Below are 70,128 nucleotides of genomic sequence, written 5' to 3' on the forward strand. Positions count from 1 at the left end.
TAATCACTCAGGAAGTACTCTTTTATAAACAATATACTCCCTCTCAAAGTACACATTTATATTGAATATAATCACACAGGAAGTACTCTTTTATAAAAAATATACTCCCTCTCAAAGTACTCTTTTATATTGAATATAATCACACAGGATGTACTCTTTTATAAAAAATATACTCCCTCTCAAAGTACTCTTTTATATTGAATATAATCACACAGGAAGTACTCTTTTATAAAAAATATACACCCTCAGATTACTATTTTCTATTGAATATAATCACACAGGAAGTACTCTTTTGTATAAAGTATACTCCCTGTCATAGTACTCTTTTATAAAAAACATACTCCCTGTCGAAGTACTCTTTTATAGAAAATATACCCCTGTCGAAGTACACTTTTATAAAAAATATACTCCCTCTCAAAGTACTCTTTTATATTCAATATATTCACACAGAAAGTACTCTTTTATAAAAAATATACTCCCTCTCAAATTACTCTTTTATATTGAATATAATCACACAGGAAGTACGCTTTTATAAAAAATATACTCCCTCTCGAAGTGCTCTTTTATAAAAAATATACTCCCTCTCAAAGCACTCTTTTATATTCAATATAATCACACAGGAAGTACTCTTTTATATAAAATATACTGCCTCTCAAAGTACACTTTCATATTGAATATAATCACACAGAAAGTACTCTTTTATAAAAGTGTACTTGGAGAGGGAGTATATTTTTTATAAAAGAGTACTTCCTGTGTGATTATATTCAATATAAAAGAGTACTTTGAGAGGGAGTATATTTTTTATAAAAGAGTACTTCCTGTGTGATTATATTCAATATAAAAGAGTACTTCGAGAGGGAGTATATTTTTTATAAAAGAGTACTTCCTGTTTGATTATATTCAGTATATAAGAGTATTTCCAGTGTGATTATATTCCGTATAAAAGAGGACTTCGAGAGGGAGTATATTTTTTATAAAAGAGTACTTCCTGTGTGATTATATTCAATATAAAAGAGTATTTTGAGAGGGAGTATATTTTTTATAAAAGAGTACTTCGAGAAGGAGTATATTTTTTATAAAAGGGTACTTCCTGTGTGATTATATTCAGTATAAAAGAGTACTTCCAGTGTGATAATATTCCGTATAAAAGAGGACATCGCGAGGGAGTATATTTTTTATAAAACAGTACTTCCTGTGTGATTATATTCAATATAAAAGAGTAATTTGAAAGACAGTATATTTTTTATAAGAGTAGTTCCTGTGTATTTATATTCAATATAAAAGAGTACTTTGAGAGGGAGTATATTTTTTATAAAAGAGTATTTCTAGTGTGATTATATTGAATATAAAAGAGTACTTTGAGTGGCAGTATATTTTTTATAAAATAGTACTTCCTGTATGATTATATTCAATATAAAGGAGTACTTTGAGAGGGAGTATATTTTTTATAAAAGAGTACGACGAGAGGGAGTATACTTTTTACAAAAAAGTACTTCCTGTGTGATTATATTCAATAGGAAATAGAAATCTGAGGGAGTATATTTTTTATAAAAGAGTAGTTCCTGTGTGATTATATTCAGTATAAAAGAGTACTTCAAGTGTGATTATATTCCGTATAAAAAAGGACTTCGAGAGGGAGTATATTTTTTATAAAAGAGTACTTCCTGTGTGATTATCTTCAATATAAAAGAGTACTTTGAGAGGCAGTATATTTTTTATAAAAGAGTAGTATCTGTGTGATAATATTCAATATAAAAGAGTAATTCCAGTGTGATTATATTCAATATAAAAGAGTACTCTGAGAGGGAGTATATTTTTTATAAAAGACTACTTCCTGTGTGATTATATTCAATATAAAAGAGTACTCTGAGAGGGAGTATATTTTTTATAAAAGAATACTTCGAGAGGGAGTATATTTTTTATAAAAGAGTACTTCCTGTGTGATTATATTCAATATAAAAGAGTACTTTGAGAGGGAATATATTTTTTATATAAGAGTACTACGAGAGGGAGTATATTTTTTATAAAAGAGTAAATTCTGTGTGATTATATTGAATATAAAAGAGTACTTTGAGAGGGAGTGTATTTTTTGTAAAAGGGTACTTCCTGTGTGATTATATTCAATATAAAAGAGTACTTTGAGAGGGAGTATATTTTGTATAAAAGAGTACTCATAGAGCGAGTACATTTTTTATAAAAGAGTATTTCCTGTGTGATTATATTCAATATAAAAGAGTATTTTGAGAGGGAGTATATTTTTTATACAAGAGTACTTTGAGAGGGAGTATATTTTTTATAAAACAGTACTTCCTGTGGGATTATATTCAATATAAAAGAGTATTTTGAGAGGGAGTATATATTTCATAAAACAGTACTTCGAGAGGGAGTATATTTTTTATAAAAGGGGACTTTCTCTGTGATTATATTCAATATAAAAGAGTATTTTGAGAGGGAGTATATTTTTTATAAAACAGTACTTCCAGTATGATTATATTCAGTATAAAAGATTGCTTCCAGTGTGATTATATTCCGTATAAAAGAGGACTTCGAGGGGGAGTATATTTTTACAAAAGAGTATTTCCTGTGTGATTATCTCAATATAAAAGAGTACTTTGAGAGGCAGTATATTTTTCATAAAAGAGTAATATCTGTGTGATAATATTCAATATAAAAGAGTAATTCCAGTGTGATTATATTCCATATAAAAGAGGACTTCGAGACGGAGTATAATTTTTAAAAAAAAAGTACTTCCTGTGTGATTATATTCACTATAAAGAGTATTTTGAGAGGGAGTATATTTTTTATAAAGGAGTACTTCCTGTGTGATTATATTCAGTATAAAACAGTAATTTGAGAGGCAGTATATTTTTTATAAAAGAATATTTCTAGTGTGATTATATTCAGTATTAAAGAGTACTTCCAGTGTCATTATATTCCGTATAAAAGAGTACTTCGAGAGGGAGTATATTTTTTATAAAAGAGTACTTCCTGTGTGATTATATTCAATATAAAAGAGTACTTTGAGAGGCAGTATATTTTTTATAAAAGAGTACATCCTGTGTGATTATGTTCAGTATAAAAGAGTACTTCCAGTGTGATTATATACCATATAAAAGAGAACTTCGAGAGGGAGTATATTTTTTATAAAACAGTACTTTCTGTGTGATTATATTCAATATAAAAGAGTATTTTGAGAGGGAGTATATTTTTTATAAAAGAGTACTTCGAGAGGGAGTATATTTTTATAATAGAGTACTTCCTGTGTGATTATATTCAGTATAAAAGAGTACTTCCAGTGTGATTATATTCCGTATAAAACAGGACTTCGAGAGGGAGTATATTTTTCTAAAAGAGTACTTCCTGTGTGATTATCTTCAATATAAAAGAGTACTTTGAGAGGCAGTATATTTTTCATAACAGAGTACTATCTGTGTGATAATATTCAATATAAAAGAGTAATTCCAGTGTGATTATATTCCATATAAAAGAGGACTTCGAGAGGGAGTATAATTTTTATACAAGAGTACTTCCTGTGTGATTATATTCAATATAAAAGTACTTTGAGAGGGAGTATATTTTTTATAAAAGAGTACTTCCTGTGTGATTATATTCAATATAAAACAGTACTTTGAGAGGCAGTATATTTTTTATAAAAGACTATTTCTAGTGTGATTATATTCAGTATAAAAGAGTATTCCAGTGTCATTCTATTCCGTATAAAAGAGTACTTCGAGAGGGAGTATACTTTTTATAAAAGAGTACTTCCTGTGTGATTATATTCAATATAAAAGAGTAGTTTGAGAGCGAGTATAATTTTTATAAAAGAGTACATCCTGTGTGATTATGTTCAGTATAAAGAGTACTTCCAGTGTGATTATATTCCATATAAAAGAGGACTTCGAGAGGCAGTATATTTTTTAAAAAGAGTACTTCCTGTGTGGTTATATTCAATATAAAAGAGTACTTTGAGAGGGAGTATATTTTTTAAAAAAGAGTACATCCTGTGTGATTAAATTCAGTATAAAAGAGTACTTCCAGTGTAATTATATTCCGTATAAAAGAGGACGCCGAGAGGGAGTATATTTTTTATAAAAGAGTACTTCCTGTGTGATTATATTCAATATAAAAGAATACTTTGAGAGAGAGTATATTTTTTATAAAAGAGTACTTCCAGTGTGATTATATTCAGTATAAAACAGTACTTCCAATGTGATTATATTCCGTATAAAAGAGGTCTTCGAGGGGGAGTATGTTTTTTATAAAAGAGTACTTCCTCTGTGATTATATTCAATATAAAACAGTATTATGAGAGGCAGTATATTTTTTATAAAAGAGTACTTCCTTTGTTATTATATTCAATATAAAAGAGTACATTGAGAGGGAGTATATTTTTTATATAAGAGTATTTCTAGTGTGATTATATTGAATATAAAAGAGTACTTTGAGAGGCAGTATATTTTTTATAAAAGAATATTTCGAGAGGGAGTATATTTTTTATAAAAGAGTACTTCCTGTGTGATTATATTCAATATAAAAGAGTACTTTGAGAGGGAGTGTATTTTTTATAAAACAGTACTTCCTGTGTGATTATATTCAATATAAAAGAGTACTTTGAGAGGGAGTATATTTTTTATAAAAGAGTACTTCCTGTGTGATTATATTGAATTTAAAAGAGTACTTTGAGAGGGAGTATATTTTTAATAAAAGAGTACTTCCTGTGTGATTATATTCAGTATAAAAGAGTACTTCCAGTGTGATTATATTCCACATAAAAGAGAACTTCGAGGGGGAGTATATTTTTTATAAAAGAGTACTTCCCGTGTGGTTATATTCAGTATAAAAGAGTACTTTGGGAAGGAGCATATTTTTTATAAAAGAGTACAACATGTGTGATTATATTCAGTATAAAAGAGTACTTCCAGTGTGATTATATTCCATATAAAAGAGGACGTCGAGAGGGAGTATAATTTTTATAAAAGAGTACTTCCTGTGTGATTATATTCAATATAAAAGAGTACTTTGAGAGAGAGTATATTTTTTATACAAGAGTACTTCCAGTGTGATTATATTCAATATGAAACAGTACTTTGAGAGGCAGTATATTTTTTATAAAAGAGTACTTCCTGTGTGATTATATTTAATATGAAAGAGTACTTTGAGAGGGAGTATATTTTTTATAAAAGAGTATTTCTAGTGTGATTATATTGAATATAGAAGAGTACGTGGAGAGGCAGTATATTTTTTATAAAAGAGTACTATCTATGTGATAATATTCAATATAAAAGAGTAATTCCAGTGTGATTATATTCCATATAAAAGAAGACTTCCAGAGGGAGTATAATTTTTATAAAAGAGTACTTCCTGTGTTATTATATTCAATATAAAAGAGTACTTTGAGAGGGAGTATATTATTTATAAAAGAGTATTTCTAGTGTGATTAAATTGAATATAAAAGAGTACTTTGAGAGGCAGTATATTTTTTATAAAAGAATACTTGGAGAGGGAGTATATTTTTTATAAAAGAGTACTCATAGGGGGAGTACATTTTTTATAAAAGAGTACTTCCTGTGTGATTATATTCAATTTAAAAGAGGACTTCGAGAGGGAGTATATTTTTTATAAAAGAGTACTTCCTGTGTGATTATATTCAATTTAAAAGAGGACTTCGAGAGGGAGTATGTTTTTTATAAAAGAGTACTTCCTGTGTGATTATGTTCAATATAAAAGAGTACATTGAGAGGGAGTATGTTTTTTATAAAACACTATTTCCTGTGTGATTATATTCAATATAAAGGAGTACTTGGAAAGGCAGTATATTTTTTATAAAAGAGTAATTCCTGTGTGATTATATTCAGTATAAAACATTACATTGAGAGGCAGTATATTTTTTATAAAAGAGTACGTCCTGTCTGATTATATTCAATATAAAAGAGTACTTTGAGAGGCAGAATATTTTTTATAAAAGAGTACTTTCTGTGTGATTATATTCAATATAAAAGACGACTTCGAGAGGGAGTATATTTTTTGTAAAAGAGTACAATCTGTGTGATAATATTCAGTATAAAAGAGTACTTCCAGTGTGATTATATTCCGTATAAAAGAGGACTTCGAGAGGTAGCATATTTTTTATAAAAGAGTACATCCTGTGTGATTATCTTCAATATAAAAGAGTACATTGAGAGGCAGTATATTTTTTATAAAAGAGTACTTCCTGTGTGATTATATTCAATATAAAAGAGTACATTGAGAGGGAGTATATTTTTTATAAAAGAGTATTTCTAGTGTGATTATATTGAATATAAAAGAGTAATTTGAGAGGCAGTATATTTTTTATAAAAGAATATTTCGAGAGGGAGTATATTTTTTGTAAAAGAGTACCTCCTGTGTGATTATATTCAATATAAAAGAGTAAGTTGAGAGGGAGTATATTTTTTATAAAAGAGGACTTCCAGTGTGATTATATTCAATATAAAACAGTACTTTGAGAGGCATTATATTTTTATAAAAGAGTACTTCCTCTGAGATTATATTCAATATAAAAGAGTACATTGAGAGGGAGTATATTTTTTATAAAAGAGTATCTCTATTGTTTATATATTGAATATAAAAGAGTACTTTGAGAGGCAGTATATTTTTTATGAAAGAGTACTATCTGTGTGATAATATTCAATATAAAAGAGTAATTCCAGTGTGATTCTATTCCATATAAAAGAGGACTTTGAGAGGGAGTATAATTTTTATAAAAGAGTACTTCCTGTGTGCTTATAGTCAATATAAAAGAGTACTTTGAGAGGGAGTATATTTTTTATAAAAGAGTACTTCCTGTGTGATTATATTCAGTATAAAAGAGTACTTCCAGTGTGATTATATTCCACATAAAAGAGGACTTCGAGGGGGAGTATATTTTTTATAAAAGAGTACTTCCCGTGTGGTTATATTCAATATAAAAGAGTACTTTGGGAAGGAGTATATTTTTTATAAATGAGTACATCCTGTGTGATTATGTTCAATATAAAAGAGTACATTGAGCGGCAGTATATTTTTCATAAAAGAATACGTGGAGAGGGAGTATATTTTTTATAAAAGAGTACTTCCTGTGTGATTATATTCAATATAAAAGAGTACTTTGAGAGGGAGTATATTTTTTATACAAGAGTACTTCTAGAGGGAGTATATTTTTTATAAAAGAATACGTGGAGAGGGAGTACATTTTTTATAAAAGAGTACTTCCTGTGTGATTATATTCAATATAAAAGAGTACTTTGAGAGGGAGTATATTTTTTATACAAGAGTACTTCTAGAGGGAGTATATTTTTTATAAAAGAGTACTTCGAGAGGGAGTACATTTTTTATAAAAGGGTACTTCCTGTGTGATTATATTCAATATAAAAGAGTACTTTGAGAGGGAGTATATTTTTTATAAAAGAGTACTCATAGAGGTAGTACATTTTTTATAAAAGAGTACTTCCTGTGTGATTATATTCAATATAAAAGAGGACTTTGAGAGGGAGTATATTTTTTATAAAAGAGTACTTCCTGTGTGATTATATTCAATATAAAACAGTACATTGAGAGGCAGTATATTTTTTATAAAGAGTAATTCCTGTGGGATTATATTCAATATAAAAGAGTACTTTGAGAGGCAGTATATTTTCTATAAAAGAGTACTTTCTGTGTGATTCTCTTCAATATAAAAGACGACTTCGAGAGGGAGTATATTTTTTATAAAAGAGCACAATCTGTGTGATAATATTCAGTATAAAAGAGTACTTCCAGTGTGATTATATTCCGTATAAAAGAGGACTTCGAGAGGGAGTATATTTTTTCTAAAAGAGTACTTCCTCTGTGATTATCTTCAATATAAAAGAGTACATTGAGAGGGAGTATATTTTTTATAAAAGAGTACTTCCTGTGTGATTATATTCAATATAAAGAGTACTTTGAGAGGGAGTATATTTTTTATAAAAGAGTATTTCGAGTGGGATTATATTGAATATAAAAGAGTACTTTGAGAGGCAGTATATTTTTTATAAAAGAATACTTCGAGAGGGAGTATATTTTTTATAAAAGAGTACTTCCTGTGTGATTATATTCAATATAAAAAGAACTTTGAGAGGGAGTATATTTTTTATAAAAGAGTACTGCGGGAGGGAGTATACGTTTTACAAAAGAGTACTTCCTGTGTGATTATATTCAATACAAAATAGTAATCTGAGGGAGTATATTTTTTATAAAAGAGTAATTCCTGTGTCATTATATTCAGTATAAAAGAGTACTTCCAGTGTGATTGTATTCCGTATAAAAGAGTACATTGAGAGGGAGAATATTTTTTATAAAAGAGTACTTCCTGTGTGATTATCTTAAATTTAAAGGAGTAATTTGAGAGGCAGTATATTTTTTATAAAAGAGTACTATCTGTGTGATAATATTCAATATAAAAGAGTAATTCCAGTGTGATTATATTAAATATAAAAGAGGACTTCGAGAGGGAGTATAATTTTTATAAAAGAGTACTTTCTGTGTGATTATATTGAATATAAAAGAGTACTTTGAGAGGGAGTATATTTTTTATAAAAGAGTACTTCAACAGGGAGTATATTTTCTAAAAAAGAGTACATCGACAGGGAGTATATTTTTTATAAAGGAGTATTTCCTGTGTGATTATATTCAATATAAAAGAATACTTTTAGAGGGAGTATATTTTTTATAAAAGAGTACATCCTGGGTGATTATATTCACTATAAAGGAGTAGTTCCAGTGTGATTATATTCCGTATAAAAGAGGACGTCGAAAGGGAGAATATTTTTTATAAAACAGTACTTCCTGTTTGATTATATTCAATATAAAAGAGTACTTCGAGAGGGAGTATATTTTTTATAAAAGAGTACTTCCTGTGTGATTATATTCAATATAAAAGAGTACTGTGAGAGGGAGTATATTTTTTATAAAAGAGTACTTCGACAGGGAGTATATTTTCTATAAAAGAATACTTCGACAGGGAGTATATTTTTCATAAAAGATACTTCCTGTGTGATTATATTCAATATAAAAGAGTACATTCAGAGGGAGTATATTTTTTATAAAAGAGTACATCCTGTGTGATTATATTCAGTATAAAAGAGTACTTCCAGTTTGATTATATTCCGTATAAAAGAGGACTTCGAGAGGGAGTATATTTTTTATAAAAGAGTACTTCCTGTGTGATTATCTTCAATATAAAAGAGTACTTTGAGAGGCAGTTTATTTTTTATAAAAGAGTACTATCTGTGTGATAGTATTCAATATAAAAGAGTAATTCCAGTGTGATTATATTCCATATGAAAGAGGACTTCGAGAGGGAGTCTATTTTTTATAAAAGAGCATTTCCTTTGTGATTATATTCAATATAAAAGACTCCTTTGAGACGGAGTATATTTTCTATAAAAGAGTATTTCTAGTGAGATTATATTCAATATAAAAGAGTACTTTGAGAGGGAGTATATTTTTTATAAAAGAATACTTCGATAGGGAGTATATTTTTTATAAAAGAGTACTTCCTGTGTGATTATATTCAATATAAAAGAGTACATTGAGAGGAAGTATATTTTTATACAAGAATACTTCCTGTGTGATTATATTCAATATAAAAGAGTACTTTGAGAGGGAGTATATTTTTTATAAAAGAGTACTTCCTATGTGATTATATTCAGTATAAAAGAGTACTTCCAGTGTGATTATATTCCAAATAAAAGAGGACTTCGAGAGGGAGTATATTTTTTATAAAAGAGTACTTTCTGTGTGATTATATTCAATATAAAAGAGTACTTTGAGAGGCAGTATATTTTTCATAAAAGAGTGATTCCTGTGTGATTATATTCAATATAAAGGAGTGCTTTGAGAGGGAGTATATTTTTTATAAAAGTGTATTTCTAGGGTGATTATATTCAATATAAAAGACTACATGGAGAGGGAGTATATTTTTTGTAAAACAGTATTTCCTGGGTAATTATATTCAATATAAAAGAGTATTTTAAGAGGGAGTATATTTTTAATAAAAGAGTACTTCGAAGGGAGTATATTTTTTATAAAAGGGTATTTCCTGTGTGATTATATTCAATATAAAAGAGTACTTTAGGAGGGAGTCTATTTTTTATAAAAGAGTACTTCGAGAGGGAGTATATTTTTTATAAAAGAGTACTTCCTGTGTGATTATATTCAACATAAAAGAGAACTTTGAGAGGGAGTTTATTTGTTATAAAAGAGTATTTCCCATGTGATTATATTCAATATAAAAGAGTACTTTTAGAGGGAATTATTTTTTATAAAATAGTACTTCCTGTGTGATTATATTCAATATAAAAGAGTATTTTGAGAGGGAGTATATTTTTAATAAAAGAGTACTTCTTGTCTGATTATATTCAATATAAAAGAGTAGTTTTAGAGGTAGTATATTTTTTTTAAAAGAGTATTTCCTGCATGATTATATTCAATATAAAAGAGTATTTCCTGTGTGATTATATTCAATATAAAAGAGTACTCCCTGTGTGATTATATTCAATATAAAAGAGTACTTTGAGAGGGAGTATATTTTTTATAAAAGAGTCCTTCCTGTGTGATTATATTCAATATAAAAGAGTACTTTGAGAGGGAGGATATTTTTTATAAAAGAGGAGTTCCACTGTGATTATATTCAATATAAAAGAGTATTTTGAGAGGGAGTATATATTTTATAAAAGAGTACTTCCTGCGTGATTATAATCAATATAAAAGAGTACTTTGAGAGGGAGTATATTTTTTATAAAAGAGTACATCCACTGTGATTATATTCAATATAAAAGAGTACCTTGAGAGGGAGTATATTTTCTATAAAACAGTACTTACTGCGTGATTATATTCACTATAAAACAGTACTTTGAGAGGGAGTATATTTTTTAAAAAAGAGTACTTCCTGTGTCATTATATTAAATAAAAAAGCGTAGTTTGAGATGGAGTATCTTTTTTATAAAAGAGTACTTCCCATGACATTATATTCAATATAAAAGACTACTTCCAATGTGATTATATTCAATATAAAAGAGTACTTTGAGACGGAGTATATTTTTTATAAAAGAGTACTTCCAGTGTGATTATTCTCAATATCAAAGAGCATTTTGAGAGGGAGTATGTTTTTTATAAAGGAGCACTTCCTGTGAGATTATACTCAATATAAAAGACTACTTTGAGAGGGAGTATATTTTTTATACAACAGTACATCCTGAGTGATTACACTCAATAGAAAACAGTACTTCCCGTGTGATTATATTCAATATAGAAGAGTGCTTTGAGAGGGAGTATATTATTTATAAAAGAGTACTTCCTGTGTGATTATATTCAATATAAAAGAGTACTGTCAGTGTGATTATATTTAATATTAAAGAGTATTTTGAGAGGGAGTATATTTTTTTTAAAATAGTACTTCCTGTGTGACTATACTCAATAGAAAACAGTATTTCCCGTGTGATTATATTCAACATAAAAGAGTGCTTTGAGAGGGAGTATATTTTTTTTAAATCAGTACTTCCTGTGTGATTATATTCAGTATAAAAGGGTACTTTGAGAGGGAGTATATTTTTTATAAAAGAGTACTTCCTGTGTGATTATATTGAATTTAAAAGAGTACTTTGAGAGGGAGTATATTTTTAATAAAAGAGTACTTCCTGTGTGATTATATTCAGTATAAAAGAGTACTTCCAGTGTGATTATATTCAACATAAAAGAGTGCTTTGAGAGGGAGTATATTTTTTATACAACAGTACATCCTGAGTGATTACACTCAATAGAAAACAGTACTTCCCGTGTGATTATATTCAATATAGAAGAGTGCTTTGAGAGGGAGTATATTATTTATAAAAGAGTACTTCCTGTGTGATTATATTCAATATCAAAGAGTACTGTCAGTGTGATTATATTTAATATTAAAGAGTACTTTGAGAGGGAGTATATTTTTTTTAAAATAGTACTTCCTGTGTGACTATACTCAATAGAAAACAGTATTTCCCGTGTGATTATATTCAACATAAAAGAGTGCTTTGAGAGGGAGTATATTTTTTTTAAATGAGTACTTCCTGTGTGATTATATTCAGTATAAAAGGGTACTTTGAGAGGGAGTATATTTTTTATAAAAGAGTAATTCCTGTGGGATTATATTCAATATAAAAGAGTACTTTGACAGGGAGTATCTTTTTTATAAAACAGTAATTCCCGTGCGATTATCTTCAATATAAATGGGTACTTCCAGTGTGATTATATTCAATATTAAAGAGTATTTTGAAAGGGAGTATATTTTTTATAAAGGAGTACTTCCTTTGTGATTATATTCAATATAAAAGAGTACTTTGAGAGGGAGTATATTTTTTATATAGGAGTTCTTCCTGTGTGATTATATTCAATATAAAAGCGTGCTTCCAGTGCGATTATATTCAATGTAAAAGAGTACTTTGAGAGGGAGTATATTTTTTATAAAAGAGTACTTCCTTTGTGATTATATTCAATATAAAGAGTACTTACAGTGTGATTATATTCAGTATAAAAGAGTACTTTGAGAGGGAGTATATTTTTTATAAAAGAGTACTTCCTGTGTGATTATATTCAATATGAATGAGTCCTTGAGTGGGAGTATATTTTTTGTAAAAATGTACTTCCTTTGTGATTATACTCAGTATAATAGAGTACTTACACTATGATTATACTCAATATAAAACAGTACCTTGAGAGGGAGTATATTTTTTATAAAAGAGTAATTCCTGTGTGATTATATTCAATATAAAAGGGTACTTCCACTATGATTATATTCAATATAAAAGCGTACCTTAAGAGGGAGTATATTTTTTATATAAGAGTACTTCTTGTGTGATTATATTCAATATAAATTAGTACTTTGAGAGTTAGTATATTTTTGAAAAAAGAGCTCTTCCTGTGTGATTATATTCTTTATAAAAGAAGTACTTCCAGAGTGATTATATTCAATATAAAAGAGTACTTTGAGAGGGAGTCAATTTCTTATAAAAGAGTACTTCCTTTGTTATTATATTTAATATAAAAGAGTAGTTCCAGTGTCATTATATTCAATATAAAAGAGTACATTGAGAGGGAGTATATTTTTTATAAAAGAGTACTTCCTGTGTGATTATATTCAAAATAAAAGAGCACTTTGAGAGGGAGTATATTTTTTATAAAAGAGTACTTCCTGTGTGATTATATTCAATATGAAAGAATACTTCCACTGTGATTATATGCAATATAAAAGAGTACCTTGAGAGGGAGTATATTTTTTATAAAAGAGTACTTCCTGTGTGATTATATTCAATATAAAAGAGTACTTCCAGTGTGATTATATTCAATAAGAAAGAGTATTTTGAGAGGGAGTATATTTTTTATAAAACAGTTCATTTTGTGTGATTATATTCAATATAAAAGAGTACTTTGTAAGGGAGTATATTTTTTATAAAACAGTATTACCTGTGAGATTATACTCAATATAAAAGAGTTCTTTGAGAGGGAGTATATTTTTTATAAAAGAGTACTTCCAGTGTGATTATATTCAATATGAAAGAGTACTTCCAGTGTGATTATATTCAATATAAAAGAGTAATTTGTGAGGGAGTATATTTTTTATAAAAGAGTACTTCCTGTATGATTATATTAAATATAAAAGTGTACATTGAGATGGAGTATCTTTTTTAATAAAGAGTACTTCCCGAGTGTTTATATTCAATATAAAAGAGTACTTCCAGTGTGACTATATTCAATATAAAAGAGTACTTTGAGAGGGAGTATATTTTTTATAAAAGAGTACTTCCAGTGTGATTATATTCAATATAAAAGAGTAATTTGAGAGGGAATTTTTTTTATAAAAGAGTACTTCATGTGTGATTATATTCAGTATAAAAGAGTACATTGAGAGGCAGTATGTTTTTTATAAAAGTGTACCTCCTGTGTGATTATATTCAATATATGAGTACATTGTGAGTAGTATATTTTTTATAAAAGACTACTTCCTTTGTGATTATATTCAATATAAAAGAGTACTTCCTGTGTGATTATATTCAGTATATAAGAGTACTTTGTGAGGTAGTATATTTTTTATAAAAGACTACTTACGCTGTGATTATATTCATTATAAATAGTACTTTGAGAGGGACTATATTTTTTATAAAAGAGTACTTCCTTTGAGATTATATTCAATATAAAAGAGTACTTTGAGAGGGAGTATATTTTTTATAAAAGACTACTTCCCATATGATTATAATCAATATAAAAGAGTACTTCCAGTGTGATTATATTCAATATGAAAGAGTATTTTGAGAGGGAGTATATTTTCTATAAAAGAGTACATCCTGTGTGATTATACTCAATATAAAAGAGTACTTCCACTGTGATTATATTCAATATAAAAGAGTACTTTGAGACGGAGTATATTTTTTGTTAAAGACTACTTCCTGTGTGATTATATTCAATATAAAAGAGTACTTTGAGAGGGAGTATATTTTTTGTAAAAGACTAGTTCCTATGTGATTATATTTAATATGAAAGAGTACTTTAAGTGGGAGTATATTTTTTATAAAAGAGTACTTCCTTTGTGCTTATATTCAATATAAAAGAGTACTTCTAGTGTGATTATATTCAATATAAAAGAGTACTTTGAGAGGGAGTATATTTTTTAAAAAAGAGTACGTCCTGTGTGATTATATTCAACATAAAAGAGTAATTTGAGAGGGTGTATATTTTTTATAAAAGAAGTCGTTCCTCTGTGATTATATTCAATATTAAACAGTACTTCCAGTGTGATTACATTCAATATTAAAGAGTATTTTGAGAGGGAGTATATTTTTAATACAACAGTACTTCATGTGTGATTATACTCAATAGAAAAGAGTACTGCCCATGTGATTATATTCAATATAAAAGAGTGCTTTGAGAGGGAGTATATTTTTTATAAAAGAGTACTTCCTGTGTGATTATATTCAGTATAAAAGGGTACTATGACAGGGAGTATATTTTTTATAAAAGAGTACTTCCTGAGTGATTACATTCAATATAAATGAGTACTTTGAGAGGCAGTATATTTTTTATTAAAGACTACTTCCCGTGTGATTATATTCAGTATTAAAGAGTAGTTCCAGTGTAATTATATTCAATATTAAAGAGTATTTTGAAAGGGAGTATATTTTTTATAAAAGAGTTCTTCCTTTGTGATTATATTCAAAATAAAAGAGTACTTTGAGAGGAAGTATATTTTTTATATAGGAGTTCTTCCTGTGTGATTATATTCCACATAAAACAGTACTTCCAGTGTTATTATATTCAATATAAAAGAGTACTTTGAGAGGGAGTATATTTTTTATAAAAGAGTACTTCCTTTGTGATTATATTCAATATAAAAGAGTACTTCCAGTGTGATTATATTCAGTATAAAAGAGTACTTTGAGAGGGAGTATATTTTTTATAAAAGAGTACTTCCTGTGTAATTATATTCAATATGAATGAGTACTTTGAGTGGGAGTATATTTTTTGTAAAAGAGTACTTCCTTTGTGATTATACTCAGTATAAAAGAGTACTTCCACTATGATTATATTCAATATAAAAGAGTACCTTGAGATGGAGTATATTTTTTAAAAAACAGTAATTCCTGTGTGATTATATTCAATATAAAATGGAACTTCCACTGTGATTATATTCAGTATAAAAGGGTACATTTAGAGGGAGTTTATTTTTTATATAAGAGTACTTCCTGTATCATTATATTCAATATAATATAGTACTTTGAGAGGGAGTATATTTTTGAAAAAAGAGTTCTTCCTGTGTGATTATATTCCTTATAAAAAAAGTACTTCCAGTGTGATTATATTCAATACAAAAGAGTACTTTGAGAGGGAGTATATTTTTTATAAAAGACTACTTCCTGTGTGATTATATTCAGTATAAAAGAGTTCTTAGAGTGGGAATATATTTTTTATAAAAGAATATTTCCCGTGTGATTATATTCAATATAAAAGATACCTCAAGTGTGATTATATTCAATTTAAAGGAGTACTTTGAGAGGGAGTATATTTTTTATAAAAGAGTATTTCCTGTGTGATTATACTCAATATAAAAGTGTATTTTGAGAAGGAGTATCTTTTTTATAAAAGAGTATTTCCCGACTGATTATATTCAATATAAAAGAGTACTTCCAGTGTGATTATATTCAATATAAAAGAGTACTTTGAGAGGGAGTATATTTTTTATAAAAGAGTACTTCCAGTGTGATTATATTCAATATAAAATAGTATTTTGAGAGGGAATATGTTTTTTATAAAAGAGTACTTCGTGTGTGATTATATTCAGTATAAAAGAGTACATTGAGAGGGATTATGGTTTTTATAAAAGTGTACTTCCTGTGTGATTATATTCAATATATAAGAGTACATTGTGAGTAGTATATTTTTTATAAAAAACTACTTCCTTTGTGATTATATTCAATATAAAAGAATACTTTGAGAAGGATTATATTTTTTATGAATGAGTACTTCCTGTGTCATTATATTCAGTAAAAAAGAGTATTTTGAGAGGGAGTATCATTTTTATAAAAGAGTACTTCCCGAGTGATTATATTCAATATAAAAGAGTACTTCCTGTGTGATTATATTCAGTATATAAGATTACTTTGTGAGGTAGTATATTTTTATAAAAGACTACTTCCTCTGTGATTATATTCATTATAAAGAGTACTTTGAGAGGGAGTATATTTTTTATAAAAGAGTACTTCCTGTGAGATTATATTCAATATAAAAGAGTACTTTGAGAGGGAGTATATTTTTTATAAAAGAGTACTTCCCGTATGATTACATTCAATATAAAATAGTACTTCCAGTGTGATTATATTCAATATGAAAGAGTATTTTGAGAGGGAGTATATTTTTGATAAAAGAGTACTTCCTGTGTGATTATACTCAATATAAAAGAGTACTTCCAGTGTGATTATATTCAATATAAAAGAGTACTTTGAGACGGAGTATATTTTTTGTAAATGAGTACTTCCCGTGTGATTATATTCAATATAAAAGAGTACTTTGAGAGGGAGTATATTTTTTTAAAAGAGTAGTTCCTATGTTATTATATTTAATATGAAACTGTAATTTGGGTGGGAGTATATTTTTTATAAAAGAGGACTTCCTTTGTGATTATACTCAATATAAAAGAGTATTTAAAGTGTGATTATATTAAATATAAAAGAGGACTTTTAGAGGGATTATATTTTTTATAAAAGAGTACTTCCTGTGTGATTATATTCAAAATAAAAGGGTATTTCCACTGTGATTATATTCGATATAAAAGAGTACCTTTAGAGAGAGTATATTTTTTATAAAACAGTATTTCCTGTGTGATTATATTCAATATAAAACAGTAATTCCAGTGTGATTATATTCAATATAAAAGAGTACTTTGTAAGGGAGTATATTTTTTATAAAAGAGTATTTCCTGTGTGATTATACTCAATATAAAAGAGTACTTTGAGAGGGAGTATATTTTTTATAAAGGAGTACTTTCTATGTGATTATATTCAATATAAAAGAGTATTTCCAGTGCGATTATATTCAATATACAAGACTACTTTGTGAGGGAGTATATTATTTCTAAAAGACTTCTTCCTGTGTGATTATATTCAATATAAAAGAGTACTTTGAGAGGGAGTATATTTTTTATAAAAGAGTACTTCCTGTGTGATTATATTCAATATAAAAGAGTGCTTTGAGAGGGAGTATATTTTTTATAAAAGAGTACTTTCTGGGTGATTATACTCAATATAAAAGGGAATTTCCAGTGTGATTATATTCAATATCAATGAGTACTTTGAGAGGGAGTATATTTTTGTTAATGAGTACTTCCCGTGTGATTATATTCAATATAAAAGAGTACTTTGAGAGCGAGTAATTTTTTATAAAAGACTACTTCCTGTATGATTATATTAAATATAAAAGAGTACTTTGAGAGGGAGTATCTTTTTTATAAAAAAGTACTTCCCGAGTGATTATATTCAATATAAAAGAGTTCTTCCAGTGTGATTATATTCAATATAAAAGAGTTTTTCCAGTGTGATTATATTCAATAAAAAAGAGTACTTTGAGAGGGAGTATATTTTTTATAAAAGAGTACTTCCAGTGTGATTATATTCAATATAAAAGAGTACTTCCAGTGTGATTATATTCAACATAAAAGACTACTTTCAGAGGGAGTATATTTTTTATAAAAGAGTACTTCCTGTGTGATTATATTCAATATAAAAGAGTACTTTGAGAAGGAGTATATTTTTCAGAAAAGAGTAGTTCCTATGTGATTGTATTCAATATAAAAGAGTACTTTGAGAGGGAGTTTTTTTTTTATAAAAGAGTACTTCCCGAGTGATTATATTCAATATAAAAGAGTACTTCCGGTGTGATTATATTCATTATATAAGAGTACTTTGTGAGTTAGTATATTTTTTATAAAAGACTACTTCCTCTGTGATTATATTCATTATAAATAGTACTTTGAGAGGGAGTATATTTTTTATGAAAGAGTACTTCCTGTGAGATTATATTCAATATAAAAGAGTACTTTGAGAGGGAGTATATTTTTTATAAAATAGTACTTTCCATATGATTATATTCAATATAAAAGAGTACTTCCATTGTGATTATATTCAATATGAAAGAGTATTTTGAGAGGGAGTATAGTTTTTATAAAAGAGTACTTCCTGTGTGATTATACTCAATATAAAAGAGTACCTCCAGTGTGATTATATTCAGTAAAAAAGAGTACTTTGAGACGGAGTATATTTTTTGTAAAAGAGTACTTCCTGTGTCATTATATTCAATATAAAAGAGGACTTTGAGAGGGAGTATATTTTTTGTAAAAGAGTAGTTCCTGTGTGATTATATTTAATATGAAAGAGTACTTTGAGTGGGAGTATATTTTTTATAAAAGAGTACTTCCTTTGTGATTATACTCAATATAAAAGAGTATTTCCAGTGTGATTATATTAAATATAAAAGAGTACTTTTAGAGGGAGTATATTTTTTATAAAAGAGTACTTCCTGTGTGATTATATTCAACATAAAAGGGTATTTCCACTGTGATTATATTCAATATAAAAGGGTACCTTGAGAGGGAGTATATTTTTTATAAAACAGTATTTCCTTTGTGATTATATTCAATATAAATGAGTACTTTGAGAGGGAGTATATTTTTTATAAAAGGGTTCTTCCTGTGTGATTATATTCCATATAAAAGAGTACTTCCCGTGTGATTATATTCAATATAAAAGAGTATTTTGTGAGGGAGTATATTTTTTATAAAAGAGTACTTCCTTTGTGATTATATTCAATATAAAAGAGTACTTCCAGTGGGATTATATTCAATATAAATGAGTACTTTGAGAGGGAGTATATTTTTTATAAAAGCGTACTTCCTGTGTGATTATATTCATTATAATAGAGTACTTTCAGAGGGAGTATCTTTTTTATAAAAGAATACTTCCCATGTGATTATATTCAATATAAAAGAGTACTTCCAGTGTGATTATATTCAATATAAAATAGTACTTCGAGAGGGAGTGTATTTTTTATAAAAGAGTACTTCCAGTTTGATTATATTCAATATAAAAGAGTAATAACAGTGTGACTATATTCAATATAAAAGAGTACTTTGAGAGGGAGTATATTTTTTATAAAAGCGTACTTCCTGTGTGATTATATTCATTTTAAAACAGTACTTTGAGAGGGAGTATCTTTTTTATAAAAGAGTACTTCCCGTGTGATTATATTCAATATAAAAGAATACTTCCAGTGTTATTATACTCAATATAAAAGAGTTCTTCCAGTGTGATTATATTCAATATTAAAGAGTATTTTGAGAGGGAGTAAATTTTTTATAAAACAGTAATTCATGTGTGATTATACTGAATAGAAAACAGTACTTCCCGTGTCATTATATTGAATATAAAAGAGTGCTTTGAGAGGGAGTGTATTTTTTATAAAAGAGTACTTCCTGTGTGATTATATTCAGTATCAAAGGTTACTTTGAGAGGGAGTATATTTTTTATAAAAGAGTACTTCCTGTGTGATTATATTCAACACAAAAATTCTTTGAGAGGGAGTATCTTTTTTATAAAAGAGTACTTCCCTTGTGATTATATTCAGTAAAAAGAGTACTTCCAGTGTGATTATATTCAATATTAAAGAGTATTTTGAAAGGGAGTATATTTTTTATAAAAGAGTACTTCCTTTGTGATTATATTCAATATAAAAGAGTACTTTGAGTTGGAGTATTTTTTTTATGAAGGAGTTCTTCCTGTGTGATTATATTCCATATAAAAGAGTACTTCCAGTGCGATTATATTCAATATAAAAGAGTACGTTGAGAGGGAGTATATTTTTTATAAAAGAGTACTCCCTTTGTGATTATATTCAATATTAAAGAAGAGTACTTTAAGAGGGAGTATATTTTTTATAAAAGAGTACTTCCTGTGTGATTATATTCAATGTGAATGAGTACTTTGAGTGGGAGTTTATGTTTTATAAAAGAGTACTTCCTTTGTGATTATACTCAATATAAAAGAGTACTTCTACTGTGATTATAGTCAATATAAAAGAGTACATTTAGAGGGAGTATATTTTTTATAAAAGAGTAATTTCTGTGTGATTATATTCAATATAAAAGGGTACTTCCACTGTGATTATATTCAATATAAAAGAGTATCTTGAGAGGGAGTATATTTTTTATAAAAGAGTACTTCCTGTGTGATTATATTCAATATAAAAGAGTACTTTGAGAGGGAGTATATTTATTAAAAAAGAGTTCTTCCTGTGTGATTATATTCCATATAAAAGAAGTGCTTCCAGTGTGATTATATTCAATATAAAAGAGTACTTTGAGAGGGAGTATATTTTTTATAAAAGAGTACTTCCTTTGTGATTATATTCAATATAAAAGAGTACTTCCAGTTTCATTATATTCAATATAAATTAGTACTTTTAGAGGGAGTATATTTTTTATAAAAGAGTACTTCCTGTGTGATTATATTGAATATAAAAGGGTACTTTGAGAGGGAGTATATTTTTTATAAAAGAGTACTTACTGTGTGATTATATTCAAAATAAAAGAGTACTTTGAGATGGAGTATATTTTTTATAAAAGAGTACTTCGTGTGTGATTATATTCAATAAGAAAGAGTACTTTGAGAGGGAGTATATTTTTAATAAAAGAGTACTTCCTGTGTGATTATATTCAATATAAAAGAGTACTTTGGGAGGGAGTATGTTTTTTATAAAAGAGTATTTGCTTTGTGATTATATTCAATATAAAAGAGTGCTTTGAGAGAGAGTATATTTTTTATAAAAGACTACTTTGAGTTTGATTATATTCAAAATAAAAGAGTACTTTGAGAAGGAGTATATTTTTTATAAAAGAGTACTTGGAATGGGAATATATTCAATATAAAAGAGTCCTTTAAGTGGGATTATATTCAAAATAAAAGAGTACTTTGAGAGGGAGTATATTTTTTATAAAAGATGAGTTTGAGTTTGATTATATTCAATATAAAAGAGTTCTTTGAGTGGGAGTTTTTTTTAATAAAACAGCAGATTCTGTGTGATTATATTCAATATAAAAGTGTACGTTGAGAGGGAGTATGTTTTTTATAAAAGAGTACTTGGAGTGGGAATATATTCAATATAAAAGATTGCTTTTATTGGGATTATATTCAAAATAAAAGAGTACTTTGAGGGCCAGTATTTTTTTTAAAAATGAGTACTTCCAGTGTGATTATATTCAATATAAAATAGTTCATTGAGAGGGAGGATATTTTTTATAAAAGACTACTTTGAGTTTGATTATATTCAAAATAAAAGAGTACTTTGAGAGGGAGTATATTTTTTATTAAAGAGTACTTGAAGTGGGAATATATTCAATATAAAAGAGTCCTTTTAGTGAGATTATATTGAAAATAAAAAGTACATTGAAAGGGAGTATATTTTTTATAAAAGACTATTTTCAGTTTGATTATATTCAATATAAAACAGTACTTTGGGAGGGAGTATTTTTCTTATAAAACTGTAGTTTTTGTGTGATTATATTCAAAATGAAAGAGTCCCTTGTGGGGCAGTATATTTTTTAAAAATGAGTACTTCCAGTGTGATTGTATTCAATATAAAAGAGTACATTGAGACGGAGCATATATTTAATAAAAGACTACCTTGGTTTTGATTATATTCAAAATAAAAGAGTACTTTGAGAGGGAATATATTTTTTATAAAAGAGTACTTGGAGTTGTAATATATTCAATATAAAATAGGCATTTTTGTGGGATTATATTCAAAATAAATGAGTACTTTGAGCGGGAGTAAATATTTTATAAAAGTCTACTTTGTGTTTGATTATATTCAATATAAAACAGTACTTTGAGAGGGAGAATTTTTCCATAAAACAGTAGTTTCTGTGTGACTATATTCAAAATAAAAGAGTACTTTGAAGGGCAGTATATTTTTTAAAAAGGAGTACTTCCATTGTGATTATATTCAATATAAAAGAGTACATTGAGATGGAGTATATTTTTAATAAAAGACTACCTTGATTTTGATTATATTCAAAATAAAAGAGTACTTTGAGAGGGAGTATATTTTTTATAAAACAGTACTTGCAGTTGTAATATATTCAATATAAAATAGGCCTTTTAGTGGGATTATATTCAAAATAAAAGAGTACTTTGAGAGGGAGTATATTTTTTATAAAAGACTACTTTGTGTTTGATTATATTCAATATAAAACAGCACTTTGAGAGGGAGAATTTTTCCATAAAACAGTAGTTTCTGTGTGATTATATTCAAAATAAAAGAGTACTTTGAGGGGAAGTATATTTTTTAAAAATGAGTACTTCCAGTGTGATTATATTCAATATAAAAGAGTACTTTGAGAGGGAGTATATTTTTTATAAAAGAGTACTTAGTGTGGGAATATATTTAACATTCTTCACATTTGTAGGGTTTTCTCTCACCATGAATTCTCTTATGTCTAGTAAGGATTGAGAGTACCCTAAAGGCTTTGCCACATTCTTCACATTTGTAGGGTTTCTCTGCAGTATGAATTACCTTGTGTGCAGTAAGTTTTGGGGACCGGTTAAAGGCTTTGCCACATATTTCACAGTTGTAGGGTTTCTCTCCAGTATGAATTATCTTATGATTAGGTAGGATTGAGAGTACCCTAAAGGTTTTGCCACATTCTTCACATTTGTAGGGTTTCTCTCCAGTATGAATTCTTTTATGTGTAATAAGGTGTGAGGATCTGTAAAAAGCTTTGCCACATTCTTCACATTTGTAGGATTTCTCTCGAGTATGAATATCTTATGTGATGTAAGGTGTGAGGATAGGTAAAAAGCTTTGCCACATTCTTCACATTTGTAGGGTTTCTCTCCAGTATGAATTACTTTATGATTAGTAAGGATTGAGAGTACCCTAAAGGCTTTGCCACATTCTCCACATTTGTAGGGTTTTTCTCCAGTATGAATACTCTTATGTGTAGTAAGGTGTGAATACTCTTTAAAATTTTTGCCACATTCTTCACATTTGTAGGATTTTTCTCCACCATGAATTCTCTTATGTCTAGTAAGGTTTGATAATACACTAAAGGCTTTGCCACATTCTTCACAATTGTAGGGCTTCTCTCCAGTATGGATTCTCCTGTGTCTAGTAAAGGTTGAGAACCAGTTAAAGACTTTACCACATTCTTCACATTGGTAAGAATTCTCCCTAGTATGAGTGCTTATATGTTGAGTTAGGTGTAAAAGCCTGCAAAATGATTTGTCACATTTTTTACATTTGAAAGGTTTCTTTCCAGTATATCTTATCTTATGTATATTTGAATTTGAAAATTTGTAAAAGAAGTTCACATATTGATCACATTGAAATATTTCACTCTGGGTAGTTGTCAAACACTGGTTTAGTTCATTATAACCTTCTTTGTGCAGATTACACTCTTCCACACTTTTACATCCTGTTCTTACCTGTAAATCTTCATGTCCACATTTTCTATATCTTTTCAATATGACTTCTTGGAAAGAATCTTTTATTCTCTGCTTTGGCCAAAGGTCTTGGGCAAAATGAGAATATATAACTGAAAGAAATAAAAATAACAAATTACTCCATTTACTAGACTCAGATGAATATGCTTTATAAATCTAACCCATAAAACTATACAAACTATATACACAAGATGGCACAGCAAAATACCACAGGCCCTAATTTTCTATAGACATGGAAATGTAACAAAAACATAACAAAAATACATCTGAGGAAAATTTATAAATGAGTGAAGCGTGGGAAGTGCCCCAGCTGAGCACAACAGAGAGTGACAGAGAAGAAAAAGAAAAGTCTGTTGCATTTACCCAGCACAGCTCTTCCTGCTCCCCAATATAACATAGCGCCTTTCCAAGTAAACTGCCAACTTTTGGTTTCTTTTTTAAAAGACAAGTAAATACTGGCACATATATGTTTATTACTTGCTTCTAAGGGCCTTTCTAAACACTGGTTTCTGGCTCTTCTGACATATAATACTGAAATAAATGGTGGTATACTTTGGAATAACACCAAAGCTAAATGTTACAGCAGCAGGGAGGCTGCAGTGCCACACACAAAAAACAGGTGTAGCACGTGTCTACTGACTATTGTTAGGAAAACACCCAAACAGGCCAGGTGTGGTGGTTCATGTCTGTACTCCTAGCACTTTGGGAGGCCAAGGCTGGTGGATCACCTGAAGTCATGAGTTTTGAGACCACCCTGGCTAACATGGTGAAACTACATGTCTACTGAAAAAAAAAAGAGCCAGGCGTGGTAGCACACACCTGTATTCCCAGCTACTTGGGAGGCTGAGATGAGAGAACTGCTGGAACCCAGGAAGCAGAGGTTGCAGTGAGCCAAAATCATGCCACTGAACTTCAGTCTGGGAGGCAGAGCAAGACTTTGTCTCAAAAAAAAAAAAAAAAAAGGAACAAACTTTGTTAGCTAAAAAAAAAAACCAAAATTGTAGACAAGACACATTCTACAAAAATGTTTGAGAGACTTCCAGAATCTCTAACCAAGACAATTGTTGAAACTATGACACAACAAAGCTTTTTTTTAATGTCCAAATTTCAATCAAAGATTACAATGTATACAAAATGGGATAATATGGTTTTATCAAAAATGTTATAAAAGTTTCAGACACCATAAAAATATACATTAATTTTAAAAATTGAAAATAAATAATATTCAATGAGTAAAATAGAAACAGAACTACAGAAAGTTAGAAAAATGAGGATAAGGACAAAAATATGTAAAATATCAAAAAACAAATTATGAAGGTAAAAAATATCAAAAACAGTAACTGAAACATCCTGAAAAAAGAAATGACATAAAAATGAAGCTCAAAAAACAAACTAGGATATTTATAACAAACATATATAGGCACAATTTCAAAAGTCACAGACAAAAAGAGAATCTTGGAAACCGCAAGTTAAAAGTGATGTGTCGTTGGCAAGCATAATCTTATGAGATAGCCAGTAAACTGTCAAAAATTTTGCAGGCCAGAAGGGTACTGTCTGATATAGTCAAAACCCTAAATATATATATGGCTATCAAGTGAGTATAATACCATCAGCAAATCTGTCCTGCTAAATAAATTTTAAAAAACCTTCAAAACTAACTAAATTCTGAAAATGTGTATTGGCACTGTCTTACATATAAAAGGTGCTGAAAACAGTTGCTTCCAATGAAAATAGTGTGATTCAACAAAACAACACATAATCATATAAAAACACATTTTCTGGAAAACAAATACACAAACACAAAAATTGATTTTTAAAGCATAATGGTACAGAAAACATTTTTAATTCTCTAAAATCTGAAAGTTAAAATCATAGAAATCATTATAAACATCTGTTAATGAATATGCAACCTAAAAAGATATCATTTGAAACATCAATGACAAATTTGAGAGCAGATGATACAAAATTTTTGCATGCAACTAAAGTGTTTTTTTTTTTTTCTTTTACCAAACTGAAATATGTTACATCTTTTGGAGGTTTTATGTAAACCCCACAGTAGCACAAAGAACATAGTTACATAGCGACACAAAACAAGAAAGAAGTAAAAGCATATCAACATACAAATAAAAAAGAAACAAATTAAGAGAGAAAATGAGAAACAAAGCTACAAGAATCAAATAATAAAATAACAATAGCTGGGCGCGGTGGCTCATGCCTGTAATCCCAGCACTTTGGGAGGCCGAGGCAGGTGGATCACGAGGTCAAGAGATCGAGACCATCCTGGTCAACATGGTGAAACCCCATCTACTAAAAATGCAAAAAATTAGCTGGGCATGGTGGCGCGTGCCTGTAATCCCAGCTACTCAGGAGACTGAGGTAGAACTGCCTGAACCCAGGAGGCGGAGATTGCGGTGAGCCGAGATCGCGCCATTGCACTCCAGCCTGGGTAACAAGAGCGAAACTCCGTCTCAAAAAATAAAATAAAATAAAATAACAATAAGTCTTTCTGTTTCAGAGTTTATATATTTTGGCTCACTGCAACCTCTGCCACCCAGGTTCAAGCGATTCTCCTGCCTCAGCGTCCAGAGTAGCTGGGACTACAGGTGTGCACCACCAAACCCAGCTAATTTTTTTATTTTTGGTAAAAATAGGGTTTCACTATGTTGGCCAGGATGGTCTCGATCTCTTGACCTCATGATCCACCCGCCTCGGCTTCTCAAAGTGCTGAGATTACAGGTATGAGCTACTGCACCCAGCCAAAAAAAGAAGTCTTAACAAATTTTTTAAAACCAAAAATTTATGAATTAAATTCTATGACCAAAATGAAATGAGTATAAAGCAATAGACAAAAACTAAAAAATTTACAGCTATATAGAAATTAGACAACACTCTTCAGCATACTTATTTTCAAAGCTTGAAATAATATTTTGAAAATGTCCATACTGCTCAATGTAATCTAGAGATTTAATGCAATTTTTTTTTTACGAATCTCTCATTGCATGTTTGAGGAAATAGAAACAGCAACCCCAAAAGTATATAAAATCTCCAAAGACAATAAAGTAACCAAGGTCTTCAAAATAAAAGGAACAATGTTGAAGTCATTACAGACCAGATATCAAAATACATTACAAAATTACAGAATAAAAACAATTTGGTATGACTATAATGGTTTAAAATGAACTTAAAAAACAGAATGCAGCACATATGTAAGCTTTTACATATATGATTATATGAAGTTATTTGCATACTCATAATTATTGCATCATTGTTACTGAAAGCCAGTAGGTAAAAGCAATGCAAATTTCTGTCACCAAATAATTCAGGAGACATAATTTAAAATAAAAAAAAAAAAAAATTGGAATATCACCCAGGATGTAAAAAGCCAGAAATATTCCAACTACTATACAGATAAAGTTTGATGACATGCAAAATGAAAAGAGCTAGCCACAAAAAGAGATTGTATGAGATATATGAGGCAGTTATACTCAGAAAAAGAAAACTGGTGTTTGCAAAGTGCCAGAAAATGAGAAAAATTGGTTCTTGTTTAATATGTATTGAGATTTAGCTTTGCAAGATAAAAACATTGTAGAAATGTGGCATGACATTGTCATATATATATATATATATATATATATATATATATATATATATTTTGAGACAGAGTTTTGCTTTTGTCATAGACTGGAGTGCAATGGTGCAATCTTGGCTCACTGTAACCTCTGCCTTCTGGCTCAAGCGATTCTGCTGCCTCAGCCTCCTGAAGTAGCTGGCATTACAGGCACCAGCCACCAGGCCCAGCTTATTTTTCTGTGAGAAAAAGATACAAGAATCAAATAAAACAATATAAATGAGTTAAGTGTTTGAAGTGCCCAAGGTGAGCACAATGCAAACAGTCACATAGGAGGAAAAAAAATTTTTTTGATACATTTACCCAACATAGCTCTTCCTGCTCCCCAATATAATATAATGTCCTTAGAAGTAAAACTGCCAGCCAGGTGTGGTGGCTTAAAGGCGAATCAAAACCCAGGAGGCAGAAGTAGCAGTGAGCCAAGATTGTGCCATTGAACTCCAGGGTGGACAACAGAGTAACACCTCAGAAAAAAATTTTTTAAAGTAAATTCCAATTTAATTTTTTTTAAAGAAAAACAAGTAAAATACTGGCTCCTATAACTTTGTTGGCTTTTAGGCACCTTTCCAGACACTGGTTTCTGTCTCCCATGACATATAGTGCTGAAAGTAATGGTGGTATACTTTGGAATGACAGTTTGAGTCTGCTGAGACCAAAGGTAGATGTTGCAGCAGTCGAGAGTCTGCAGTACCACAGAAAAACAAACAAAAAAAACAGGTGTAGCAAGCAATGACTATTAGGAAATAAAATCATTTTCTTTAAGTGAAAAATAAACACAAAATTTTAGACAAGATACAGTCTAAGAATACGTTTGCAAGCCTCTCAGAATCCTACCCACATAATTGTTCAATGTATACCAGGAGAAAGCCATATTATAAAGATTGAGACAGGTAACTTTTTTTAATGTTCAAAATTTAATAAAAAATTACAATGTACATAAAATAGGGCAATGTGGTTTCAACAAAAATACAAAATTTTAAGATAGAAATAAAAAATGTCATTAATTTTAAAAATTAAAAATAAGTTGAATAATAATTAGTGAAGTATGAACACATAAAACTATAGAAAATCAGAAAACTGGAAATATCAAAAATATTTAATATATTAGAGAAACAGGCCAGGCGCATTGGCTCACGCCTGCAATCCCAGCACTTTGAGAGGCTGAGGCCAGCAGATCACGAAGTCAGGAGATCAGGACCATTTTGGCCAACATGATGAAACCCCGTCTCTACTAAAATTACAAAAATCAGCTGGGTGTGGTGGCAGGTGCCTCTAATCTCAGCTACTAGGGAGGGTGAGGCAGAAATTGCAGTGAGCCTACATTGCACCACTGCACTCCTTCCTGTCAACAGAACAAGACTTCATCTAAAAAAAAAAAAAAGAAAAGAAAAACAGAATTTATAGAGGTAAAAAGTATAAAAATGAGTAACTGAAAAATATTTTTAAAATGACTTGAAAATGAAGAAGCTTGACAAACTAGGATACAAAGCTATTTACATTAAACAACTTTGTAAGCACAATTTTAAAAGTCACAGAAGGTCGGGCACAGTGGGTCATGCCTTTAATTCCAGCACTTTGTGAGGCTGAGGTGGACAAAACACAAGGTCAGGAGTTTGAGACCATCCTGGCCAAATGGTGAAACCTCATCTCTACTAAAAATGTAAAAATTAGCTGTGCGTGGTGGCCAGCACCTGTAGTCCCAGCTACTCGGTAGGCTTAGGCAGAAGAATTGCTTGAACCCGGGAGGCGGAGGTTGCAGTGAGCCAAGATTGTGCCACTGCACACACTTCAGCCTGGGCAACAGAACAAGACTGAGTCTCAAAAAAAAAAAGTCACAGAAAAGAGAATATTAGGAACCGCAAGATAAAAGTGATGTGTTGGCTGGACATGGTTGCTCATGTAAAACCTTTTTCACTCCAAATAACTATCTTGATATATATCCATATTGCAGCAACAATTTGTCCCTTTTTATTGCTGAGTAGTATTCTCTAGTGTGGATATACACAGAGTGTTCACACGTTCACCTGTTAATGGAAAACTGGATAGTTTCCAGTTTGGAGATTTTACAAAAAGTCTGCTGTGAACATTTATGTACAAATGTTGGCATGAGCACATTTTTTCAATTCTCAGGTAAACAACGTAAATCTGGATTTCATAAGGAGAGAATTTATTCTAAAGGATTGTTGTGGGGATGTGGAGGGGACTATTGCAATAGGGAAACGTTGCAGTGTGCCCACTCTCGGGCTCCCCATATGATCGGCAAGTGTCTCAGGAGTTAGGCAAGTGGCTAATCTTGTATAGGGAGGAGTCAACTTGGCTAGAAAGAACTGTTATGGAAAAGTGGGCTGAGCAGGAGTGTCACAATCAAGCAAGTCTTACCCTGAGGACAGTCTGTTCTCAGGAGGGACTCTCAGGAGGGCTGTGGGTTGACACAAGCTGCTGGTGGTCCAAGGCTCAGGGGCCTGGAGAAGGAGAGAATTTGAACCAAAGTTTGGTTACAGGCAGTGTGTTCTTATTGATGCATGGGGACAAGCAATCCAGCTAATCATTTATGAAGCCAAGAATGGGAATTTAGAGGGTCTGTGTCTGGCTGGGTCATGGATAAACAAGGGAGCATCTTGGAGTCTTATCCAAGTTATATGGAAAGTCACTGGTTCTTTCCAGTACGGTGTTTTCTGGAACCAAAGAGTGGAGGGATTCCTTAACCTTCAGTATTTCTAGGAGCAAAGGGCAAAGGTAAAATTCAATATTGTCAATCGTCACATGTGAAATGGCTAGATCATATGGTAGGTGTATGTTTAACTCTCTTCATACACTGCCAAATGGTTTTCAATCGTGGTGGTACTATTTTATGATTCCATCAGCAGTATACAAGAAGTCCCAGGTCCTCCACACTCTGGCCAAGACTTGGTATAATCAGTCTTCTTTGTCCATTCTAGTAGGTGTGAGATGGTGTCACATTGTGCTTGTAATTTGCATATCCTTAATGATTAATGGTGTTGAGCATCTTTTCATGTCTTAATTTTCTATCTGTATATCTTCTTTGGTGAAGTGTCTGTTCAAATATTTTGTCCATTTAAAAAACTGAATTGTTTGATTTTATCAATTGACTTTTAAGTGTTCTTTCCATATTCCGGATACAAGTCTTTTATCAAATATATGGTTTGCAGATATTTTCTTCTAGGCTGTAACTTATCTTTTCAGAAAGTCTTTGGGAGCTATGGCTTAGTGAAACGCTTGTGCCAGGTTCTCCTCAGCGCATCCCCCTGGTCACAGCCACCCCCACAGGTTCCATTTTTGTATCTGTGGTGACCTCCTTCTGCAAGTCAGGCTCAAGTCCCAAGCTCCTGACCCATGTTTCCAAATGTCCACCATGCAATGCCCTTTGGATGTCCCATGCAAAACAGAGCTCACCATCCTCTCCCCAGACCCGCTGCTCCTCCAGAAGCCCTGTCTCCATGAATAGCCCTGCACCTATCCGGCTAGAAAACCCCAGGAGTCAGCCTTGGACGTCCTTCCCACTTCCACCTCTCGTCATCCAAAGCTGTCAGTTCTTCCTCCTGAAAGTCTCTGGACACTCACCTTCTCCCCCACACACCACCATTGTTCTCACTTGCACCACTCACCCAGACACCCTTCCTTCCTTACAGGGGTGGCCAGAGAAAAACTTCTCAAACCCAAGTCAGGCCATGGCACGCCGGTAAGGACCTTCCAGCGGTCTCCTGTGCACTTAAACAAGATCCAGACTCCTTCGTGGGACAAGTAAACCCCTTGATGACCTGGTCCTTGAGTAACGTGGGGGCCTCTTGCCCAGAGCCCCTCACACTCTTCAAAGCCAGCAGCTGAAGAGCTAGCTGTAGCTGTCTGTGGAGTTCAGCCGCTGCTCCCTGCGTGCCTGCCCTCTGCCGGGGATGGAGCCTCGTTTCCCCACTTCCCCACCTGCGCCCAGCAGTGCAGGTGAAGGCCGGGCTGCTGAGAGAGGCTGGGAAACGCTGGGCTTTGGGGTCAGGAATGCCAGCTCCACTACTCACTGCCTGTGTCACCCTGGGAAAACAGCTCTGGCCCCAAGTTCCCCGTAAGTAAAACAGGGGCAGTCACCCCTCCCCTCCTCAACGACCTATGTCACAATCAGAAGCCACAAACCTCTGCCACCCAGCACGCTGCCTTGGTCTCCTCCACCACTTTCCCCAGCAATGAGAACGGCGCCAGGCCCAGAACAGGGCCGACACTGGGTGAGGCCAGCAAGGCGTTTAGGGAAAAACTTTCGGGCAGCGCCCACTCGGGCTCGGGCAAGAGCAGGGTACCTTTGGGAGCGAGCGACTTCAGAGTGTGCGCCGGTCGCCGGACTGCGTCCGGAGCCGAAGAACCACCCGTAACCGCCCGCTAACGTTGGGCCCGCCCCTCGGGATTGGCGCCCTGCTAGTGGCCATTGTCTGTGACGTCACCAGACGCGTCCGCTTCTCGCTGGAATGATCGGGCCAGGAGGTTCTGGGTTCGCCGCGGCTGCTTCAGGTTCCAGGCTGGTCGCAGTCAGTGGTGCCAGTGCTCAGGCCCCCGCCGCCCTTAACCTTCGGCCCCGCGAGCCCTAACTGGGCGCGAGAGGACCGGCTGCTGCCGCCAGGTAAACTGGGCCTGGCTGGGTCAGGCCAGAAGGGTGTCCATGGCGCGCGTCTCCCGCCGAGGGCAGAACTGGAACCGGGTCCCCAGCAGCTTCTGACCACACTGACGGTGTGGAACCGTGTGAGCGCTCAGTAATTGCAGGGACGGAGCTGGGCATATAGGGAAACTGGGGGTTTCCAGGCGAGTGGACTGTGGATTGTGATCCGACGTGCACACCCCCGTCTCAGGCCTTGGAAGATGGAGGCTGCTGTTTCCACCTCAGGTCACCGCCCCTTTGCTTACGGACTCTTGCAGAGTTGGATTGAGCTCGGGCTGCGTGACATACTGGTTGCTGCAGAAGCCCCAGGGCCACTTTCTGACGGGTACCTTGGGCACGTGACTTCGCCCCTTTGAGAGTCAGTGCCCCCCTGTGTAAAATGAGGGCGCTCTACCTGAGAGGATTGCTGTAAGGTTGGAATGAACCTGCATGTGTGTCATGTGGGAAGGGCGCAGTCAGTGGGGCCCAGGTTCTCTTGGAAAGCAGGTAACCAGCCTTGTCCCTGAGGCAACAGCCAGAGGGCGCCTGTAGTTTCCCCACGCATGGCTGTTAGCATTTAGGGCCTCTGGAGGATCTCCTGTGGAGGTCCCTGCTTCTCACCACAATCTTGAGGGCCTTTGGAGGATTTCCTATGGAAGGTCGCCACTTCTCTCAACACTCTGGGTTAAAATATCGTTGGGGGGATGGGGGCTGAAGCTAGATTTTCTTATCTGCATTATAAGCTCTGAACCAAGGACTTCAATGTCATCTGGACTTGGATTCATATCTCAACTCCTTCCCCTCCTATCTCTAGGACTGTGTAACCTTGGCCCAATCCCTTGGCCTCTCTAAGCCTTAATTGTTTTCATCTCTAACTTGGGGCTAACAGTACCTACCTTCCACAATTTTCAAGAATTAAATCAGGCATTGCAGGTAGAGCACTTAATAGTTGGCATTCAGCGGCAGCAGTTACCATTAGTTTTGGGTGTGGAGTGTCTGAGCGTTTGCAGTTTGGCCCGAACAGCCTTTTGACAGTGGCACAGTTGATGCTTGTGTAAGACAGCAGGGCAGGGAAATCAAAGCCCTCGGTTTTCTGGTCAGATTGGCGGGCTACAACAGTGGTGACCTAAGTCTAAGGAGTCTTTAACTGAACAAGGCAGATTGAATCATCCAGGTGAGGACCAAGAGGCTGGGGCTCAGCTGCCTCCACATTTTTGGGCATAAAAGGCTATACAAACAATCTTTACTGTAAGAGCAAGGAGCAATTCAGGGAAGGCACTATGTGGTAAGGAATAGAGGCCAGACTTGGATTAAGAACAAAACAAAAGGGTAGTGTTTGTCTTTAAGTGGAGCCTTGGACTCAAAACAGGACCGAGCCCTGTGGATAATTTTTTTTTTTTTTTTTTTTTTGAGATGGAGTTGCTTTGTCACCCAGGCTGGAGTGCCATGGCATGATCTCAGCTCACTGCAACCTCTGCCACCTGGGTTCAGTAGTCGCTGGGATTACAGGCGCCAGTCACCACTCCCAGCTAATTTTTTGTATTTTTAGTGGAGACAGGGTTTCACCATGTTGGTCAGGCTGGTCCTGACCTCAAGTGATCCACCCGCCTTGGTCTCCCAAAGTGCTGGGGATTATAGGCGTGGGCCACCGTGCCCAGCTCTTGTGGATACTTTCTAGGTGATTTGAGGAGGAAAGGCACAGCCATGTCTCCTGAAGTTAACAAGCACTAAGCTTTCCCAAGTAGCTTAGAAAAGTCAAGGCCCTGCTTCTGTCATTCATTCAGCAGAAAGTCACTGAGAGCCTTCTGTGCAGCAGGCATAGTGCTAGGCAGTGAAAGAGACAGATATGTCCCCTGGACCCAGGGAGGAGACGACCAAGTGATGCCTGTCAGACCCAGACCTTGCTATTGGTCTGCAGCCTCTTCCCTCAGGCAACTTGTCTATCAGGAGAAAAGAAATAATTATTATCTGGAGAGGCAACTGGGGTGCTGCTCCTAGAAGACTGGGACAGCCTGGTAGAGGTTCTAGCTTGATCATATGACCAGTGGAAACCATTTTAAGTAGGAGGTTAACAGGAATAAATTAGCATTTTAAAAATTGCTTATGGCCACTATGAAACCAGTTTCACCAGCGGTCACTTGCCCATGCTGTACTGCCACTCAGCTAATTCCTGGTCCTGCTCATTCAGCCCAGTTCAGCTTGTATCACTTCCTGAAGAAACTAGACAAGAGTAGGGCCCCTGATCATCTTCACAGCACTAGTCCTGATAGCTGAATCTTAGGTCAGTTGTTAATGTCTGTGACCTCTGCAGGGAGAATGGCAGGGCTGAGTTTGAGCTACATTGTTTCCCCAATGCCTGCAGCAGAGCCAAGCACAGTGGGAACTTTCAGAAAGCACTGGTTGAAGGAACCCTGGAATCCCTGGGACTTAGTGCCTAGCACATAGTAGTTGCTCCTCTAGAAAAGTTTCACCTTATGAAGTACAGCAAGGTAAAATACAAGCCTGGACCACTTCCCATGTGGTATGCAGGGAAGAGTTGATGGGGCAAAGGGCCTGGGGCTATAGCCCTAGAAATTTCAGGGATCCTGATGATGGCTCTGGGATCCTCCATCTCATGGATCCTGCTTTTTTCTTTGCAGGCTCTGATGCTGGTCTCTGGTAGAAGAAGGTTGCTCACAGCTCTGCTGCAGGCTCAGAAGTGGTCCTTTCAACCATCCAGAGACATGAGACTAGTGCAGTTCCAGGCACCCCACCTGGTGGGGCCTCACTTGGGCCTGGAAACAGGGAATGGTGGAGGAGTTATCAACCTCAATGCCTTTGACCCCACGCTCCCCAGGATGATGACACAGTTCCTCGAGCAGGGAGAAGCCACCCTGTCAGTGGCAAGAAGGTAAGTAAGTGGGCAGCATCGCCCTGAAGTAGCTGCCCTGGTCCCCCTGCACCCTCCCACCCCATCCCTGCTCTGGGAAACAGCACCAACAAGTAGCTCTTTTGCAAGTGATCAGAGTAACTCCACCTTTCCTTTCCCACATGTTCTCTTTAAAGATGCTTAGAAATCTTATATAACAACATCTTCAATTTTCAGAGGGGAAAACTGAGGCCTAGGAGAGGTGATTAACCATCCCAAGGCCATACATTTGGTGCTGGAGCCAGGACTGTATACTTCATCATACTGCCTCCTCTGGGAGTGGAGTCCTTGACTGACAGGTCTGGGACTAGGGGTCCTAAAAGGCATCTATGTAGCTAGGGGAGTGATTTAGACTCCTGGATCCTGCAAGGAGAGAGGACTGCAAAGAGGTTTTCTACAATACAGTTGTTCCTGGGTTTGCACTAGATTAGGTGAGAGTGTCCCTGAAGCCTGGGGCCCTGCAGAATCTGGTCTAAGGAGTTGATGAACAATAAATTAAAAGCACTTTAAAGATGTCATTTTCATCTATTAAAATGGGAAAAAATACAAATATTTCCCAGCCCACAGTATCATTACATTAACTGTGTGTTCCCATATTGCCATATTCTGCAAAGATTGGAAACAACCTCCATGCCCCTCATTAGGGACTTGGGTATATCTCTATAGAGCAGTAATATGCAGCCACAAGAGAAAAAGAGGATGCTCTCTGTGTATTGTTACATATTGTTACGGAGAGATTTCCAAAATCAGTTGTTTTTTTAACAGGTCTAAATAGTGTGCTATCATTTCCATACAAAAGGGTGTGAGAAGAATATCTATAGAGTAGCAGTGAAGAGCCAGGGGAATAGGGTAACTAGAAGGGGAAAGGGAAACCTTTCCATGTATTCCAATCTGCATCTTTGGAATTCTCTTACGTGGACATGAGTTACTTAAGGGGAAGAGGAAATCAACACTGGATAAATAACAGCCCTGCTCTGATATCAAAGGACAGTAGCTGGGCTTGATTTTCACACTGACTCTGATGATTGATAGACCTAGGAAATCATTTCAAAAAGCAAAACCTGTAGCTGCTGCAGGATCTGCCCAACTTGACTGGGATCTGCAACCTGTTCCCATCCAGGCCGTCTCACTTGCTCTGGTCTCTACAGAGCCTTGGCTGCCCAGTTGCCAGTCCTACCACGGTTGGAGGTAACCTTCCTGGCTCCAGTCACGCGGCCAGATAAGGTGGTGTGTGTGGGCATGAATTACGTGGACCACTGCAAAGAACTGAACGTGCCCGTGCCCAAGGAGCCCATCATCTTCAGCAAGTTTGCCAGTTCCATCGTGGGGCCCTATGATGAGGTGGTCCTCCCACCAGAGAGCCAGGTCAGTGCCTCCCCACTGCTCTCCCTAGTCACTGGGCCCACCAGAAGGGCGTTCTGAGCTCAGTATTCAGCCTACTGGAGCCACCTCTCACTCAATAGTGCATTCAACAGAAACTCTAGGCGATTATACACAAAGTAATAACACTGGCCTTGGAAATAAAGTTAATGTACCTGTTTTCCCAATTACAAAAGCAATACACTTTCATTGTAGAAAATTAATAAAATAGAGATAAACATTAAAAAATTATGTCAGCGTATTCCCACTGCCCAGGGCAATATTAATGTTTTGCTCTCTGTCTTCCCAGTGTTTCTCCACTCCTGTATATGTTTATACTGTCCATATACTTGCCTTTAACTTAAGTCTCCATCTGGGGCATTTTTTCATGTCATTAAATACTCTCCCTGATGTGTTTTAGATTACTGTGAAGTTTTCTCTTGTACAGGGTAGTTTATATTCCCAAGTACCTTACAGCTGGATAGTTGTTTCCAGTTTTTGTCTTGTATAAATAAATGTTACAGTGAACATCCTTATGTAGAAAAGACTTTGCATGTCCATTAAAACATTATTATTTCCTTTGAATAAACACTTAGAATTTGAATATGACAAACTATAGGCAATGTTTCAAAACTTTTGAGGAAATCTGCTAATTGGCCTTTAAAGAAACTGTAAAAGCAACTTACATATCCATCAGTAGTGTACATGCACTTACTAACACTGGTTACTTTTTCTCTCAAATTTTTATTTTAGAAATATCTTGGAAATTATAGAAAAGCTGAAAAGATAATACAGTGAACGCTCATATACTTTTCACCTGGTTTCACTGTAAACATTTTGCCATATTTGCTTTCTCTCCCTTGCCTTCTCCCTGTCCTCCAGATGCAAACACATAGTTTTTTTTCTTTTTTGCAGGGGGTAGGATGGAGGGGACCTTTCAAAACACATTGCAAATATTAAGACAATTTAGTTATAGAAACTTAAATAGGCATCTTCTAAGAATAAGGACAATAGCTTTCATGACCATTACCACCATTATCATAACCAAGAAGATTGACTTGAATAATATTTAATATGAAATCCTATTGTCCCAATTCCCAATCGGAACTACTGCCGACTGCCCCAAAGGTGACTTTTCATTTGGTTACTTTATTGCTCGCTGATCAGCCAAGCCACACACTGTATTCAGTTGTATATTTTTAGTGCTTTCAATCTAGAACAGGGTTCCATAGACTATTTTATTAAAGGGCTGTATTAGTCTGTTTTCACACTACTGATAAAGACATATCTGAGACTGGATGATTTATAAAAGAAAGAGGTTTAATTGGACTTACAGTTCTATGTGACTGGGGAAGCCTCACAATCATGGCAGAAGACAAGGAGAGGAACAAGTCATCTTAGGTGGATGGCAGCAGGCAAAAAAGAGCTTGTGCAGAGAAACTCCTGTTGTTTAAAACCATCAGAACCCTTGAGATTCACATTCACTGTCACGAAAACAGCATGAGAAAAACCTGCTCCCATGATTCACTCATCTCCCACCGGGTCCCTCCCACAACGTGTAGCAATTATTGGAGCTACAAGATGAGATTTGGGTGGGGAAACAGAGCTAAACCGTATTAAGAGCCAATTAGTAAATATTAGTCTTTGAGTGTCATATGGTCTCTTTTGCAACAATTCAGTTCTGCTGTTGCAGTGCGAAAACCACCAGGGATGATACAGAAATGAATGGTGGGGTTCCAGTCAGACTTTATTATAGCAGACGGTGAACTGGCCATAGTTTGCCAACTCCTGAAATCAAACAATCCCTGCTGCCCTTTCCCTGTAGCATTCATTTGTCTCATAGCACATTTCACACCATGGCTTTGTCTGGTTGTTTCTTCATGATTAGTGTCAGGGTAAGCATTAATCAAGAGGTCTACAAAGAAGACATTATACATTTCCCATTGCATTCCACTGGAAGGCTCATGTCAGTGGTCCCAGAATTTGACCACTTGGTTTACTTGATGTTCACTCGGTCCCTCCATTGTGAAGATGCATTTCCACTTTTGTAATTAATAAGCAATGTATGAGTGGTAGTTTGATATCACATAAGTACCTTACTGTCCCATGGCTTCTCATCCAGGGATCCTATGGTCATCCTTACCATCTTTCCTGAATCCATTATTGCATTGCGGGATGGAGAACAATGACTTGACTTTTCTTTTTTTGTAATGGAGTCTTGCTCTGTCACCTGGACTGGAATGCAGTGGTACCATCTCAGCTCACTGCAACCACTACCTCCTAAGTTCAAGCAGTTCTCCTGCCTCAATCTCCCTAGTAGCTGGGATTACAGGCGTGCACCATCACACCCAGCTAATTTTTTGTATTTTTAGTAGAGATGGGGTTTCACCATGTTGGCCAGGCTGGTCTTGAACTCCTGACCACAGGTGATCTACCCACCTCAACCTCTTAAGGTGCTGGGATTACAGGTGGGAACCACCACACACCAAGGACAGTGACGTTTCTAAATCATGCCTTCTGTTTTGATTAGCTGGTATTCTTCTATGAAGAAAAGCTGCCTCCCTCTTTATTCTTATGTCTTCAATATCACTGAATCCCTTGGTTTTATTCAGCTGGTTGTAACCCACCATTTACATTCTTCAGGTGACCTCAGTTTGGCCAGTAAGGGACCTTCAAGTTTTTCCATCCCCATCACTTTCGGCATATATTTGCTTTCTGGCCAAGACATTCCAAGCTCCTCATGTACTGTCTGTCTTGGACCCGGAATTAGCCATTTCTCCCAAGGAAACGGGTGCTTCTTAGTGAGGAGGGGTATTACAGACCAACATCTGGATGTCAGGTGTACTTACTTATACCAACTCTGGTTATTATCATTAGAAAGAGCTGCCAATTTTAAAGCTAAGTATGTGAACTTTGTAGCTATATTTTGTGAACTATGGGAGAGGCTGAGCATTTTTCATGTTTTGTGGCCATGTGCCTTTCCTTCTTGTTAATTGTTTATTCAAGTCCTTTATGGAATGTCAATCTTTTTCTTACTAAAGCGAGTTAATACATTAAAGCACTTAGAGTAGTGCCTGACACACTACGGTGACATATTGCTAGGTGGTATTACTTCGTATGTATCCTTTGTTGCAGGTATCCAGAGTGACTTAAACTCAGACCCCTGAACACACAAGTTGCTCTTCTGCAGTCACAGTGGGGTGGGGACCTGTGCCTGCATCCCATGACGCTGTCTGCCACTGCCCAAAATGAATGTATGGGTCTATCAGTCACACCTCTCTTGTCATTCACGTCGCTCTGGTTCGTGGTGATGGCAAACATGGGCTGGTAGCCAAGCCATACTGACAGAGATCCATGGTGTGCAGCCTCCCAGCATAAACAATGGGCCCAGAAGCCACTGCGGCTCACTGCTCCTCTCCCGCCCTACAGGAGGTAGACTGGGAAGTGGAGCTGGCTGTGGTCATTGGAAAGAAAGGCAAGCACATCAAGGTAAGGTGGAAAGGGTGGGCTCCCAGGCCAGAGTGCAGCAGAAGCCCCAGCTCCTGCCTCTCCTAGTGCTGACCTCACTCACCAACACACGAGTGCCAGCTGTCCCTGACACTAGGAAGCGGTCAGCCTCCTTGCTCCCTGACGCTGCCTTGCCCTTCACCCACCTTCGGCTGGCTCTGGCTACTAACATGGGATAACGGCTTTGAGATCCTTTGCTATAAGGGTTGGTGTCACCCGTGATCTCACCTCCTGTATGGCCAAATCCCCTGCCCCCATAGGCCACAGATGCCATGGCCCATGTGGCTGGCTTCACTGTGGCTCATGACGTGAGTGCTCGTGACTGGCTAACAAGACGCAATGGGAAACAGTGGCTGCTGGGAAAAACCTTCGACACCTTCTGCCCTCTGGGCCCTGCCTTGGTGACCAAGGACAGTGTAGCAGGTAGGTCCCTGGTGCTTGCCCCCTTGTACTTACCACTGCACAGATGAACAGCACTCCAGGGAGGAGTGTGGGTTCAGGTACTTGCGCACCTGCCCTCCCTGGCTGTCCTTTCACTGCTGACTCCATACAGGGCAAGTCTCTTATCCTCAGCCATGAGTTCTCCCATGGGCTTACTTCCCAAGCCCCCTAGAGGGAACTCGACTGCAGAGGATCTGAAACTGCATGCATGAAGTAAATTACAAAGAACTCTGAGCTGATGGGTGGATCAGACTTCCTGTGGCTGCCACCATCTGGAACAACCTTTAAGTTGAATATCATGGAGCACAGCTATCGCAAGGCCCAGGCATTTTCCACAGTACAGGAGATGAGAGCCAGCGGGATTCACCCAGCTACTGTGGAAACAACAGCAGTGACCACACACAGTGAGGAGAGTGCGCCAGGACGGAGGCAGTGGCCCAGAGGGCAGAGCGTAGCCTCTAATGCACAGCCACCCACAACCGTGGTGGAGGTGGGGGGTGTCCATGTGGGCCAGTCTTGCCAGGATGCTAAAAACCTCAGTGCCTCACAGCACCCCATGCAGAGTCCTTGGCAAAGTTAAATTGTGTTTCAGCTGCTCTACTTAAGGTGGTAGAACACAAAGACCACGTGCTGGTTAGCCAGGATGCTCTCATGGTAATCCATCCCCTGCCAGCTTCCCTGTCACTGCTCATGCCATTACCTTACTTCTTTTTTATTTTTTGAGACAGAGTCCCACTCTGTCACCAGGCTGGAGTGCAGTGGTGTGATCCCGGCTCACTGCAACTTCTGTTCTCCAGTTTCAAGCAATTCTCCTGCCTCAGCCTCTCGAGTAGCTGGGACTACAGGCACGCACCACCATGCCCAGCTAATTTTTTGTACTTTTAGTAGAGACAGGTTTCACCATGTTGGCCAGGATGGTCTCGATCTCTTGACCTCGTGATCTGCCTGCCTCGGCCTCCCAAAGTGCTGGGATTACAGGTGTGAGCCATCGCACCCGGCTTTACCTCACTTCTTTGTAGATGCTGAGTCTTTTTTTTTTTTTTTTTTTTAATTTGAGGCACAGTCTCACTGTGTCACCCAGGCTGGAGTGCAGTGGCGCAATCTCAGCTCACTGAAGCCTCAACCTCCTGGGCTCAAGAGATCTTCCCGCCTCACCCTCCTAAGTAGATGGGACTACAGGCATGCACCACCATGATTGGCTAAAGTTTTTATTATTTCACCACATTCTCCAGGCTGGTTTTGAACCCCTAAGCTTAATCAGTCCTCGCCTGCCCTGGCCTCCTAAAGTGCTGTGATGACAGGCGTGAGCCACCACGCTTGGCCCTGCCAAGTCATCTTTGTATCTACAAGTGTCATCCTATACTGTAGACAGATGCCCTTTTTTTTTTTTTTTCAAGACAAAAACGCTAGCCATTTTTCTCTCCCCCTTCGGAGTCTGGAACATCCTCTCAACTCATCCAAGTGACTACTGCCTGGTGCTCTTGGTGGGGATACAGGGAGGCCTGAGAAGGCCAATGTCTATGCAGAAAGTTCTAACATAGAGCACTGAGTCAGTGTAGACACAAAGCCTTTTCACCTGGGAAGTCACGAAGGCCCCCTATGGTTGTGTTTATGAACTATGGGACGTTTGAGGTGGGGAAAGGGATAACTTCAAGGTACCATTTTTGCATTTCAGATCCACACAACTTAAAGATCTGCTGCCGAGTGAACGGGGAAGTGGTCCAGAGCAGCAACACCAACCAGATGGTGTTCAAGACAGAGGAGCTGATAGCCTGGGTCTCCCAGTGAGTGACGGGGCCTGTCCTGCCAGCCCCGCTTCACCTGCCACACGTAGAGGCTGATGCGAGCCCTCCACCCTTGGCTGTGGCCACCTCAGTCAGCCCCTGGTTTCACCGGGTCCTCTTGCTTTGCTCCAGGTTTGTCACCTTTTACCCAGGGGATGTCATCCTGACTGGAACCCCCCCAGGTGTTGGGGTATTCAGGAAACCTCCTGTCTTTCTCAAGGTAGGTTAGCGAAAAGGAAAGAGAACAAAGGCCCCAAAGGCCTGGCAGGCTTGGCTCAGACTTGAGAAGTACAGGCTTGTGTGTATGTAAGTGAGTCTGACAGAAGGGCTGACACCTTCATTGCCTCCTGCTCTGTTGCAGAAGGGGGATGAAGTCCAGTGTGAGATTGAAGAACTAGGTGTCATCATCAACAAGGTGGTGTGATGGCTCCTGCACAGGCCCTCGACATAGGAGGGAGGCATCTGCTCCCACTCAGCCTAGCCCAGGGAAAGGCCCAATGCCAGGTGTGGGCAGGGGCCAGCCCTGCAAGCCTCTTCTTCTAGGTAGAAGGGAGAAAGAAAACTCTCTTCAATAAACTCATTGGGCCAGAGAAGCAGCTTGGCTTCTGCTACTGTTTGTCTTCTTTTGGGCTTTGTTTCATGGGACAAGCGGGGGCACTTTTGTGGGACCAGGGAAGAAGAAAGCAAATACACACATATACGTATGCCAAAAAGATACTGCTGGGCTTGGGAAAAGACAACACCACCAGTCCCCTTGTTTATTATATCAAAGGAGGGAGAAAACAAGAAATGGCAAGGGACAACCAAGCCTCAATGATTTTATAGACAAGCTAAGGGTTTGCAGCCTCCTGTCTGTCTTCTGGCTCTAGGACACAGCTGTGTAGTGGAGCTGAGAAGTCTCAGCACAGGCTCCACCTCACAGTTCTAGCTACAAATGAACTGCCAGATGAACTGTTCTAGTTTTTCCTGATTGTCCCGCCTGGCAAAAGTAGAACACTGGTGGAGCCTGGGGCCTGCAGGGCTCGGCATCTGCTGCAGAACCTGGGCCATGGAAGATGGGCCGTGAGTGCCCTCACCACAGGGACTGTGTCCACAGGGCCCAGGGGCCAGGCCTGTCCACCAGAAACCTGTCTTGAGACCTCTGGCCCCTTAGGCCTCAGTGTTTAAGTGCAAATGCTGCCTCAAAGCAGCCCCAATACCCCACCTAGAAGGATGAGCCAGTGATTTGGGAGACCAAGAGGCAGGAAAACCATCCCACCTTCTCCAACCCATCACTACATCTATTGCTGGAAGACACCAGGTAAACCCCAGGGTCTTAATGAGGCACCATCAGGCCAGCCCTGTGGGGTGGTGGGACATAGCTGGGTTTTCCTGAGCAGCTCTATTGGGGTGGGAGCAGGACAGGAAGATGGTGACATTGGTTCCTCTTACCCCTAGGTCTCTGAAGGTCCAGATAGCACTGATGGCGAGCTTTGGGTCCACACATTCTGAAAAGAAGATAGAAGTGAAGGCTCTGGGTAGGGAGGACAGGGAGCCACTGGGCACAGACTTCTCTCCTCTCGTTTAAAGAAGGAGCCCAGGGAGGGATAGAGCTCAGACTGGACAGAAGACCCTCTGTACTCCACAGCCATCATTCCTAGAGTAGGCTGTCACTGTCCAGCAGGGGACAGCAGCCACCAGCAAACACACCCTTGCCTCCAGGAGCCCTGGCTGACTGCTTGGGACTCACCAAAGATCCCTTCTTCCTGGGCGGTGGCCTGGAGGAACTCAAACAGCTGCTTTGTGTAGCCAGACTCTGCAGAAGAAAGAAGACCTAGACCTGGGGCCCCGCAGAGACAGAGCCTGCCTCAAGGACTGCAAGGGAAGAAGGGCCTCACCAGTATCGGGCAGCTGGCCCTGGCGGAGGAAGGCGGCAGCCTGTGCAAAAGCCTTGAGCAGTGGGCTGAGCAGGCGGCAGAGGAAAAGAAAGAAGTCTGGGCAGCGCAACTGCTGGCTGAGCTGGAGGGGACAGGTCGGGGTGAGCACAGCTCCCCACAGCTTCCTACCACCTCCCTCCAGGGGCAGCTTCTTCCAACACATCCTGAAGTACTGGCCCTCAGCCTCTTCAAAGTCATCACTGTCACTATCAGTAAAGTCCCCACACAGTTTCCACAGCAGCTTTCTGCTCATTCGCTGTCATCCTGTGTCACAGGCTGCTCGGGAGCCTGGAGTCTGGGTGCCATGGAACCATTGTTCTCTGACAAGCTGGCCAGAGATCAACCCTACACCCCAGACCAGGTACATGCAGGTGAATCCAGTAAAACCAGACCTAGAGAGCCCAAGAGGATGCCCAGAGCCATGCCACACCACAGCACCTGCTGGGCCAACTTGCAGTCAGAGGAAGTGAACACCCACCCTTAACGGCAGCAGCCCTGTGGCCAAGAAACGTGTGCAGCAAGAGGTGTGTAGAGAAGCTCAGAGGCACACATGCCAGTACTGTCCAGAGAGACGTACACGGACCCAGGGCATAGGTGGCCATATCCCAAGGCCCAGGGCGCAGAGGTGCGAGCTAGGCTTCCCCACTGCAAGGCCAGGGGCTTCCCACCCCCACAGCACACACAGGGCAGAGGAAGAGCCTGGGGCAGCTGGCACTCAGGGTGGGAGGCTGGAGAAGGCCAGGCCCCAGGCAGGGGACTTATCTCCAACGGCCCTGCCTACCTCCTCAGCAACCAGGAGCCCACATTGGATGAGCCAGTCCAGCACCTCCTGACAGTAACAGTAGGAAGACTGGCAAGGCTAGGGAGAAAAAGGGACCCATGTGGCCTCAGGTGAGCCAGGCACATGGGCAGGGGCCTAGCCAAAGGTAGGGCAAGGCCAGACCTACCACCCACGAGATTTCACAGGTGGTGCTTGGGCAGGGATGGCCATTCCTACCACCAATAGGTGAAGGCCTAGGACCAAGTGGGCCATAGGGGAGGCCTGACCTGCAGGAGCAGCAGGTCTTGCAGCAGCAGGTGCATCAGCAGCAGAATCTGGCGGTACAGCTCCTTCTGGCTCAGCAGCTCTATGCCCTGCAGCTCCCAGGGCCCCTGGGGCGGCACTCTGCCTACCAGCAGCCCCCACACCGCACAGGCTGGGGGAGGAGGGACTGTTATGAGGAAGGAGCTGTTCCCTTAACACCTGCACACACATCCCATCTACCCCTCAAGACTCACCGCCCACAGCCTCACTCAGGAAGACAGGCAGCAGCTCTGCACTCAGCCGTGCCAGGTGTGTGAGGCCTGGGCCGGGCCGCGGCACCACCAGCAAGTCCCCCTGGCGGATGCGTAGCAGGGCCACGTGCGCCCGCAGCAGACTCAGTGTGTGCTGCAGCAGGCTCCGCAGCTGACCAGAGAAGCCTACATCAAAGCCACGCAACAGTATCTCCTCCGTCAGCCAGGTGAACTCCCCCAGGAGCTGCGACAGGAACATGCCCTGGGTGGGCAGAGCAGGACTGAGCAGGAGGGCTACACCCTGCCCACTAAGGTCCCACCATATTGCACCCCCTACCTTCTGGTGCTTGAAGAGCAGCAGCGTCGCCATGATGGCCGTGCTCATCACGGCAGAGTTCGCCACACTGGCTGGGGTGGGGTGAGGCAGGACAGCGGGTAGAGATGCTGGTCAGGCATTGAGGCCCAGCAGCCTAGTCCCTCCATTATCAGACATCCCCACTCCACCCCAGGGAGGGGGAACATATGCCCAGAGCACTGAATTTATCACACAGAGGCAGAGAGCCAGGCCAGGACCTGGAGGCCCTTCCCTGGGTCTCATCATGGGGCCTACACACCAACCCACAGCCTCCACCACACAGGGGCACTAGAGAAGATACTGATGGATCTCCCTATAAGGGCCCTCTGCACAGGCGCTGTGCTAACCCCTTGCACATATCATTCCATTCACTTAACACCGTCCCCATCCACAGCTAGGGAGACCACTCAGAAGGCAGGGCTGAGTGTAGCCTTGGGAAGCAGCTGCAGCCTCCTGTGCTCAGGCCGTCATCTGTGTCCATGCAATTAACTGCTCCCTCATACCGGCCCTGGCTGCCCTGCTCCTCCTGCAGGAGAAGGGTTCCATTCTTCTTCAGATGTCCCCGAGGTCCCACAGAAGGAGGGCAGCTCAGATGCAAACACTCACTTGGAATGAAGGACCCTGGAAACTGGCTGACCCAGAGAGAGGGGACAATTCAGGGACCCACCCCCAAAGGCCCAGATCTGGTTCACCCTCACCACTCAGGACATGATGGCTCAGTCTCCTGACCAGGAGCTGGTCCTCTTCCTTAAGGGCCAGGAGGGGCCCAGTTATGGGGGTCCACTCCTGCTCCTTCTCAGTGTCTGGGACAGCAGCACTGGGACAGAGACATAGATCACAGAATGAAGGCACCAACCTAAAAACAGATGTGGGGAAGCCCAGGGCTTTCTGAAAGGTGAGGGTGTTTTCCCCCATCCCAGTCCCAGGACAGAGGATAGCATTTATAAACCCCAGCCCCTTCCAGGCCTTTGTGCCATACCCCACACTTAGACTGTTAGAAAGGCCAGTGCCTGGAACTATTCTAGATCACCCCAGGATATTTGGTGAGGGAGGGCTGCTAGTGTGTTTGCGTCTGTGGAGGATACATAAGCTGATGCTGACAGGCTGCATGCCTGCCTCGCCCCTGAGACCACACGCTCCCTTGCCCCTACCATTGGCCCAGCACGATGGGCTGCAGTAGCTGCTCCAGGGTCTGCCTGCTGCCCCAGCAGCTTCTGGCACTGATGGTGTATTCCTGCCCAGGACAAGGCTCTTAAGTGGCCTGCTCTGGCCCACCAGGAAACTTGCCCACAGCCCACTGGAAGTAGGCAAGGCTATCCCTGCAGTGGCTTTGAGGGCCAGGCTGCCAGGAAGCCCAGGACAGACCTCCCCCCCGCCCCAACAGGTAATCCCATCCTTCCCCAGCTGGCTCCATACCTGCAGGGAGAAGGGCTGAGCTAGGTGCACCTGGGAGCAGATCTGACGGCTGCAGCCCAAGTGGCTGCAGAGGCTCCGCAGGACAGCCAGAGCTCCTGTCCACAGCCCGAGGGGGACTGAGGCCTGCAAGGAGGGAGAGGATAACTGTACAGCCTCACCGGGGGCATTGCTCTCAGGTGGACATCAGGGCTGCCCACCCCATCCTGCTCTCCAGGGGCATCCTCAGGTCCCAGCCTGCTCAGTTTTATCTCAGGCCAAACTGGTGCATGACCTTGCCCTCCCCAACTTCCTCTTTTCTTATCCATCAAACAGGGAAAATCCCTCCCTATCAAGGTCTTCAGAGGATGAAAAGAGAATATGGTAATGGCCCTGGCAGGTGCTGCAAGATGACTATATGGATGATTCCTTTAAAGCCCCCGCGGCTCTAAGAGGGACTAAGCCACAGGACACAATATTGTGCCTTCTGTCTGGAGCTGGTGTCCACCTAGGGGCCCCTTGCCTTATCAGGCTCTGCCCAAGGGGCTGGAAGGTCTCACACTCTCACATGGTATATGTCACATGGTGCATCCGGAACCATGTCATAGGTGACAGCCACTGGTACCAGCAGAGCATCTGGGATGATGCCCACCTGGACTGCCCTTACCACAAATCCCAGCCAAGCCTGGCCCAGGGCTGACAGCCGTGGCCCCAGGGCCCCAGGAGTTTCCTCCAGGAAGATGAGCAGGGGCTGCCCACTGACCAGCAGCTGCTCTATGACCTGGAATAGGAGGGGACAGCAGAGGTGTTAAGGCCAGTGCAGAAGCAGACCCCTGTCCCCTTAGCCTGGCCCATACATAACCACTGGGGGCACTCACCGCCTGGACCACAGCCCTTGCAAGGAGCCCCTCGGAGCTGTCCAGGGAGAGGTTGGCCTCTGAGGGCAGGAAAAGTCCCCCAGGCTTCCTCAGCAGAGCTCTGTGGGACATAGGGCAGAGCCTGATCAGGCAAGGGGCTCTGAAGATGAGAATGAATAAAGGACTAGCGAGAGTCTCAGCTCCCCCAGCAACTGACTGTGTCCTGTTTGAATACCCTGAGGCGAAGCCATGGCCCTAGGGCCTGTGGCTGACGCCTCCATCTAAGCCCCACAGGCTAGACTGCTGTGTGGCTGGGAACAGAGAAGCCAGGAAGAGGGCCTTTGGCAGGGAGCTGCCACCAACACAACCCCAATACACACCCCCACTCCAGCCTGCGACTTCTCCCATGTGTGTCTAGAGACACAAGGTTTTTACCTGAGGGCAGGGGAGCAGACACGGGAGACCCAGGCCCTGGGAGAACAGCACAAAGGGCAGCAGGATCCCATCCAGGAAGGTTTTGTGAGTAGAGAGGAGGACAAGCGGTGAGCCCTGCTCCGGGGAGAGCCAGAGGGAAGTGCCAGCCTGCCCCACTCTGAGGACACAAGCAGCCAAAAACCCAGGGCACCCCCGGAGAGAGGGAGGGTTCAGCTGAAGAGTTCTTCCTCTGAGCACATTTCCCAAAAGCAAAGAAGCCTTTCAAAACTTCTGAGGTAACTGCACTGATGCACTGACGTAATGGTTGTTAAGACCATGATGAAAAGACATTAGAGGAAGCCTCGTGGGAGCAGGACCGTGAGACATAAAGGGAAGGTCGGCAAAGAGCAGTGGATTTTTCCCACCAGCTGATGGGGACTGCGCTGCTGTATGGCTGGGAGCAGAGAGGCCAGGTGGCAGGACCAGATGGGGGCTATTCCTGACTTAAGGGCTTGGCCCAGCCTCTGCTCCTCTGCTTCTCTGCTCCTGCCATCCCCATCCCAAAGAAGGGCGGGCCTTACCGCCTGGGCAGCCTTGTGGACCATCTTCATCTGACCCTTGTGGAGTTGCACATTCAGGAAGACGCAGTTCAGGAAAGGTAGCAGCGCCCAGCTGAACAACCTGGGAGTGACACTGGGGCTGAGGTGCAGCAAGGGGCGATGCTCACCCCATGTCACCTTGGAGGGCTGCCCAGTGCTCCTGTAAGGCAGGCCCCATCACTATCCTCATTTTACAGAAGAGGAAAGTGAGACTCAGGGAAGCTACAGGACTGCTTCATGGTAGAGAATACTAAGAAGTAGCAGTGCTGGGACTGTAAGTTCTGACCCAGAGTTCATGCCCACCAGACGCTGCTACTCTCCCAAGACCTCATGGTGCAGCTGCCTCACATCAGAATCAGAGCATCTGCCTCCATTTACTCTAAAGGACACAAGAGGAACAAGCCTCTCCCCAGGCCAAACCCACCCTGGTCTTTGCAAACTGCCACGAAAGGTGGAATAACAGGGAAGAATTAGTGATAGAAGAAGGAAAGGGGATAACTGAAGGAGGGAAGTCCCTGGTGGGCAGGCAGGTGGGGCTGTCCCCCCAACTCAACAGGAGGAACAGCTCTATTTATTTTTGGAGACAGGGTCTTGCTATCTTGCCCTGGCTGGAGCACAATGGCACCAACTTGGCTGACTACATCCTCTGCCTTCTAGGCTCAAGCAATCCTCCCACCTCAGCCTCTCAAGTAGCTAGGACCACAGGCACGCACCACTGTACCCGGCTAATTTTTAGGAGAGATGAGGTTGCCAGGCTGGTCTATTTTGCCTAGGCTGGTCTCGAGCTCCTGGGCTCAAGCGATCCACCCACCTTGGCCTCCCAAAGTGCTGGGATTACAGGCCTGAGCCACCACACCAGCCTGGAACCTTTAATTGAAGACAGACACATAGCTGTAGGTAGCAGGGAGGTATGGTGGATAAGCAGCAAGTCCCATGTGATGGCTTTTATCATTCGGTGAAGCATGACATCGGGTATCAGCTGACAATGGGTAAGTCCAAGAAGGAGCAGGCTGGGTGGGAGCCCTGGAGAGTGCCATGTGTCCCTTTGACATTTGCACTTAGCAAGGAAACCAGTCCACTGGTGTGTTTCTCTGGCAAGGCTAGCCTACTCAGGTGCAAAGAGAAGGCAGACAGCAGGGAGTTGTGCCCATAACTCCCTCACAAGAGCATTATTAGCACCCTGAGCCTGGAATCTCAGCTAGACTCGGAAGAAAGGAAACACAGAAATGGAAGCTGATGGCTGATGTCAAGGTAGGCAGATTAAGGGACTAGAAATGAAATGAGAGCCCCCAAGCCTGCTCCTCTTGGCCCTGGCTTACAGTCTCTTCATCCCCTTCCTGGTATTCTGTCTCAGCCCTGCTCCTTCCTTCTTGTAGCCACGTGTATCTCTGTTTACCCCTTCGTTTCTCTGGAACAGTGCCCTGCATCTAACAGAAACTCAGACCTGTGCTGGGGGAATTTTGGGATGGGAGGCGGTGGTGAAGGTAGCCACAGCCCACTCTGGTAAACACTCTCTAGCTCCCCAGGAGGAAAGTCCAGCACTTCCCCAAGCCTGGCCAACACCCACTCTCCAGAAGGACAGAGTCCCCAGCCAAGGAGTTAGTCCCCCTCAGCACAGTTACCTGACCAGGAAGGGACACGGTGGGGCCTGGATGTGACCCAGGATGCACTGTACCTCTTTCTTCACAAGGTCAGGCACCTGGCCTTCCCCAGCACCTCCTGGGACCCTCCCTGAGAGAAGGTTCTACACCCTGTGAGGGGATTGGGAGAAGAGGTATCAGCTGGGGCAGGGCACAGCCTCCAGTCTTCACCCTCCTCTTTAAGGAAGAGTCTCAGGCAAAGCTCATGCTCTAGAAGCTGTGCCCCAGCCTGCCCTCTCAACCACCCCTACCTAGTGTCATTTTCATCCCATTCGGGATCCCAGAAGTGCCAGCCAGACCCCAGTCCTTGCCTCCTCACCCGGTGCTTTCCATGATCTTCTGTGGGGCATCCTGGCAAGGGGGGATGTGCTGCTCCAGGGACCACAGGAAATAGCAAAGCCTCCGAACCAGCCAGCCCCGAAACCTGGGCACAACTCCCAAAGCAGGAGGGAAGATCATTCAGAGAGGGCCCACCTCCAGTAGGGCTCACAGAGGGCTATTCAATCAGAAAGGAACCATACCCCAGTCTCATGTCCCAGGAACACCTGAGCAGGAAGAGGAACAGCCTACCCATCTGTGCCCCATTCCCACCCCTCACCCTGCTGAGTTGGGTACAGGTTCATGGCCTGACACATGGTGGGCAATCCATCCATGCTCACAGAAGGAACTGCAGGAGAGGTCCAAGTGCCCCTCCCTGCAGACTTCTGTATGGAACAGAGGACGGGGCCCTTCTTTTTCTATCAGAGGAAGAAAATGGCACCTAAAATCACAGCCCCAGAAGCCCTGCACCCAAGGGGCTCTGTCCCCAACTCTGCTCCACTCTGTAGCTCTGACTACCTGGTGTTCTCCTCCTTCACCAGGATCACATTGCAAAAGCCTAGGTCCCTTATGCCTCTGTGGAAGAGGGACTCCTGCCAGAGACGGGGAGAGATAGCATGTCCTGGAGGGCCACTGCAAACTGGCAAAGAAAAGCCCCTGTGCTGCCCCTCTGGTCTTTGCCTGGTGGCCTGCTAACCCTTCCAGGAGAAAAGATTACAGCACAATATTTCCCAAAAGGTGTTTGATCCCAGATCCTGTGCTGGCCCAGGAAAAAGGGGCCCATGCTAAAAATTGAAGTGCTGTATCCTGTACAGAATCACCCTCTTTCAGAGTGGCATAGGAAAGTCTCCAAGAAGTTATCTTCTCAATAGCAAGAACATGGAGCCCGGGTCTTCATCAGAAATCTGGGACCCCTCACCACCATCACATGGCATGAACCAAAAAAGAGTTCTTCAAGCATGTTCTAAGGGCTGGGGAAGTCTGAGTGGGTGATTTCCCCACAACTGAACAACAAAACTCACACAGACATGATGAGACCCCAGCCCTCAGGGCACACCCTATCACCACTTAGGACCCCCTGCACTTCCTCCACCCAACTCTCCCAGGCTTGGGAGCAAGCCATAGCCCAACCACACAACCAATACCAGTGCATCCATTCCCCTGAAAGACAGAAGCAGAGGCATGGGGCAGGGAAGAGCCAAGCTCGGAGGGACACAAAGGAAGCAGCTTCCCAGAGCTTTGGCTCCCAGAACCAAGCTTCCTGGTTGGGGCCCGGCCCTACTATCACTCACCCAGCTCTTGGGGGTGCTGGTCTGGCAGCAGCAACCCACAAAGGGACGATACTTGCCCAGGAATGGCGTGACAGACTCCAGCTTCATCCGAAAGCCTGAGGACCACAGGCTAGTCTGGAAAGAGCAATGAGGAGAGATGAGAGGACTCAAAGTCCTTGGCAGGAGAAGGGGAAAGATGGAGTGAAGGAGGCTCTAGGAGTGAGGGGCACAGCAGAAGGGGTAGCAGAGCAGAGGGGATTTGAGGAATGGGAGGAGGCACACTACCTCTCGGCCATTGGGGCTGCTCCTTAGTTTGGTTTGGAGTCTGCTTTCCAACATGGTGGCAATGAAAGCCTATATGATTCAGGAACCAGTCACCTCTGCCACTCTCCTTCTCTCCACAGAAACCTGAGCTAGGAAAGGTGCAAGGATGGAGCCATATGAAACCTGAGCCATAATCCGGGGATTCCTGGGGTAACTGTAATACCCCACTCCCAGGACAGACATCACTTAAGCCATCAGCAGTGAGGAGAACCTAGGGTGGAAACTAGAGGCTGGCTCAGATCAAGGCCCCGCCCCACACCCAACTGGTCCCACCAAGGAGCCAGCTGTCCTCAAAAGGTTTCACGAAAGTATCCAGGTCAGGGGCCGCCTCAGGCCAACGTGAGTGGGACTGGTGTCTTACCATCCACACCCATCCTGCCATCTCCTAGCACAGATACGGGCTGTACTGGAGATGCTGATTCTTTCTGTGCAGAGAGAAAGAGTAAGGGCTGGATTGGCAGGAAGGAGGCATGAGACTGCCAAGGACGAAGAAGACCATCACCATGAGGCCACCAGGTCCTACTCAGCTGCCCTTTCCCTCCCCACCAGGAGACACCCCGGTAACCACCCAAACATTATGGGAAGGTGGACTGGCTAATAGAAGAGGGACAACTGGGGGTCAGAACACAGAGACCTACTCACAGGGAATGAGCATCTAGTTGGAGACAATCAATCTCCTCTCACATGAACTTTCTCCTCAGAAGACGACACTTGTACCTCCTCAACCCCTCCTTCCCACCACGATATTTCCCTGAATTAACAAATATCTATGTTCCTTAAAACAGCACTGAACCCCTCCTGACTCAAAAATTGGAGCCTAAAAGCCCCTCTTCCCTATTTTCCAGCATGACCCTGATGAGTAGACTGGTCTAATCATATTTCTCCATCCCCACCACACTGTGATCAGGCCCACCTGGGAGCCTCTTCTCCCTTCCCAGCCACCCACCCAATTTTGCACAGGGCTCTAAGTCCATGTTGCTTCTGGTACACCCTCTAGGCCCTCCCTCTCCTCCTTGAATTCCCCAGCCCAAGCCTCCCAGTCAAGGAGCCATACGAAACCCTCCTCCAGGGCTACAATTTTACCTCCCTATGTGATCAGAGTGTCCTAAGGGCAGAGGCTCATCTCTGTATGTCTGGCTGTCTGCCCTCCATGCAAGAGGGGCCCAGAAGAGCCAGCTGACCCACGGTAACTTCCTCCTAAGAATTCCCCAGGTGTACTCCTCCTTTCCCGAGTCAGCTCACTTTCAAGCCATGAATCCAAATAGTAATGGGATCAGGATCCCTGCAGTGCTCAGGGTCTGGGGAGCCATAGGAGGCTCATTCCAAAGGCACTCACTATTTTGAAAATGTTTGCATAGGTTCGGGCGCGGTGGCTCACGCCTGTAATCCCAGCACTTTGGGAGGCCGAGGCGGGTGGATCACGAGGTCAAGAGATCGAGACCATCCTGGTTAACATGGTGAAACCCAGTATCTACTAAAAATACAAAAAAATTAGCTGGGCATGGTGGCGCGTGCCTGTAATCCCAGCTACTCAGGAGGCTGAGGCAGGAGAATTGCCTGAACCCAGGAGGCGGAGGTTATGGTGAGCCGAGATCGCGCCATTGCACTCCAGCCTGGGTAAGAAGAGAGAAACTCTGTCTCAAAAGAAAGAAAATGTTTGCATAGCCCCGTTCACAGACACATGGTACAGGAAGGCTACAAACACAGGCCTGTGGTGAGACCTGCCTACTTTGCAAGGAGGATGTCTGTCCCCTAGCCTCAGATCACCCCCAGTGCCCAAATCTAACCCCAGTAGGTCTGTGCTAGCTCTACCGAAGCAGAGTAAAAGCCAGGGCGAGGGGTAATCCCCATCTTCCAACTAACTCAACGACTCAGCTCAGGACTCCTATGGCAGAGGCTGCAAACTGGCACTACAGGGAAATTCAACTCATAGATATAGAGAGAGACAGATAGATATAGATATAGATATTTGGCTATACAACATGCTAAAACCTTATGAATTAAAACCAACATTAACACCAGAGGGCTTGAGATACATACACACACACACACACACACACACACACACACACTCTTCCTTTTTTTAAAACAAGGTTTCCACTCGCGGTTGTCATAGAAAAAGCTGAGCTCTGGCATCTCTGAGCACACACCCCACAGGGCCCAGCTGCCTGCCACTGTCCCTTTAGCCCAGCAACAGGACCCCTCCCATTTGCCTCCATCTTGACTATCACTGATGCCTGGCCTCGTACACATCTGAGCGTTCAGCCCTTGATCAAGGGTAAAACTCTAAACCTGCCCCCATGTTTGGAATGCCTGTGCCCTACAGAGAGCCTGGAACAGGGCCTCGGCGCCCCACAGTCCCCGCCCAGGGCCGCTCAAAATTCTGCTCCCTCGCCAGAGCCGTGGCGGGCGCTCCCAGAACTACCTCAAGATATTCGCAGAGCACGTACCCCACGTCGGGTCCTGGATGCCCCCTCTGGATGTAGGGGGACAGGATGCCGAGGACGAGGCAAAGCGGCGCTCTCCACCGCTGCCCCCAACACCACACCCCAGAGAGACTCATTCACGCCACAGGCCCTGCTCGGCCAGCGCAACTCCTGCTGGGTCCCCAACAGGCCACTCAGACCAGGCTCCTGAAGGAGGAAAGCCCCTGGATGGTCCCGGTCGGAGTCTGACAGAGCCTCGGCGGAGAGCGGCTATTGGGAGTCTCACCTCACACCAGCCGCCAACTCCCGCCAAAGGAGCCGCCCCGCGAAGCCGCCGGAAGGCGCGGATTGCCAACCTCCTCGCGACCAGCTCAGAGGAAGCCCCGAAGCCAATTGGGAAGCGCAGTTGGGTCAGAAGCCCCGCCCCACGCAGCGTGCCTTCGTAGCTGGACGTGGACACCTGACCCGCGTTCTGGGCGGGGCCTGCTCCGCCTCCCAGTCAGCCCAGGCGCCTGGTGCGAGGGTGATGTGGCAGCAGCCGCGAGGCCTCGGATGACCGAACCTCAAGCAGGAAATCAGGCCGTCTTCTGATAAAGAGGTTCACAGGGCCCACGCTCCTCCAAGCTGGGGTTCTAGCAAAAGTCCCAGTTGGAGACGTTTAGAAAGCAGAGAAGATCGTCAAGAGCAGTTTGCAGTCATGAAAAACAAGTCAGGCCCCGCCAGGGTCATTTCCTTTGTTAATGAAAACTCTAGACCTCAGTTGGGGACCTTGCGCAGCCGCGAGGTGCCGAGGTTTCAGCTGGGCCTGTGGCCAGCGTGTTCATTTGTGTGGTTATTCCATTAACACCAGACTCCTGTCTCGGCCCTAAGGTCCGCGTGAACAGAGATCTGGGTTCTTTCATGTTTTGACTGTGTTCCCAGCACCCAGCAGGACACCAGCCAGTGGGAGGCAAGCAGTATAGAACAAAAGAACACGCGAACGACTGTCTCTCTGTTCCTGCCCCCATGGAAGGAGCCCACCTGACATGCCAGAGGATTCCACAGTGTCACAGCATGTGACACAAACGTGCCGGAGCAAAGCCACACGTGAGCCTGGCGGGACCCAAGAGAGCTCAGAACGTGTTCACATCCCTCCCTCCTCTCTGACTCACCTACCCTTATGTGACTCCACACTCTGCCACTCCAGCATGTAGCCTTTCTCTCCCTTTGTGCCATTTCGTGTCTATCCAGGCTGGGTGTGGCTCCATTCACATTCACCCGATTTGCAGTGTCCTCCCGGTACCTGCAGAATCTATTTTGTACCTCGTCTTACCTTTCTTTTTTATCACGGTCCCCTGTCCACATCGAGATCCTGAGACTCTGAAACTGAAAAACAAAAAATATAGACCATTTAGAAGTTGTAAGTTGCCCCCTAACAGGGCACACTTGAACTTACCGAGGGCTGATGCCCGTTAGTTCTAGGAACACCATCTGTACAGGCAGCTGAGTTTTGCCATTGTGAACAGGTCCCCACCTCTTACGTTCTCATGCTGAGAAGTAGCCCCAAGGCAGAGGCTTTAGACTAGAAGTTTGCATGGATTGGCTGTAGAGAGGAGGCCCAGCAGCTCACATAGTTCAGTTCGCAGGTGTGTGGCCTCTTCGGAAGAAACATACTTTGTTTTGGTGGTGGAGGTTGTTTGCTGCAATTTGGACATTTAAAAAGAACCATTCCTCTCAGACCTGGATTGGGGCACCAAGGACTCAGTGTGCTCTTTCTCCGTCAAGCAGTTTGCAGGACAGGCAGAGCTGCAATGCAGCAAGACCTGCAGGCCAGCCGCCATGCCCACTGATGGTGACCTACCCGACCCTGAGAGAAATAGAAACTGATTTGGGGTGGGCCCTGCCAAACCTGGTCTGGGATTGGCGAGCCCCATCCCGAACTCAGGCCAGAACGCATTACCCAGAATGTCCTGATGCAACCATAACTGCCTGCTCCCAGAGGGACAAAGGCCCTCCCTGTGGCTGGGAACAGGTGTTCCCTGAAGGTACTGACAGGCCTTTCTCCTGTACATCTGGAGAAAAGGACTTGGGCTGGCATTAGAATAGGCAGGGGGCTCCAGCCTGTCTGTCAGGGGACCACCAGGGGGGCTGAGAAAAGGAGATGTGATGTTTGATTTTAGGTGGGATTAAAATCCCACCTTGACTGGGATACCCAGATACCCAGATAGCTGATAAGGCATTATTTCTGGGTATATCTATGAGGGTGTTTCCAGAAGAGATTGGCATTTGATTCAATGGACTGAGTAAGGATATTCACTTTCACTCAATGGGGGCAGACACCATCGAATTGATTAAGGGCCTTGATAGAACAAAAGGCAGAGGAAAAGTGAATTTGCCATGCAGGCTCTCTCTTCTTCTCTCTCTTTCCCTCTCACCCCCCACCTCCCGCTTCCCCCTTCCTCTCTTCTGCAGCTGGGATGCCCATCTTCGCCTGCCCTTGGACATCAGATCCAGCCTTTGGATTCTAGAACTTGTACCAGCGGCATCCCCACCCCCAGGTTCTCAGGCTTTCACACTTTGACTGAGCTATGCCACCAGCTTCCCTGGTTCTCTAACTTGCAGAAAGCATACGGTGGGGCTTTTCAGCTTCCATAATGATGGGAGCCAATTCCCATAATAAAGCTCATCTGTCCCTCTCCGTACCTATGCTCTTGGTTCTGTTCCTCCATTTTAGGCTGTGGTTTGCTACAATGTTGAACAAGACTTTATGGAAGCTTCTGGAATAATGGAAAGGATCTACAACATAGCCACCACCAATGGTTACCTCTGAAGGTGGCTATGCTCAGAGCACATGGGCCTGGGAGGGAAAGGGGCGTCTCAGAAGGAGGCATGTCTCCTCCATTAGTCAGGGTTATGGGAAAATTCGCTTTTCCTTTCCCTTTTGTTCCTATCAAGACCCTCCAGGAGAGAGATCCAAGATGGCTGATGATTAGCAGCTCGGGCACGTACCTCCCAGTGAAAGCGCAAAGAACGAGAGGACGCCACACTTTCAGACGAATATTAGTTGCTCACAGACCAGGAGATTCCCAGTGGAGAAGCTCCACGGGTCACCAGGGCGACTCTTGTGGCCGGCGTGGCGGTTTTGCTGGTGCCTTAGCACGCCAGTTCTTGGTGCAGAGTCCGGAGATTCCCGGGCAGAAAAGCACCATCAATCTTAACACCGCTGTTTTGGCCGGCTCAGTGGATTGCTCAGATTTCGGCGCAGGGAATCAACAACTTGGACGTCAGAGACCCAGTTAGAAAGTTGGTAATTATAAAGACGACAGACGGACAAATATATAATGAAGGGAAGAAACCAGCGTAAAAAGGTAGAGAGTACTCAAAATCAGAATGCCTCTCCCTCTACAGGGGATTGCAATTCCTCATCAGTAACGGAACAAGGCTTAATAGATTACACGTGTGTTCCAATAACAGAAGCAGGTTTCAAAACGTGGGTGATAAGAAACTTCTGTGAATTAAAAGAACTTGTTCTAACCCAATGCAAAGAAACTAAGAACCTTGAAAAAAGGTTTGACGAAATGTTAACGAGAATGGACAATTTAGAGAAGAATATAAGTGAATTGATGGAGCTGAAAAACACAACACGAGAACTTCGCGAAGCATGCACAAGTTTAAACAGTCGAATTGATCAAGCAGAAGGAAGGATATCAGAAGTCGAGGACCAGCTCAGTGAAATGAAACGAGACGACAAGAATGCAGAAAAAAGAATGAAAAGGAATGAGCAAAGTCTCCAGGAAATATGGGACTATGTGAAAAGACCTAATTTACGTTTGATAGGTGTACCTGAATGTGATGAAGAGAATGAATCCAAGTTGGAAAATACTTTTCAGGATATCATTCAGGAAAATTTTCCCAACCTGGCAAGGCAGGGTAATATTCAACTCCAGGTAATACAGAGAACACCACAAAGATATTCTTCAAGAAGACCAACCCCAAGGCACATAATCGCCAGATTTATTAGGGTTGAAATGAAGGAGAAAATACTAAGGGCAGCCAGAGAGAAAGGTCAGGTTACCCATAAAGGGAAACCTATCAATCAGACTTACAGCAGATCTCTCAGCAGAAACCCTACAAGTCAGAAAAGAGTGGGGACCAATATTTAACATCCTTAAAGAAAAGAACTTTCAACCCAGAATTTCCTATCCAGCCAAACTAAGCTTTATGAGCAAAGGAAAAATTAAATCTTTTGCGAACAAACAAGTACTTAGAGAGTTCACCACCACCAGGCCTGCTTTACAAGAGCTTCTGAAAGAAGCACTATACATATAAAGGAACAACCAATATCAGCCTTTCCAAAAATATATCAAAAAGCAAAGAACTTTAACATAATAAAAAATTTACATCAACTAATGGGCAAAACAGCCAGCTAGTATCAAACGCCGGTATTAAACTTATATATATTTTAATTGGATAAAAAGCCAAAACCCATCGGTATGCTGCATCTGGGCCCATCTTACATGCAACAATACACAAAGACTCAGAGAGAAGGAGGAAGATTTACCAATCAAACAGAGAGTAAAAATAAACTAATAAACAAAAAGCAGGAGATGCAATTCTCGCCTCTGATAAAGTAGACTTTAAAGCAACAAAGATCAAAAGAGGTGAGGAATGACATTACATAACGGCAAAAGGATCAATGCAACAAGAAGAGCTAACGATTCTATAGATCAACGAGATAGAAAATTAACAAGGATATTCAGAACTTGAACTCAGACCCGGAACAAGTAAACTTAAACATTTATAGAACTCTCCACTTCAAATACACAAAACATACATTACCACCTCACACCTATTCCAAAGGTGACTATATAATTGGAAGTAAATCACTCCTCAGTAATCGCATAGCATTTCATAGGTTTAAATTAAATATTGGTTGGCTGTTTGTTTGTTATCTTCTTCCCTTATTCCTTCCTGACTACATCATTAAGTATAATTATCAGTATAAAAGAGGTTTTCAATACCCATTACTAAATTGCATTCTAGCCTGGGCAAGAAAGCAATACTCCCATTCTCTCTCCCTCTTTCTTTTCCTTCTCCCTCCTCCCCATTCTCTCTCTCTCTCTTTCTCTTCCTTTTTCCTCCTTCCTATTCTCTCTCTCTTTCTCCTTAAAAAATAAAAAAAAAAAAAAAAGACCCTCCACCGATTGGATGGTGTCTGCCCCCATGAGGTGAAAGTGAACATTCTTTACTTAGTCCAGTGATTCTAATGCCAATCTCTGAGTAACCTGATTAATGGAGGAGACATGCCTCTTTCTGAGACACCCCTTTCCTTCCCAGGCCCAGGTCCTCTGAGCACAGCCACCTCAAGAGGTAGTCACTGGTGGTGCTCTATGTTGTAGTTCCCTTCTGTTATTCCAGAACCTTCCATAAAGTCTTGCTAAGCATTGCAGCAAACCACAGCCTAGAACGGAGAAGTCCAATTTGGGCGCTAGTGGCAGGAGAATGGGAACATTGTGCTGGCAAGCTGCCAACGGACACTCACCACACAGGCCACTTTCCTCTGGCCAAGGCTGGCACCACCTCTATAGATGAGAACTTGAGCCAAGAGGCTATGAAAGTGAGTGGGGAACCTGAGTTCCTTTCTAATATTGGGAATCTGGGATTCTGTGAAGACCAGAGACAGTGTGAAAAATTCAAGGCTGACAGCATGAGGGGGGAAGGTGAGGCATGATACACTGCTCTGTCCTCCACATCGATATCTTCATCACCAACTTGGAGGACGACACAGAAGGCTGGCTTGGCCTTCGCAGATGTCATAAATCAATAAGGAGTAAAGGATACTTACTGGCAGAACCTGGATTCAAAGACATTTTGAGAAATGGGAATTATGATCAAAATAAGCCCCAACCTAAACGAATCTGGTGGAAGCCGAGGGGTGAAAGTTCATTAGTGGGAACAGAGAGTTGGATTTGTTGGTAGGGCCTCTGTCCAGTGGGACTCCTTGTTTCCCCTTATTCCAACTCAAATGAGCATAAGCCAAAAGATCATGGATTGGCTCACGTAGAAAGTATGAATGTGTTAACTTCAGGCATGGCTGGACCCAAGTACTAAAGCAACATTAGCAGGCCTCTAGTTCTCTCTCATGTGTCCATACTGCTTGTCTCTGCTCGGTTTTCTTTTTCCTGAAGACTCTTTCCTTTAGAAAGAGGACTGCCAGCAGCCCAAGACTTGTTTCCACCCTCCTCCAGAAATCTTAGTAGAAAGAAACTTCTGTCCTCTAACATACATGTGAAACCCCAGGGAAGACTCTGGTCCTGCAAGGATCATCTTCCTGCCCTCTTGGTCAATCAGTGTGGCTAGGGGGTGTGGCATGTCCTGCCATAGTGGCTGGACCTAGACAATTGCCCCCTTTCCTGTCTTTGATGAGGGGGCACCACGATTGACCAGCCTCGGGGTTTGTTCTCTCGCGAAATGGTGCTGCCTGACAGGAACAACATGTCCACCATGGTGTCTAATGCTGACTGGAACCATCTGACCATTTGTCTGGTCTCTGCCAGCTCCCAGGGCCGAGAAGCTGCTGCACTTTGGGCTCTTGATAAATGTTTGTCAAGTGATGGTGAACTTCCTTCTCCGTGGACCTTAGCAGGAGATGGCTTCTCCTCTTCTCTTGAATAGGGATAATAATCTGTCTACTTACTTCACAAGGTTGAGGTGTGGCTCAGTCAAGTCATGAGGTAGACAAGCTGAGTGAAGCACATCAATCCTCCCAATGCCCAGGACGAGGGGGAACTAGCCGGTGCCACCTCAAGATGCTGACCGGGAGGATTGGCTCATGCTAGGGAAAGCCAGGAGTTCTGCTGCTCTGTGTCCCCTCGTCCCGTGCCCCAACTTCCCACCGTACCTGCTTCCTCTAGGATACCTGGGTTTCATCCTCCCAGGAAATATAGATTGTATGACAGGATGTTTCCTCCCTCTTGCCAGGCATGGCTGGGAATGGAAGCAGTGGTACAGAAGAATATTCCAGGCCCACTCTGTCTTCCTCCCTGGAGATCTCCTCCCTAGCATTGATTTAGCAAACTCCATCCATTGCTGATTCATTGGTGGGTGGCAGTAGAACAGGCTGTAGACACTCCCCAAGTAAATTCATCTCCTGCTCCTGGGAGGGGTGGCCTAATATATCAAGATGTCAGTTATCCCTCAATTCAGCTGTCACTTCACTGTAGTCCCAGTAAAGATTATAGTTTTAGAAACTTCCTCTGAAACGTGAGGAGGGATAAAGGTCCACAGATGGCTAAGTCAGAGGAGGGTAGGCAGGAAGCTTGCGCTTCCAGATACTCGGGTACATGCTAAAGGCGCTGGTGTTGTCTTAAGCAGTATGGTGACAGTGAACCAATACACAACTCACCGACAGCATGGAGAGGGAGATCCCTGGTTAGAGGGGAACTTCATCTATGATAAAAGGTGCGCTGCAAGTCAGTGGGAAAGAGTTGCTGTTCTTGTTGGAAAAACTCTTACTTAGTATATGGAGAAAAACAATGTGATCCCATAGAATGTGGATGCTCAGATGATGGATTAAGGAATCAGTGAATGATTCTTTTCAGTTTGTTTCACATTCTTTTCACATTGTTCATGAATGATTCTTTAATCCATCATCTGAGCATCCACATTATATGGGATTATTTTTCACGCTGACCACTGTGAATGACCAGATTATAACATGCTAGAAAAAAAAACATACACAGACACAAAGGGAAACATCTTTGAGAACCAAGGGGAGTAAAAGATTTCTTAGACAAAAATTCAAAGCAGAAACCATAAGGCAGAAAAAGGGGAGGGGACTTCATGATGTTAAAATCAAATAGATCTGTTCCAAATGACACATGGCAAAATGAGAGAAGTTATGTGTAGTCTAAAATTGACAGGAGATTAGTAGCCTCAATATACAAGGAACTCTTGAAAATTAACAAGAAAAATGAATGGACAAAGGAGACAAGCAGGTAATTTTTGGGAGAGGAAACCCCAAACTCCAGGAAGCATAGAGGAGGTGGCCAAGATCATTAGTATAGAAATACAAATTATAGCAATAAGATATATGAGCAGGTATTTCTCCAAAAAAGATATACGGATGGCCAATGAGCACGCGAAAAGATGCTCAGCAGCACTCAGGATAAGGGAAATGCAGACGAAAACCACAGTGAGATATCACCTCACACCCTCTAGAAGAGCTACTGTCAAGAAAACTGAAAGTACCGAGTGTTGGTGAGGAGTGAGACATTATACCCTTGTGCACTGCTGGTAGGTATGCAAAAGGTGCAGGACTATGGAAAACAACATGGCCATTCCTAAAAACAATTCAAGTAGAATTACCATATGACCAAGAATTTCCACTTCTGGACATAGTCCCAAAAGGATTGAAAGCAGGATGACAAAGAGATACCGTATATCCAAGTTCATAGCAGCAACATCCACTTAACTTGGCAGCTAGCAGTGGATGGAAGAGAGCCCTGGAGCGTTTCCTCCTAGAAAGAAAATGCCTCCAGAAGTGCCTCCCTCTAGGCCCTCTCACTACCAAAACGACCCTTTCCCAGAGAGAAAGGAGGCTGAAGGGCTCAGAGTGTTCTCAACACAAATGACTGTAGGGAGGGCCCTCGTGGGGGCCTGGGTCATTTCAAGAGGCAGCTCATGTGGACGCACATCTATGTAATCAGTTGGCAGAAAGTACCGAGCCGGCCAGTTTTCAACCAGCACCAAGTGGGCTGCAGGGGACAGAATGTGCACGCTGTCTCTACAGAAACGCATTCTGGCCTAGCCCCAGGGACTAGGGGTTCTCCAGCATTTAACCACCAGCCTTCCTGCCCTGCCCGGCACAGGAGCAGCGAGTGGGTGACGGCCATCATTGTCTCCAGGGGCACTGGAGGCGATGCTGGGCTGGGTAGGGCTGTGTGGGGTGAAGGCAGTGTGGGTTCTGAGGGTCAGGGAATGGCCTTCCTTTATCCACTCCCACAACACCTCCCCAAACCACTCCTCCCACTGCCTGGGGTTTTGAACACAGTCCTGGCCTCTGTATGCCAGTGGCAGGCAGTGTGGTTAAGGAATGAGCAGCCAGCCGCAGGAGGCAGCGCTCCCACTGTGCCGGCAAAGAATAAGCACTGTTGCTTTTCCCCAGAGCCAGGCTGCCTGTTACTGGTCTGTGCCTGTGTCTCTGGAGCAGGAAATGGAGCAGAGAGAAATGTGTGGATTGGTTAGAGTGCTGTCAGCTGTGAGGAACAGAAAGCCCAACTCACCGGGGCTTAAACAATCAAAATGTGTCTCCTGTGCCAAGCAGTGCAGAGGTAGGACAGTTCGGGGCTGCTTACTTCAGTGCCACAGGGACATCAGCAAGGACCCAGGTTTCTTCCACCTTTCTGTACTGCCCTCTTCAGTGGGCCAGCTCTGTTTTCAGGCCAGCTTCCCTCATGTTCACAAGACAGCTGCCACACTTCCAGGCATCACCTCCAGATATGACAACACCCAGCAGAGGAACTCTCTTTTCCTGGATCCATCTTTCAAAGAGTAAGGGAACTTTTCCCAGAGTTACACCCAGCAGCTCTTCCATCATGTCTCACTGGTCAGAACTGCATCACAGACCTATCCTTAGCCAGCATCTGGCAAAGCGATCAGGAAAGCCATGACTGGCTGGAAGGGTGTGGACTACCCCGGTAGCACAGGGTTCAGATACTCCTGCAGATGCTCCAACAGCCTCCACCACACAAGGAGACAGAGGCCCTTCCCAACTGGAGATCGGCTTTATTCACCATTGAGGATGTGCTGTTTGGAGCTATGGGGGACATCTTGCAGCAATGGGGGAAAATCAAGACAATCTCAGACTTGCCAACCCCATGCTTTGACTTTATTGGCCTGTGAGACAATCCTGGGACCACATCGGTTTGTTACATGAGTAAAATTAACTCCTGTTCAATGAGGCCTCCATTACTTGAGTTTTCTTTGCTTGCAGCCCACCTGACACAGAGCTCAGTGTTTGCAGCAGTGGAGGGAGAAGAAAGGCTCCAATGGCGGCCATTCTCCTTTGGGCTCCCATCCTCTGTGACGGGAAATCCTCGTAAAATTCACCCACCAGGACACTGAGAGGCCAAATTTCTGCTGACTTTCCATCTGTCCCAGCAAACTTGAGAGGAAACTGGCCCCTGGGCAAAGGATAAAATTAGAAAGTCCCTGAGCCCTTCTCCTTCTCACCAGAAAACTCCACCCATGACCCAGATTTTCAGAGGACATAGGAAAGGATCAGTTATAATTGCAGATAACAAAGACTCAGAAACCTAACAACGGGGTCTTAAGCAAGCAGGGTTAGGGGTTTTTCTTTTCCTTGAGTAACGAGAAGCCCAGAGGTCAGGATCCCTGATGGTCCCACTGCTGGAGTTGGGTGAGGCTTTAGGGGACCAGGGTTCTTCCAGCCCCCTTTGCCAGGTTCCTTCATCCTCAGGATCACAAACAGCTGCTGTACCTTCAGGCAGAGTTTCATGCTCCAGGGAGGAATATAGGGAAGGGGAAGGCGACAGTGAAGAGCCACCAGGTCCAACAGGAAAGCAGTAGCTGTCCTGGAAGCCCCACTCCAAGGACACCTGTCATGGGCTGTCCTGGGTTGTGTAGCCACCTTTGGCTTTGAGGGAGAGGAAGGGGAGAATGGCTGTGGGCTGGGCAGCTAGCTGCCTGGGTCACCGGGTGTGGAGTCAGGAGACCTGGGACTCAACTCATCACCGCTTCCTGCTGCCTTCAGTAACCCCGGGCAGCCCAGGTCATGCCTGCAGCCTCAGCAGCCTCACATGCCTGGCGCAAAGTGGGGGAAGAGAACTGCCTCCATGATGGTTCCTGCAGGCCGGGTGTTCACTTGGCCTTCTCCCCACCTGGGGCACTGGGACCTGGGGCAAGCATGGGATTGGGAAGAGCGGCTTATTCAAGGCTCTTCTAATAACAAGTGATGGAAATTCATTTATCTTATCGAAATGGAAAATGGGCAGGTGGTAATTGACTTATTTCAGACCCAGTGGGCAAGAGGAGCAGTCAGATCTCAGGAAGAACCTGACCTCAAGCTAGCAAGTGCTTGGAGACAGGGGCAGCTGCTCCTTCTGGCTCCCCTGGCCCCAGGGTTGCCTGCCTCTGCTGTTCTCCCCTCACCCACCATACCTTCTCTCCCTCTGGATGGAAAGGGGCTTCTCAGCCCCACAGCTCCTGCATTCCCATGGACAATGGCCTGCTGCCCTCTCTGAATTCACATTTCAGATTCCTAGGAGAGACTGTCTGATAGTCCAGCTCACCCTGGTGTCTGTCTCTTGGTCTGTCAATCCAGCCATGGAGTTAGAGCAGTTCCCAGAAAAGAGGGGCTGGATGAGGCTGACCAGCACACCTAAACACTGACTCCAGGGAAGGAAGAGAAGCAGAGGCAGGAGGCTCCTCTTGGAGATCTGGGGAAGGTGAGACAGGGCATTCCTTTAGGACCTGTGCCTCAAAGGCTGGTGGGAAGTGACAGCTGGGTGAGGACAGGCTTCATGAGCTCTCATGGGTCCAGATCAAATACGGCTTTAACCCTCGAGTCATGGCAGATCTTTATTTTGCAAATAGCAGAAAATCCAATTCAAATGGCTTGGTCAAAAAAGAGGATGTGTGGATTCACCTAACTGAAAAGTCAGAGCCAGGAGGGACTCAGGCATGGTTCGATCCAGAGGTTCAAAATTTACTTGCAATATTTTCTCTGCAAGTTTCATTCTGTTTCTCTTTCCAGTTCTCTACAAGTCATTCATCTCTATTTCTTCGTGAGACAGTTTCATCTCAGGCTGGCTTTCCCCCTGTGGCACAAATGGCTGCTTTTGTCAGCATCTCAGTGAAGTCCTTAGATGGGCTGTGAGTGGCCCAGCTTTTGTCACATGCCTCCTCCTGAACAAATCAACTCCTCTTAGGAGGGAAGGTCATTTGCTGATTGGCTTGGTCAAGTCACATGCTCCCTTCTTCTCACCCCCTTCACAGAGGAAATTGGCTTGTTTGGGGTCACACCATCCCCCAGCAGATCTCTGAACTATAACCAAGAAAAGGGAGAAAATGAAGCAAGTGTCCCCATGCCAGTCATTTCCAAGACCTGGCCAGTTTGCACAGAACAAGAAAACAGATTCGTGGGGCATGAGCAAGTGGGCAGCTGAAGAAGAGCCCGGAAAATGAACAAGTCCTGATTTCTGGAACCCATGCATATGTTAGGAAACTGGCCCCTGGGCAAAAAGAAGTTCAGGCAGCAAGTGGGATTAAGGTCACCAGTCAGCTGACTTCAATGTAAGGAAATGATCCCGAATTATTCAGGTGGGCTCTGTACAATCACGCTCATCCTTTCAATGTGCAAGAAGGAGGTAGGAGAGTCCGTGTGAGAATGTGAGATGTGATAAACCCTCACAACAATTGCTCACTTTAGAAATGGAAAGGGGCCATGATCCAGGGCATGTGGGCAGCTCAGAGAAGCAGATTCTTCTCCACCATCTCCAGAAAGGAACACAGCCCTGGTGACACCTTGGCTGTAGCCCAGTGACACCCAGGTCAGAATGTGACCTTGAGAACTGCAAAATAATAAATGAGTTGTTCTGAGCCACTAAGCTGGTGGCAATTTGTTACAGCAGTAAGAAACAAAGCCACAGCATTCCAAGGGCAGGGTTCCCCATGGTGAGAGTGACAGAGAGGTGCCCTGAGCAGCGGTGTATGGCAGAAATACAACGTGCACTGCAATGGGGAACTTAAGTTTTCTAGTGGCCACATTAAGAAAGAAAAAGAGGCCAGGTGTGGTGGCTCATGCCTGTAATACCAGCACTTTGGGAGGCTGAGATGGGAGGATCTCTTGAGGTCGTGAGTTCGAGACCAGCCTGGCCAACATGGGGAAACCCCATCTCTACCAAAAATACAAAAATTAGCCTGGAGGGATGGGAGGTGCCTGTAATCACAGCTACTCAGGAAGGTAAGACAGGAGAGTCACTTGAATCCCAGAGACGGAGGTTGCAGTAAGCCAAAAACACGCCACTACACTCTAGCCTGGGCAACAGAGTGACACAACATGTCAAAAAAAAAAGAAAAGAAAAAGAACAGATAAAATTAATTTCAATAATATTTTTTAATACAATAATATATTCAAAATACTATCATTTCAGTGTGTCATCAGTATACAAAATGTTGATGAGGTATTTCATATTCTTTCTTATACCCCGTCTGTAGAATTCAGTGTATATTTTACATCCACAGCCCATCTCAACTTTTCTGAGCTCCTCTCAAGTGCTCACCAGCCACATGTGGCCAGTGGCTGCTGTCCTGATGGCATGGGCCCAATGACTGTACCTCTGGTTGTAAGGTTGGCAGCAGCTGGCATGAGCCAGAACAGGAGTTTGTGACAGCGACAAGGAAACCACTATCCCTTGCTGATCTGTGTGTCCAGTTTTCTTTCTCCCTTTTTTCAAATTTTTTATTTCTATACATACCCTGCTTATGTATCAAGTTCTTTTCTAATCAGGGATCCTCAAATGACAGGAGGTGACCTCTGATTGTGTTTGTGAATTTCATAGTCCAGAGTTGTGACCTCAGCCACGGTGGGCAGGAAGGGCACTGGACAAGGGTATTAAGGCTGCCAGCTTTGTGGGGGAAATGTCTCCTTCTTGGGTAAGCGGGGAAGAGTCCCAGGGAAATATGCAACAGCCAGGAAGGACATTTTTACAGCCTGTGCTTGGAACATTCTGCCTCTAAAGAATCAGGTGAGCTGGCTCGGAGCAGGGAGCCAACTGCAGAGCCAGGGCAAGAGGGCTTCGAATTTGGAAAGTGAAAAGAATACGGTGGCTTGGGCTCTGGACACAGAGCATCAGAAACTCCAGAGAAATGAGATCAACCAAAAAAAAAGTGGGTTTGATGTTGTAGACCAAACATGAACAGTGGAGAACAAGCTGAAAAAGGAGGGAGGAGAACAGTCAGCGGCTTCCACGGCTTCTCCCAAATGGAGGGAAGTAGGGTCAGCTCAGGGGACAGGCTGGAGGTTTATGATGGAAAAGTGGTGAGGTACAGGTGTGGCCAGGAGAGGAAGCAAAGCTGGGGGCTGCTATCGGACAGAGGGGCAGAGGGAAAGTTCATGCTGCTGATGGGGTCACAAGAGTCACTTAGGGCCTGGGGCCTTGAAGAACCAAGGGAAGCCCTCCCAGAGCCCAGCAACACCTCAAGCAATGCTCACTGCTCCAGCCAGCAAGAGTTGGGGTAGCAGCCCCCAACCTCTCTCCCCATACGAGAGACAGAAGAGAGCTGAAGAAGCCAGAGAGAGGGAGCTGGCCTCCAGCATCCCACGGATCAGGCCCCTCCCCATATGTGTTCAACCCTTTAACACTTGGCTCAGCATTATAGTAGTGGCTTCTGCTAGAAGTGGCCAATCAAATGTCCCTGGCCTTGGCTCTTGGCCCATGGCAACATTCCTTGCTTTTGGAAAGGGTGTGGGGTCCAGGAGCTGAGTGTACCCTTCAGCCAAGTCATAGATCATCTCACTCAACCTCACAATAATGGTTCCAGGTGGTATCTTTCTTACCCATTTTACAAAGGTGAGGTTGCCCCTGTGTAATAGTCAGGGTAGGTTTGGTTGTGCTGCTATAACACACAGCTCTAACCATCGCATAACTTAACACAGTAGTTTACCTCTCACTCCCACTGCATGTCTCAGGGGTGCTGGTGAGGGAATCTGCTCCATGCAGGCACTCAGGGATTCAGGCTGACTGAGGCCCTGCTCTCTGGAACAGCGGCCTCTGCCAACTCCCTGGAAAGGGAGGACACAGATGCAGGTGCATATTGGCTCCTTTAGAATTTGGCATAATCCTGCCTAACTAGAAAGGTGCTCAGAAGTCTGAGGAGCATCTGGGCTACCTGATGACCCCCCAGTTTCCTAGGGTGGGAAGCGGAGGGAGGCTTAACTGAAGCGTGTCTAAGGTGAAAGTCCTTGCTGCCAGCCGTGCCTTATGCAGCTTCCCCCAGATCGCTGTGAAAATGTGTGAGCCGT

The 70,128-nt window shown here is 41.6% G+C and overlaps 2 protein-coding genes across 3 annotated transcripts; one reads left to right on the forward strand and one right to left on the reverse strand.

Moving 5' to 3' along the window:
* The first annotated feature begins 32,161 nt into the window (after nt 1–32,161).
* LOC105706891 (fumarylacetoacetate hydrolase domain-containing protein 2B) lies at nt 32,162–44,476 on the forward strand. 2 transcript variants are annotated; one of them, XM_012437540.2, is made up of 8 exons: nt 32,162–32,302; nt 34,957–35,207; nt 36,374–36,590; nt 40,014–40,073; nt 40,352–40,514; nt 42,208–42,316; nt 42,449–42,536; nt 42,678–42,909. In XM_012437540.2, the coding sequence occupies exons 2-8, from the start codon at nt 34,963–34,965 to the stop codon at nt 42,738–42,740; spliced, it is 945 nt and encodes a 314-aa protein (XP_012292963.2). In that variant the 5' UTR covers nt 32,162–32,302; nt 34,957–34,962; the 3' UTR covers nt 42,741–42,909. The 2 variants fall into 2 exon arrangements, 1 of the variants encoding a protein (XP_012292963.2); XR_001104951.3 differs by lacking the exons at nt 42,449–42,536; nt 42,678–42,909 and adding an exon at nt 43,754–44,476 and having other exon boundaries at nt 42,208–42,448.
* On the reverse strand, nt 42,435–52,727 carry LOC105706892 (glycerol-3-phosphate acyltransferase 2, mitochondrial-like). Its single transcript, XM_012437541.3, is given in 22 exon segments — nt 42,435–43,357; nt 43,748–43,803; nt 44,046–44,111; nt 44,194–44,309; nt 44,394–44,527; nt 45,014–45,091; nt 45,280–45,428; nt 45,511–45,751; nt 45,845–45,915; nt 46,561–46,679; nt 47,014–47,096; nt 47,279–47,401; nt 47,823–48,035; nt 48,133–48,232; nt 48,547–48,573; nt 48,575–48,660; nt 49,107–49,206; nt 50,747–50,875; nt 51,084–51,188; nt 51,602–51,675; nt 52,375–52,488; nt 52,639–52,727. Coding segments are annotated over 22 exon segments (2,355 nt in total). The 5' UTR covers nt 52,693–52,727; the 3' UTR covers nt 42,435–43,240.
* Between the last annotated feature and the right edge of the window lie 17,401 nt (nt 52,728–70,128).

Source organism: Aotus nancymaae, unplaced genomic scaffold (assembly GCF_030222135.1).
Source record: "Aotus nancymaae isolate 86718 unplaced genomic scaffold, 86718_ANA_hifiasm-v0.15.2.pri h1tg000030l, whole genome shotgun sequence".
Lineage (NCBI taxonomy): Eukaryota > Metazoa > Chordata > Mammalia > Primates > Aotidae > Aotus > Aotus nancymaae.

Coding starts and splice junctions, on each gene's coding strand:
- LOC105706891 (XM_012437540.2), top strand. CDS start 34,963: ATGCTGGTCTCTGGTAGAAGAAGGTTGCTCACAGCTCTGCTGCAGGCT. Junction 35,208..36,373: donor ACCCTGTCAGTGGCAAGAAG/GTAAGTAAGTGG, acceptor TGGTCTCTACAG/AGCCTTGGCTGCCCAGTTGC. Junction 42,317..42,448: donor CTGATAGCCTGGGTCTCCCA/GTGAGTGACGGG, acceptor GCTTTGCTCCAG/GTTTGTCACCTTTTACCCAG.